The 72,089-nt window shown below is 32.3% G+C and overlaps 4 protein-coding genes and 1 long non-coding RNA gene across 5 annotated transcripts in view; 1 reads left to right on the plus strand and 4 right to left on the minus strand.

Annotated features, from left to right (window-relative positions):
• On the minus strand, nucleotides 24,785–27,113 carry LOC109360468 (putative pentatricopeptide repeat-containing protein At5g59200, chloroplastic). Its single transcript, XM_019605394.1, has one exon. It carries the CDS (start codon nucleotides 26,953–26,955, stop codon nucleotides 25,042–25,044), a length of 1,914 nt encoding a protein of 637 aa, XP_019460939.1. The 5' UTR covers nucleotides 26,956–27,113; the 3' UTR covers nucleotides 24,785–25,041.
• Nucleotides 36,246–39,641, minus strand: LOC109360469 (chlorophyll a-b binding protein 6, chloroplastic). The gene is made up of 4 exons (XM_019605395.1): nucleotides 39,353–39,641; nucleotides 38,316–38,418; nucleotides 36,729–37,017; nucleotides 36,246–36,460 (listed from the first exon to the last, which is right to left on the minus strand). Exons 1-4 carry the CDS (start codon nucleotides 39,541–39,543, stop codon nucleotides 36,321–36,323), a joined length of 723 nt encoding a protein of 240 aa, XP_019460940.1. The 5' UTR covers nucleotides 39,544–39,641; the 3' UTR covers nucleotides 36,246–36,320.
• On the plus strand, nucleotides 41,735–45,474 carry LOC109359200 (rhomboid-like protein 19). Its single transcript, XM_019603772.1, has 8 exons — nucleotides 41,735–41,896; nucleotides 41,980–42,104; nucleotides 43,058–43,118; nucleotides 43,234–43,400; nucleotides 43,774–43,879; nucleotides 43,980–44,182; nucleotides 44,297–44,434; nucleotides 45,183–45,474. The coding sequence occupies exons 1-8, from the start codon at nucleotides 41,873–41,875 to the stop codon at nucleotides 45,277–45,279; spliced, it is 921 nt and encodes a 306-aa protein (XP_019459317.1). The 5' UTR covers nucleotides 41,735–41,872; the 3' UTR covers nucleotides 45,280–45,474.
• LOC109361265 (MLO-like protein 6) lies at nucleotides 46,555–53,376 on the minus strand. Its single transcript, XM_019606662.1, has 15 exons — nucleotides 52,983–53,376; nucleotides 52,812–52,869; nucleotides 52,486–52,718; nucleotides 52,104–52,220; nucleotides 51,767–51,827; nucleotides 50,525–50,613; nucleotides 49,241–49,315; nucleotides 49,065–49,159; nucleotides 48,743–48,792; nucleotides 48,161–48,201; nucleotides 47,888–48,061; nucleotides 47,750–47,785; nucleotides 47,561–47,628; nucleotides 47,354–47,414; nucleotides 46,555–47,104 (listed from the first exon to the last, which is right to left on the minus strand). Exons 1-15 carry the CDS (start codon nucleotides 53,103–53,105, stop codon nucleotides 46,667–46,669), a joined length of 1,719 nt encoding a protein of 572 aa, XP_019462207.1. The 5' UTR covers nucleotides 53,106–53,376; the 3' UTR covers nucleotides 46,555–46,666.
• Nucleotides 62,266–72,089, minus strand: part of LOC109360192 — a 14,231-nt gene continuing 4,407 nt past the window's right edge. The window contains exons 2-3 of the long non-coding RNA XR_002109136.1: nucleotides 65,522–65,533; nucleotides 62,266–62,276 (exon numbers count right to left, since the gene is read on the minus strand). This is a non-coding gene — a long non-coding RNA (uncharacterized LOC109360192). The remainder of the gene's footprint in view (nucleotides 62,277–65,521; nucleotides 65,534–72,089) is intronic.

Genomic DNA, 72,089 nt, shown 5'->3' on the forward strand with positions numbered 1-72,089 from the left:
GTCATAGCCTTATGTCATCCATGAGGTCATGTTCTTGGCCTTGAAGCAAAGAAAAAGTAGGATGTTCCATGAGTTTACCTAGCTTTCTTCAAAATTGGGTTTGATGTCCAGGTCAGTCAGGTCAGACTGGTCCACGTTGGGCACCAGTTTGGTCAACGCTGGGCACCATCTTGGTCCACGCTGGGCGTGACCTAGTTCCAGCTGGGTGTGGACCTAGCTGTCCTGGCCTGGTGCTTAGCTAACTTGGTCTGGTGCTTCCCTAACTTGGCCTGGTGCTTGGTGCTTGATTGGTCTGGCCTGGTGCATGGCTGACCTGGCCTGGTGCTTGGTGCTTGGCTGACCTGGCCTGGTGCTTGGCTTGGCTAGACAACTTTGTGCTTGATTTCTTCATGGTGAAGCAACCTTTTTTTCTTTGATTTGTTACTTGATTTTTGTTGGTTGGTTGGCACTTTTGGGTTGTTTTCTTTAAGTTAAGGTAAGCATTTGATTTTTGCAAGTTGCTTGGCCTACCTTAACTTAGGTTTCTTCAAGACGGAGTAAGCCACCTTTCCTCAAGGCTAAGTAACCAAATTAAGCACATAGCATTCCATGCTTTAACTTGATTACTTTTAGCAATTCATTTTGAGCTTTTGTCTTCAATTTTGGCTTGAATTATTGTCCATCTTTGAATTTATTCTTTAATATTCAATTCCTACAAAACTCAAAGTAATCTTGGATAAGAATTAATAAAGAACTAATTTATTCAATCATGCAAAATTCACCTAAAAAGTGTTAATTTAAGTTGGTTTTCTACAATTTTAATAGGATAAATGCCATAAAATGATGGTGAAAAGTGTATACTTTTTGCACTTATCAATTTTGCAATTAAAAGTGCATATTTGGCTCAATGTTGTGTGCCTAGGTCGGCAATTGCTGAGTTGTTGATGTTGGCTTGGGTTGCGGTGCCTTCTAAGGTTTCTTGTTTTGTGTGAAAATTACTAAGGGGGAGATTACCTACAAAAAGTGAACTAATCAAGAGGTCTATTATTTCCATTCACTTGGTGGGTCTTGCTTCCGCTTTGGTGGGAGTGTACTCTTCTGCTTTGCTGGGGTCTAGATGGGTTGAGGGTGAGGGTGGGGGATTAGTGGGGTAGGGGGAGTTGGGGTCGGGTTTTCGGTGGGTGGTGAGAGGTGTGAGGTTGGGGTTGGGGTTTCTAATTTGGGTGGGGGTTGGCTTTTCTCTAGTGGGGGGGGCTGCTAGTCTAGGGTCTGATGGTAGGGTGGATGTTGGAGTGGGGTCTAGTGTGGTTGGGACTATTATAGGGGGTTGTGGATGGGGGTCTACTGGTTGTTGGGGTTGGTGTTAGGGTGTTGGAGTGTTTGGGGCTGGTGTTGGGGGGAAGAGTTCGGGTGGTGGGGGTCTTTGGGGATCCTGTAGTATGGTGGTGGAGTTTAATTAGGGGCTAACCTTTCTGTAACTAGTAGGTCGGATAGTTTGTTGTAGATGGAGGGGTTGTTGTCAGCGCAGTTGAGTGTCATTGAGGAGTTGTTGTAGGCTGAGCATGGTAGAGATGAATCGGATCATGCTGGTTTATGCATATGACTGCTTCATTGCCTAGGTCAGCTACGGTTTTGACGGCAAATGTTGGAGATACGGTGCACAATTCAGAGAGTATGGTTGCGGATTCTAGATCGGCTCTTGTTGCGCATCAAAATGTGCGATGTAAGTTTTGTTACGTTGAGTTTGAAACAATAGAACATCTTTTTATTTCTTGTCCTTTTTTTGCTAATGTTTGAAAGGGCGTCTACAATTGGATTGGGGTGCAATTCCATACGTCGGGCGAGTGTTGTGAGTTCTTTATGAGGCATATTCAGCAATGTAGAAATAAAAAAAAGGTTAGATCTTTCATGTATGTTTTGGTTTGTTACGATTTGATCACTTTGGTTGATGAGGAATGATGATGTCTTCAATGACAAGAAGTGCAGCTATACGGCTATAATGATTCTTATTCAAGTGAGATTGTGGTTCTGTTATACCTCATCAGTTAGGAAATCATATTGTGATTTTGCTAATTGGTATGTTGACCCATGGCTTTGTATCAATCAATCTTCCATCCATGTATAGACCCACAGTTACTCGTAGATAATACCTGCAATGGTATGGGTTTGGGTCTGTGTTTTTGGACCCGTGAGTAACTGATACCTGAGATTTTAAGACTCATTGTTAGATGGGTCTAGGTCTGGATAATGAGGTACTCATAACTGCAGCACCCGAACTCGTTATTCCTTCCTAACTCTATTATATAATAGTATGATAATTGTAATATCATGTTAACCATAAATGTAATGTTATATTGTTAATCCATAATTGTAATGTTGTTAAACATTGAAGTTATATTGTTAAGGACTGTGATTTGATGTTTTGTTGTTAATTCATATGAGTAATCTAATGTTATGTTGATTAAATAGATCTTACTAAATAAATTTTACATCATAAGGTTGAAGTAGTGACCATATTTTGTTTTATGATTGTTTGAGTAAAATGAGTAGTGTTTAATAATCAATTTGAATTTTGGTTTAAACTTTAAATTATGTATTATAATTTTTTCCCTTGTTGATTGTTTAAGTAACATATAAGATTATAGGAAACGAACACACAATTATTTTTAATATTTTTTAATTTATGGATACCAGTAGATCCGCTGGATACCCAAGGACCTGTGGGTAACAGACCCAGTGGGTTTCTGCATGGGTCTAGGGTTGGTCTGGGTCCAAAAATGAAGCAACAAGGTGGGTTCGGATAATGCACTACCCAGACCCATTTAGCCCTATTCCCATCCATAATCTTCGATGATGAAACGAAAATGAAAATTTATGTACCTTCGTAGGAACACACTAATAGTCTCACATTGAAAAGAAGCAAAGCAACATTTGACTTTATATATGATTTATGATGTGAAATGGTCGGCCAAAATCAGTAGAACCCAAAAACATCCCACGCACGTTGTAAAGAAAAAGGGAAAATGTTACATTTTACTTGATTTCCAAATCACTAATGCTGTCACATTTTCCGAACACGTAGAAATATTAAAAAAATTAAAAAAATGACATGTATGATCGCTTGTTCCACTTTTTATTTTTTACATTTTTTTTCCTTTATCCATCATTATCTATCTTGTTTCCTTCGCTCATTCAAGCAATTTCTCTCAATATTTTTTTATATTCTTTCAATGTGAGCAAATATAACTCTTCGTTTGTTTGGATCCCTCTATTATCCAATGTGATCAGTGTCGTTTAGTTTTATAGACGTTGTGAGCTTCGTTTTCATTATCGTTGTCGATAGAGCTTCATCGTTAATATCACCATGAGCTCCATCCTCCTCATATTGATCCTCCTTGGTGTTCAACACCAACTCAAAATAATGCTTCTTCCATGAATTGATTCTCTTCAATTCTAAAAAATTCCTACTCATTTTATTCTTCTATTATAATCATTAATCTTAAATATCTAATTTCACTTTTGGTAAATCTTCTAATAATTTCACCAAATATTTTAAATCTCTAACTTGATTTTATTAGTCAATGTTTAAGCTCTTGCTTCTAAATCTAAATTCTCTTACTAGACCATTAGGAAGTGAAGGCTTTCTTTCTCATTTAATAATTACTCTATAATACTATGCATGAGAGAAGTAAAGTAAATGTAATGCTTTTCACATTTTCCTCTATGTTAATTGTTAGCCTATGCTTTTATTTACTTAACTTTTTCCATTGTCAAATAATTTTTTAAAGTTAATAAGCATGTTGATTGCTAGAATTGTTGAGAATCTTATTAAATATTGGCTAAAAGAGAGAAAGAAGGATGTGGCTTTTTTTAGCCAAGCAAAAGACATGGTTAAACATTAGCTAGCTTAAAGAAAGAGAGAATGATGTGGCCTTCTTGTAGCCAAGCAAAAGAAACGGCTACTATGAAGCCCACATGCATGTTTGTTCTTTAAGCCACATAATCTCAAGAGCTTTGGCTATAAATAGGAATGGTTCAAGTCATTTTAAGATACACCAATTCATTAAGCTTAGTGCGTACTCTCTCTTATTCTCTTGTTCTAATATTGATAGGAATATTTGGATGTTTGAGAGATACTTGTGTGAGAGTGATATTGAATGTACTTGGGTTTTGGGAAATGAGTAAAATACTGAGTGAACTTGTAATTCTCCTTTCACATAGTAGAATCATTCTTATTGCTCTTCAGTCATGGACGTAGGCAAATTGTTGAACTACGTTAATTTCTCAATATTATTTTCTCTATTAGTTATATTGTTAAGGACTGTGATTTGATGTTTTGTTGTTAATTCATATGAGTAATCTAATGTTATGTTGATTAAATAGATCTTACTAAATAAATTTTACATCATAAGGTTGAAGTAGTGACCATATTTTGTTTTATGATTGTTTGAGTAAAATGAGTAGTGTTTAATAATCAATTTGAATTTTGGTTTAAACTTTAAATTATGTATTATAATTTTTTCCCTTGTTGATTGTTTAAGTAACATATAAGATTATAGGAAACGAACACACAATTATTTTTAATATTTTTTAATTTATGGATACCAGTAGATCCGCTGGATACCCAAGGACCTGTGGGTAACAGACCCAGTGGGTTTCTGCATGGGTCTAGGGTTGGTCTGGGTCCAAAAATGAAGCAACAAGGTGGGTTCGGATAATGCACTACCCAGACCCATTTAGCCCTATTCCCATCCATAATCTTCGATGATGAAACGAAAATGAAAATTTATGTACCTTCGTAGGAACACACTAATAGTCTCACATTGAAAAGAAGCAAAGCAACATTTGACTTTATATATGATTTATGATGTGAAATGGTCGGCCAAAATCAGTAGAACCCAAAAACATCCCACGCACGTTGTAAAGAAAAAGGGAAAATGTTACATTTTACTTGATTTCCAAATCACTAATGCTGTCACATTTTCCGAACACGTAGAAATATTAAAAAAATTAAAAAAATGACATGTATGATCGCTTGTTCCACTTTTTATTTTTTACATTTTTTTTCCTTTATCCATCATTATCTATCTTGTTTCCTTCGCTCATTCAAGCAATTTCTCTCAATATTTTTTTATATTCTTTCAATGTGAGCAAATATAACTCTTCGTTTGTTTGGATCCCTCTATTATCCAATGTGATCAGTGTCGTTTAGTTTTATAGACGTTGTGAGCTTCGTTTTCATTATCGTTGTCGATAGAGCTTCATCGTTAATATCACCATGAGCTCCATCCTCCTCATATTGATCCTCCTTGGTGTTCAACACCAACTCAAAATAATGCTTCTTCCATGAATTGATTCTCTTCAATTCTAAAAAATTCCTACTCATTTTATTCTTCTATTATAATCATTAATCTTAAATATCTAATTTCACTTTTGGTAAATCTTCTAATAATTTCACCAAATATTTTAAATCTCTAACTTGATTTTATTAGTCAATGTTTAAGCTCTTGCTTCTAAATCTAAATTCTCTTACTAGACCATTAGGAAGTGAAGGCTTTCTTTCTCATTTAATAATTACTCTATAATACTATGCATGAGAGAAGTAAAGTAAATGTAATGCTTTTCACATTTTCCTCTATGTTAATTGTTAGCCTATGCTTTTATTTACTTAACTTTTTCCATTGTCAAATAATTTTTTAAAGTTAATAAGCATGTTGATTGCTAGAATTGTTGAGAATCTTATTAAATATTGGCTAAAAGAGAGAAAGAAGGATGTGGCTTTTTTTAGCCAAGCAAAAGACATGGTTAAACATTAGCTAGCTTAAAGAAAGAGAGAATGATGTGGCCTTCTTGTAGCCAAGCAAAAGAAACGGCTACTATGAAGCCCACATGCATGTTTGTTCTTTAAGCCACATAATCTCAAGAGCTTTGGCTATAAATAGGAATGGTTCAAGTCATTTTAAGATACACCAATTCATTAAGCTTAGTGCGTACTCTCTCTTATTCTCTTGTTCTAATATTGATAGGAATATTTGGATGTTTGAGAGATACTTGTGTGAGAGTGATATTGAATGTACTTGGGTTTTGGGAAATGAGTAAAATACTGAGTGAACTTGTAATTCTCCTTTCACATAGTAGAATCATTCTTATTGCTCTTCAGTCATGGACGTAGGCAAATTGTTGAACTACGTTAATTTCTCAATATTATTTTCTCTATTATATTTTCTCTATGGAATTTTTGTTGCAATAAATTTGGTCAACTTTTTTAATATGCTTGCTTGATTTATGAGTTTTTTATTCTAATCACCATATTATCTTCATAATGTTTGCTCCTATTTTGTTTAGTAGCGGGGTCGGGTGGCTAATTACTGTAAACTTGAGATTTGTGTTTATTGTGTGTTTCGTTCAAATTTTCGTCTACGCGACTTTCTTCAAAGTTGTTAGTACGTTTTTTTATCAAAACATACAAAAATATATTTCAAGCCCATTTTCTAATTAACTAGTCTTTTTAGATTAGAGATTTAGATTTAGGAATCGGTTATAGATCAGGAAAGATATTTGCACATTCTACACCCCTACTTAGATAGTACTCTCACTAATACATGAATTATTTTATATCAAGCTTGTCTAAATATTTATTACAAATAAAAGGGAAAACAGTTTTGTTTTTGTCTAACAAAATGTGATATTAGTCCTAAATATTAATATGAGTAATAGAGAATCAAGACTGTATATTTCTTATTAATAAAATATTTGTTGGTTGAATTTATTTTACTATTCTTAGAAAATATGATGTTTAATTTTAACTAATTTTCTATTAAAATGAGTGAAGTACAGCCAATGTATCAGATATCGCATCTCATATTAAGGATTACCTAAGATTTCATAATATTTATTTTTTTAAATTTATTTTCAGAAAAAATTAATAAATCTCATTAATTTTAGGAAAGTGAAGTGCAACACTTGTGTCTGACACTGCATCATACCTTAAGAAGTGAAGTGCTGCACTTATGCCTGACACTTCTGATGTATTTTTTGTGTTAGGCGTTATGTATTTTTATAGCTTTTTTGTGTTCGGATTTTTGGGTATTGGAGATTGCCTTCTAGTATATTTTTTTATGAAGGGGGATTTGTTGGGTGTTGTGGATTTTTCTGTTTTCTTCTTTTGGTTTGAGAGTAAAAAACTTTCAAAGTATTTTTTACTATTTGTCCGGTGCCATTTTCTCCACGAGTCTTACAATACTATTTATAGAAGATTAAGGAGATATATCAACTCCCCTAATCAAATTTAGATTTCTTTTTGTTTTCACCACATAAATTCATTTTAAATAAGGATTCGAAATTAATTATTTCCTTAATTAAAAATCACACCCAAACCCCAATAATAGTACCCAAACCGTAATTCCTTACATTTTGTCAAAATCCAATTTCTTTGCTTGTTTTGTGGAGCTTTCAAAACCCATTTCATTATGACCTAGCTAGTTTAATTCTTCCCTGCTGGCCATCTGAAATAGATTTCCCTCTTCTCCTCAATCTCAATAATTATACCTACTTCTCTTCTTCTCTTCCATTACTCTCACTCCTTCTCTATGCATTAATTCTTGCTTCATCTTCCTCATGATGAAGGGAGAAAAATATATAGTATTCATGCATGTGGAATAAAAATTCCCACGATAACTGATATACATATTATATATGGATTTTGATGGCATGTATACTTACATTTTACTATAGATTAGTTTTCGTTGGGGGAAGTTCAACTAAGATGTAGAAACACACATATACAAAGATATAGTTACACTTTCGCAACTCTAATTAATCATGTACATGTAGGTCACATTATGCATACATATATTGTATATGTTTGGCTCCCTATATGCCATCTTCAGAGCTCATTGAAACTTTAATGGTTTATGTGTATGGCGTATATGGAACTAAGCATATTTCATGTATATTCATTGCAATTAGATTGTGAGAATATATCCATGTATATGACATAGAAATAAAATTAGTAATACTTTATTATTAAATTATGTTTGAATGTCAAAATAAATTTATGTGACTTTTTAAGTGTTTATGTGTTATTTGACCATATTTTAATCTCTACCATCAATTTTTGAATGATTCTATGGTCAAACTTTTTTTACTTTCTTAAAATGCATATATTCTCATTGAATATAATTAGTTAAGATAAAATGTATTGAAGCTTGAGAGTTGAAATGATAGTATATGAAGTATATATGTGCCAATAATTCCTCAAAACACCATTATCATATTCAAAGTTAGAGTACATGCATTTATCTTCCTTCTTTTCATTTACTTTTTCTTAAGTTTGTAATGTGTGGACACCTTTTCAATGGTAAAGTGGAGAGATAAATGATTACAAGCCTTCAATTTATTTGGGCGTCACATATTTGTTCCACATACAAAGAAATTATAAGAAAATGAGAGGACTTATACATTCTTTTCCACCTTGCTTCCATGCTTTGAGTCTTATGAATATTTAGAGTTTTATACGTCCAAGCAATTATTGTACTTTTTGTTTTAAAGTTAGTAACCATGTTTATATAATTAGGAAGACAATGAATGCGTGTGTTGATTTTATAAAACAATTTGTCACAATTAACAAGCTCTCATAAATGTGCGTTTACTCTGAAAAGTATTATTTTAAGAACAATTTCTAATTCTAATCTTTAATTTATTTTTTTGGAGTTACTTTTACTTACCCTAAATGATTTTTTTATTAAGGATATTTAGCCCCAACGTATAACAAAATTAGTCATGAATGATCATTGTTTTTATTAGTTTATTTTGTTCTAGGGGTTTTCTAAGTTAATAGATAGAAGATTCGGTCTTGTGAGAACAATGTTTTTAATAGTGTAACTCAATGTTTTAAATTGTGATTTTGATTTCACTTGATTACATTTAATTCAATTTTGGAAAATTGGGGTGATACCATAACAATTGTGGTTATGGTGGAGACAACCAAAACCACAATATTAAAGAATGGATAAGAGGAAGATATGGGAACTAGTGAAAATAATATTGTGCATGGTAATATATAAAGTTTGTGTGTGTATTTGTGAAATTAAGTGTTCTTATTGCACCTAAGTTCTCCATTAAGGAACGGAATAGTTCATTCAGTATTTTTCAAGTGTTATGGTAATATAAGTGCATTATGTGTGTTAGGTTTTGCTCTCTTTAACTCATTGTTGAAATGTAATACATATTGGAATAGTGTTCAAAAGAGTTCTATTTTAACTTAACATTAACATCCATCCATATATAGTTATTGATTGATAAAAAACTAGATGTTATTGAACAATAATAATTGAATTTATTCGCTTTTTGAATTCAAATCTCCCTTAGAAGGAATGTTTGGATACTTATTAAGTCGGGTATAATCTTCGATGATAAAACAAAAAGGAAAATTTATATATCTTGGCATGAACACAATCCCACATTGAAAAAAAGTGAAGCAACATTTGACTTTATATATGGCTTAGGAAGTGAAATGGTTTGCCAAATTCAGGAGAACAAAAAAATATCCCACGCACGTTGTCAAGAAAAAGGGAAAAATGTTCTCCTATGTTTGGCCATTTTACTTGCTTTCCAAATCGCCAATGTTGTCACATTTTCCGAAAACGTAGAAATATTAAAAAATGCAAAAATTAACATGTATAATAGTTTGTTCCACTTTTTTCATTTTTTTTCTTTTATCCCTCCTCATCTCTCTCTTGTTTCCTTTGCTCATTCAAGCAATTTCTCTCATAATTTTTTATCTCCTTTCAGTGTGGGCAAATATAACTCATTCGATTGTTTAGATCCCTCTGCTATCTAATGTTATCATTGTCGTTCAATGTTATTGATGTTGTGAGCTTTGTTCTCATTATCATCGTCGATAGAGCTTTGTCCTTAGTATCACCATGAGCTCTATCCTCCCCATCTTGATCCTCCTTGGTGTTCAACACCAACTCAAATTAAAGCTTCCTCCAAGATTTGATTCTCGTCATCTAAAAAAATCTCTATTCATTTTATTCTTCTACTATAATCATTAATCCTAAATATCTAATTTCACTTTGGGTAAATCTTCTATTGATTTCACCAAATATTTAAAATCTCTAACTTTAGTTTATTAGTCCATGTTTAAGTTTTTGCTTCTAAATCTTGAATCTCTTATTAGACTACTAGGAAGTGAAAATTTTCTTTTTTGTTTAATAATTACTCTATAATACTTTTCAGAGAGAAGTAATGCAATTGTTAATCTTTGCACATTTTCCTCCATGTTAGTAGTTAGCATCTGCTTTTATTTACTTGACTTTTTCCATTGTGAATTAAAAAGCATGTTGTTTGCCAAAATTGTTGAGATTCTTATTAAATATTGGCTAAAAAGAGAAGGATGTGGCCTTCTTTCAGTCAAGCAAAAGAAGTGGTTAAATATCAGCTTAAAAACAGAGAGAATGGTGTGGCCTTCTTGTAGCCAAGCAAAATAAGTGGCTACTGGGAAGCCAACATGCATGCTTATTCTTTTGGCAACATAATCTTTAAGAACTTTGGCTATAAATAGGAATGCTCCAAGCCATTTTAAAATACACAAATTCTTTACACTTAGTGCATACTCTCTCTCAATGTTGTAAAAACCATTTCATACCGGCCGGTTCAACCGGAAAACCGGTGACCGGACCCTTAACCGGTACGGTACAGGTGTTGAACCGGTCAAGTATCAAAACCGGTCAAAACCGGTCAAAAACCGGTCAAAAGCGGTCAAAACTGGTGAACCGGCCGGTATTTTACTAAACCGGCCAGTTTATACACATATATTTTTTTTTTTGAAAAAAAAACTTCAAAACTTAAAAACCCATTCCAAGGTGACCCATCTTTCCAACCCTTCTTCAACACTTCAAGGCACATGTTCCAAGGCATATATAGATTACACTTTTTGGTTCCTAACATTCGTGTGTAATCTCAGTGACATTTGTGTAATATTGGAGTAGTGTCTGAAAATAGGATTTGGTGGAAAAATATAATATCGATATGAGACAACTTTGAATCATTGGTGTTAAATATTAAAAATCCAAATTTATTTGTTTTGTGGAGTGAGTTGTGAACTTGTGTCATTTATTTATATTTTGCGGTTGTTAAGTATTACTTTTGGATTAATATATGTTTTGTAATTTAGACTTTGAATTTGTTAAAGACTTAAAGTTGTTTGTTTATGTGGATTTTGAGAAGATTATAAATATGGATTATAAATTTGAGTATCTACCTATTTGGAATTTTTTTGTTATAGGTTTTTATATATATAAATATAAGTAGGTATGTCCGGTTTAACCGGCATGCTGTTTAATTACTGAACCACCGGTTGAACCACTGTATCACTATACCAGTACCCTGACCAGTTTGATAACCGGTACGATTTTAACAACACTGCTTTCTCTTCTTATTCTCTTGTTCTAATACTGACATGATATTTGGGTGTTTGAGAGATACTTGAGTAATAGTGATATTAGATATACTTGGATTTTGGAAAGTGAGTCAAATACTGAGTAAAATTGTAATTTTTTTTATCATACTGAAATCATTATTGTTGCTCTTCAGCCGTGGATATAAACAAATTGTTGAACCGTGCTAATTTCTCAGTATCATTTTCTCTATTATATTTTCTATATGGAATTTTCTTTGCAATCAATCTGGTTAGCTTATTATCTTCATGACTTTGCTGCTATTCTGTTTTGTAGTAGGGGAGGTATGGTGGTTAATTTTCACTTAAAGTTGTAATGGACATTAAATATTAATTTATGCAAGTTAGACTCTCTTAATTCATATTATTGCATATTATAATATGCATTAATTACTGTAAAGTTGAGATTTATGCTTATATCGTGTTTTGCTCTGATTTTTTACCATACGACTTTCTTCAGAGTTGTTATTACGTTTTTTTTTTATTAAAACATAGAAAATTATATTTTAAGCCCATTTTAGAATTAAATGGTCTTTTTAGGTTAGAGATTTAAATTCGGGAATCGGTACGGTTCAGGGAAGGTATTAGCACCCTGTACACTCATAATTAGATGGTACCCGCATGAATTATATTAAACCCTAAGCTTATTTAAATATTTATTTAATATAAAAGAGAAAATATTTTTATTTTTGTTGTTGTCTCTAACAACATGTAATCTTGTTCCTACCTATCCCTAAGATATTGCTGGTGTGATCATAATTAGGAATGGCAACGGGGCGGGGTCGGGTTTATGCATACCCAAACCCGAACCCGAACACTGCGGGTTTACAATTACCACTACCATCCCCGAACCCGTTGGGTTTCGGGTAACCCGAAACCTGAAAGAAAACCCGAAATAATATACAATAGTGCTAAAACATTTTGTATTGGATGCCTTTAAACATTTTATACTGGATGCCTTTAAACTTCCAATAAAGCTAAAAAATGAGCCTAAAATAGGGATGAAGACGAAAAAAATAAAGCTAAAAAATGAAGACGATTGTTCCTTTGCGTTTGGAGAAGATGATTGTTCCTTTGCCTTTGGAGAAGATGAAGACGAAAACCAATGGAGAAGATGAAGAGAAACACGACTACACGAGTGGAGAAGATGAAGATAAAAATGAGTGGAGAAGAGGAAAACAAAATGGAGATGTGGGGCTGTCTGTGCGTGGGACAAGCATTGCTTGTGTTGTTGTGCAGTTGTGCGTGTGGGAGAAGCAGTGAAGCACTGCTTGTGCAGTTGTGGAGTTGATTTGTTTCTAACTTTGGGGGAAAATAGGCACAACACAAAACTAGGGTTAAGTTAAAACATATAATTAAAATATTAATTTATTAATTGTAACGGGTTTGTGGCAGGTTCAGGGTAGGGTATCATATACTGAACCCGAACCCGAAAATTAACATTGGGTAAAACCCGAACCCAATAAAAACGGGTTTAGCCCGTTAAATTCAGATCGGGTTCGTGCGGGTACCCACGGGTTCGGTTTCCATTGCCATCCCTAATCATAATTGTTCCATATCTCCTACACGTTTTAAAGTCTCTATAAGTTTTCCTAATCAAAGAATTTCCTACTGATTTTAAAGTCTTAAGAATTTTATTTAAATTCAAGGAGAAGTTAGGCTTAAATTTTGATTGTGAGATTTAGCATTTTGTTAGAGCGATTTCCATTTCGCTTGCCAAGCTTGACTTCCTCTTTAGTTTTTGAAAATACTACTTTCGCTTTGATTGGTCCTTCTTCAATAATCAATGGGAATATTAAATCAAAGTTATGAACTTGCATGTTAGAATTGCAGAGAAGAAAGGATTATGAGAGTGAGGAAGATGATAACAGAGAGAGATGAATGTAGGAGTAGAAAATTAGGGAGAGAAATTGGTGATTGGAAATGATTCTTGATTGATTTGAATAATGCCTCAATTACAAGCTAATATACAAATTTCTATTTTGAGCTTAACAAACTTAACCATATACCAGAAATTGCAACTCCCAACTACCCTACAACTAACTCATTTGATTACTCAATTAACATGCCCCCTTAATCAAAGAGTTGCACCATATGAAGAACAACATCAATACAAACTACAACAATTGAGATTTCAATACAACAAAATACAGCAAGACTTTAAAAACTAAAGACATTCAGCATGTCTCTTAACTTCCTAAATTTCTCAATCTTCAATGTCTAGGTCAATACATCAACTTCAGTTTCTATGGGACAGTGAATCAGCTTCACTCTACCTATTCCAACTTGGTCTCTCAAGAAGTAAACCTTGTTTCAATGTTTTTTCTCCTTCCATGACTTACAGGATTCTTTGCTACAATCTACCTGTGCTAGATGGCAAGAACTTGACAAGATGGTGCATACAAATGAAGGTTATTTAAGGATATCAAGATGTAGCTGATATTGTTGAAGAAGGGCTACCAATCTTGGAATATGGAGCCATTGAAGCACAACGAAATGCACACAAGCACAACAAGAAGAGGGATTGCAAAACAATCTGCCTTCTTCACCAAGTAGTGGACAATGCCCACTTTGAAAAGATTGTAGGATTTATAACTTCAAAAGAAACGTGGGATGTGTTGGAGAAACACTATGATGGTGTTGTACAATTGAAGAAAATTTGTCTACAAACTATGTCATGGAAATGTAGGAAGAACTCAAAGCCATCAATATGAATAACACTTGGGAAGAGGTTGGGCTACCTGATGGAAAGAAACCTATAGTAGTCAAATGGGTGAAGGTCAAGTTAAGACCTGATGGATGTATCTCTATACACAAAGTTAGGCTTGTGGCTAAGGGGATTATTCAAAGAGAAGGATATGACTATGATGAAGTCTTTGCACCAGTGGCCAGATTTGTGATAGTAAAATTGATTGTATAGGTTTCTTTCCATCAGGTAGCTCAGCCTCTTCCAAAGTGTTATTCTTATTGACGGCTTTGATTTCTTCCTCCATTGCCTTGAACCACACATCCTCCTTTATTGTCTTCTGGAAGGTGATTGATTCAGTTTCTCCCAAGAGTGCTAAATGAATCAGGTCACCTTCATCTGTAATTACATCATCAGCAAACATTTCAAACTCACTAAGCCTTAGTGGTAAGTGTTTTGCCCTTGTAGGTCTAGTTTAATCAACCCTGTCTTGTGACCACTTATCCTTGGAGCATGATTCAATTCTTCTTTGATTTCCTCCATGAACTCATCTCATCAAAATAGACAACCATGTTGAACACCATGTGTTTAGTTATAGGATTCAAGACCTTATCCTTGGAGCATCCTAGTATTGACACATTTTAGGGGAATGCATCCTAAGTTTAAGCCATAATCTCGTAATTGTTGTTAAAGCCACAACACTTGGGCACAACAACTACATGCCACTATGTATTCTACCTCAGCAGTACTTAGGGCAACACAAACTTGTTTCTTGCAAGACCATGAGACCAGTGCATTTCCTAATATATGACAAGTACCACTTGTACTTTTTCTCTCAATTTTGCATCCAGCAAAATCTGAATCTAAATATCCAGCCAAATCACATATACTTCCTTTTAGATACCATAATCCAACGTCAGTTATGCCTTTTAGATATTTCATGATTCTTTTGACAGCAACTAAGTATGATTCTCTTGGTTTTGATTGATATCATGCACACAAACGGACACTAAACATTATATCAGGTCTACTGGTAGTTAAAATAGTGTAAGGAACCAATCATACCTCGATACTTTGATATGTTGATGTATTTTCCAACTTCATCTATATCAATGTATTTACCAGAACCCATAGGAGTGGCAATTGGCTTGCAGTCATCCATTTCAAATCTTTTCAGCAAGTCTCTACAGTATTTGGATTGACTCACAAAACTACCATCCTCGAGTTTTTTGATTTGTAATGCAAGGAAGTAATTTAACTTCCCCATCATAGACATTTCAAATTCCCTTTGCATCATATTGCCAAAATCACTACACAGAATCTCATTAGTAGAACGAAAAATAATATCATCTACATATATTTGAATGAGAAAAGTATGATGATTTATTTTCTGAATAAAAAATTTAGTGTCGACCTTTCCTTTGGTAAAACCTTTTTCAAGTAGAAAGTTTGTTGGACGATCATACTAAGCACTATTTAAAAAAATGACAATGTTACCTATACCAAGGATTTTTATTTGGATGATCACTACATAGGTAACAATGCCTTTGTCACTTGAATATAAATATTTAGAATCTCCTCGTGTTATGTGTTTTGAATAGTCGTTATCATGATAACACATTTTTGCTTATGGCTTTCAAGCACTCTTATAAAACAAATTAAAAATACTTTCTAGGTACCCAATGTGACTTGGGTCCTGTGGGGTTAGCACCTTTTTCTACCAATTTATATTGGCCAGATGTCACACCAAATTTTATATAATGACAAGTGTTAGATGTGTAACCAATTTTATCACAGTAAAAACAGGTGGGTAGATGCGTATGTGTCCAAGATTTTATTTTGAAAATAGGATTAGTATGGACACTTTCTTTATAAAACTTTATAGTGCTTCCCATGATTGTTTTTCCTAAGACATTCTTGTTTTTAGCCACACGACTATTTGTATAGCCAAGACCTCTACAGTTTGTTGAATGTCTTTGGACTTTTATGATCTTTTCTAAATTATGATTGCTCTTGTTGAGTTTATTAAGTTCAAAACTGAATGTTGAAAATTTAGTTTCAAGAGCAACACATTTTTGGCATGACGAAGAAGTGGGATTTTCAATATCTTTCTTTAGAACTTTGTTATGGCTTTCCAAAATAAAAATTTCATTTTTCTGTTTTAGGAAAAGTTTGGAAAGCTTAACATACTCTTGATGTAAATCATTGAAAGTATTTTGTAACTCATCATTTGAAAAAGTATTATTTAGTTCAAAGTTACTAACCTCATAATCATCACTCGAATTGTGTAAAGCCATCAAGGAAAAATGTGATTGCTCCTTCATTCTGAGTTCTGTATTTGAATCATCATCTTTATCTTTTGATGTGACTTTTGTTCTTCTACGCTTCTTGTCCTTCTTTATTTTGAAAGTATGATGCTTTTGTAGGACTGAACAAGTACGTTTAAGATGAATTAGTTTTCTTCATATAGAGCATGTGGAGTCTTGCTTTGATGTTGCTGCTTCACTATTTGTTGCGGACCTTTGTACTTCTTTACTTCTATGCATTCTTTTTAGAGTGTCCCAAATTTCTTTTAACGATTTGCAACTTGACACTCTAAAAAATTCTTTTTCTCCTAGAGCTGAAGTAAGAATGTTTTTGGCTTTAAGGTCGTATTGCACTTACTTCTTATCTTCATCATTCCACATGGATTTTGGCTTTACTTCCCTTACACCTTTAACAATGGTGAAGGGTTCAGAGGGCCCTTCCTCAATTGTGTTCCAAATGTCCAGATCTTGAGAATCGATAAAGATTCTCATTCTGATCTTCCAAAAGTCATAGCACTCTCCTACAAAGCTTGAGGCGTGATTTATGTTGGAACCTTCTCCTACAAATGATCTTGCGGTCATCTTAGAAACAGGATCAGTTTTGAGAATAATTTACTCAGAAAAAAGCTCTTGTGCCAATTGTAAGACTGAGATGGCAACTAAGAGGGGGTGAATTAGTTTAAAAACTATGACAGATTTTTCTGCAAAGTTCAAGAGTTAATAGCAGTGTGAAAGTTATGTAGAAAATATCAAGTAAATTTAAGGACTTAAGGGAGAAGAGAGTACTCAGAGATTTTATACGGGTTCACCTTCTTGTCCACCGAAGGCTACGTCCAGTACTTTTGCAGCACAAAAGATTTCTTCACTAGATATTAAGAGTAGCAAATATAACTTCTCACCTCGAGATTTCCTTGTACCTTACTCACTCTCTAATACCTATATCACTCTTTGCAAAACACCATTTCCAAGTAACTCTAGCCCCTTTCTTATCACACCATTGTGAAAGAAAGTAATTCAATACTTTGAATGAAGAAAACGTTAACTATGGCAAGGATTGTCTTTACAAGATTTGAAACTTATGAATTCTTGCAATCCAATAACTCTTTATATACTTTAGTACTAATTCTCATAAAGTTTGACTAACTTTGAAACAACACTTAAGGCAACTTCGGAAAATAAAGTTAAGAACAAGTTGCAAAAAGTGTAGAGCAAGTATTTCAGAAAAGTTTATTTTATGTATGTGAGTTATATGTTGTGAATTATGAGTTTCAATGCCTTTATATAGACTTCCCAATCAGCCACAACACCTCTACGAAAAGGTAGGAATTGATTGGAATGAAACCATTTCGTTTGGATTGAAAGTTGTGCAGTTTGAATCTGAAAACTGGCGCAACAGCTCTCAATAATCGATTATAGCATTGATGTAATCGATTTCCCAAACATTTTGTCCCATTGAGTAATTGATTATCATGAAGTGTAGTCGATTACTCACAGGATGTAATCGATTACCCAACCAGTCTGTCCAACTGAGTAATTGATTTTCACATGTTGTAATTGATTACTTAAAACGTGTAATCAATTACCCAATTGTTCTATCCAACAGAGTAATTATTTACCGTGTTGTGTAATCGATTACTCAATCGGTATAATCGATTACCCTGATCAATTTTTGTTGGATAACTTGTTTCTCACTCTTGTAACATTTTACTTAGATCTAGTAACATGTTACATAGTATTTTGAAAATTGTTTTTCATTTATACTTATGTTTCAATTTTATATTAAAATACTTTTGAGCATTACTACTAATGGTATACTTAGAGTATAAGAATAGAAGTACCTAAAGACTTAGATTCTAAATTTTTGAAGCTTTGTCTTTACTGTCTTCATTTTTCTTCTTTTATGAGATATTGATGTCTTCATCAAAACCGTGTCAAGGTCAAGAGCAAGATCTTCTTCACAAGACAACTATCACAGACTGAGTGTTGGGATTTAATTAATGGAAGACCAATGACCATTTCTTTGGTGTTTAACAGTCTAAGATCTCTGAAGTTGAGATCGTCATACCTTAAGTGCCAAAGCCATGATTCCTCTGAGTTTGTTTCTGCATTCAAACATTGGGAATCCACAATTCCTAGCATGACTTGGAATGTCGTATCGCTTGAAAGTAGAGCCCTTAGAATTATCCTCTTCAAGTTGTCATAGACTTCCATAACTCTACTATTCAACTCCATACTGAAACCTCTTTCATGTAGTTATCTAAGACTGGTGAGATTTGTTTTCATGTTAGGAACAAATAACACATTCGTTATGTATGTTTTTTTGCCACTCTACATCTTAAGAGGAATGTCTCATGTTCCTTTAGTGATCACCATTATATTGTCTACAAAATTAACCTTGTTTCTTTTAGTTGAATCAAAATTCACCAACCATTCTTTGTGCCCAGTCATGTGATTAGAGTAACCATAGTCAAGATACCAAATATCACTTCCTCTAGGTCTACAATTGTTGTCATCATGAGCTGCACAACATCTTCATCAAGATCTTCATTTTCTTCTTTAGTAAGATTCACTTCTGAGTCTTGTTTTCTTTGATACTGATTCTTGTTAGGTGCCAAAAATTTAGAAGAATAGTGCCCAATCTTGTCACAATTGTAACACCTAACCTTCTTTTTATCAACTTTCATCTTCAAGCCTTTGAATTGCTTACAACCATTTCTCATATTGGGTTGTTCTGGTTGATCAATGTTATTGACATAAGTCTTCTTTGGACCACCTTTCAAATCAGAGTACCTTCCTTGACTATTGCTTGAAATCTTTACATAGAATGCTCATTTCTTTGTTGTTTACATTTGAAGTGCTTGATGTGAGGTTCTATTTGTGATCCTCTCATTAAGCCTTTGTTCATGAGCTTCAAGTGACCCTTGAATCTCTTCAATCTTCATCTTTTCAACCCTTCCTGATTCTTCAATAGTTGCCACCACATAGTCAAACATTGGAGTCACAGTTCTAAGGACTTTTTCAACTATGATTGCATCCTCCATCTTCTCACTACAAGCCTTCATTGCATTTTTTGTATGATTATCTTCGTGAAGAAATCAACAATAATTTCACCTTCTTCCATCTGCACGAGTTCATATTGCCTTCTCATAGTTTGTAGACGGGTCTTCTTCAATTATGCAGCACCACCATAGTGCTTCTCCAACACATCCCAAGCTTCTTTTGTAATTGCAGATCCTGCATTATTTTCAAAGTGGGCATTGTCCACTACTTGGTGAAGAAGGCAGATTGCTTTGCAATCCCTCTTCTTATTGTGCTTGTGTGCATTTCATTGTGCTTCAGTGGCTCCATATTCCAAGATTGGTAGCCCTTCTTCCATAAGGTCAGCTAAATCTTGATATCCAAAAATAGCCTTCATTTGTATGCACCATCTGGTCCAGTTCTTGCCATCTAGCACAGGTAGACTTATAGCAAAGTTTCCAGTGGTTTGAGACATTTGTTGCTCCGGAAAAAATTGATCTTTTAGCTAGCTTTGATACCAAATGTTAGAATTGTAGAGAAGAAAGGATTATGAGAGTGAGGAAGATGATAACAGAAAGATGAATGTAAAAGTAGAAAATTAGGGAGAGAAATTGGTGATTGAAAAAGATTCTTGATTGATTTGAATAATGCCTCAATTACAAGCCAATATACAAGTTTCTATTTTGGGCTTAACAAACTTAATCATATACCAGAAATGGAAACTTCTAACTACCCTACAATTAACTCATTTGATTACTCAATTAATATTGCAGGTATAAATGGGTAAAAAGTGTTTATGTGTTGTGGTGACAATGCCACCAAAGTTGAGAATGGAAGCTAATCCAGTTTTTGAAGTTTTGAATTAGAAGATGTATGTTATCCTCAGTGCATCCCAAAACATTACTTCTCCTCTTCTTTAAGACAGAGTAAAGTTAAGAAACTTATAAAATGAGATTCATTATATGTGAAGATAATGGGTAAGGCAAAAAAAAGTTACTTTTCGTTACAATATGTATGCTAAATTGTTTTATGCTTATGGACAAACATTAAAACTAGGGAAATAACCATTGTTCAAAAATAAATTTGAAGGTTATTGTGGAGCTCAAAGGAAATAGACAAGGAGATGACAATGATTCAAGTTTAAGAGTTAGATTTTTTTAACTAGCTTAGCAAAAACTCAAGACTTTCCACATAATGACATTGAAGTAACTATAGTAATTTAATATTTTATTTCAACTTATTTTGTATTTATTATATTTAATGTGGTGTATAAGTGGATTTTAGGAAAATTTTGTGTTTGATTATGGTGCTGGTTACAAGTGAGCTTAGAGTAACTTGGTGATAAATGAAAGTCTATCAATTATAAGTTACGGTGCAAGTACTTCTATCCTAATAAGACAAAGCAAAATGTATTAGGCAATTGTTAAGTGCTAAAATAACATAATTGAATTGTTACCTTTATGGCACTTTAACTCATTGATTAGTACAATTATGGATGAATTGATCTTAAATGGGTCATATTATGCGAATTGTCATATTTTACATTTTAGAATGTTTGAGCAGGCCGAAGCCGGAGAAAATTAGTGTAAAAAGGTCATATTTGTGAATTAGATCTTTGCTCTTAACCTTGGCATGGTTTTTGATGAAGACACCAACATCCTCAAAAAGAAGAAAATGAAGAATACTTATAAAGACAAAGAAGATAAAGCTTCAAGACAAATTAGTCTAAGTCTAAACAGGTACTTCTATCCTATACTCTCAAATATACAATAGTAGTAATGCTCAAACTATTTTTTTAAGAAAATTGAAACAATTCAAGTATAAACAAAACAATTTTCAAAAATAGTGTGTAACAGGTTACTGTATCTAAGTAACATGTTACATAAGTGAGAAAATCAGTTACCCAACAAAAATTGTGCAGGATAATCGATTACTCAAGGTTGTAATCGATTACTCTAATTAAATTTTAAATGTCCAATTGGACAGCGTGTTTGAGTAATCTCTCGGGGTGAGATATTGTAATTACAACTCATAATATTTAGTGAAGAAATCTCTTGTGATGCAAGAGTACTGGACGTACCCTTCGGTGGACAAGAAGGTGAACCAGTATAAAATCTCGGGGTACTCTCTTCTTCTTTATCTCTTGATTTTTACTTGTTAATTTTCTGCATAATTTTTCCGCTACACTTAATTCTTGATTTTGCAGAAAAAGTGACCATACTTTTAAGTCAACTAATTCACCCCCCTCTTAGTCGCAATCTTAGTCTTACAATATTTTTTGACAAGACCAACTCAAGCTCAGCACTGAAGTCATGCCTAGCTAATATAACAAGCCTAGAAAGTAAGCCCAATACAATTCCTGTGATGAGCGGAAATAGAAGCCTAAAGAATCTACATCCAACACATTATCTATGTTGGGCGAAATCTATGTGAAATTTTAGCATAGCTACTATTTTGAAACTGTCCAGAGAAAATCCTACGTTAGGCGAAATTGGGAAATTCCGCTCAGTGCAAATTGGCTAGCTGAAAGGTCGAGGCTGAGCCACACAAAGCATTGCACCAAGTGAATTTCTTGCACTGAGCGAAAATGACATTATTCAAACTCTTTAAGAGGGATCAAGTTGGACATTTGAAACACATTCGAGCACATCACTTCATACTCAATATTTTCTGAAGTCATAGACTAGTATAGCTCAATTTAAGGTGTACAAGCAAGGGGAAACGCTAATATATGCTCATTGGAGTGATAATTTCTTCTCCTATGACTGTAATTTCTCATTTTGTCTTTTGATTAGACACCATAACTATGAGTAACTAAATTCTTCCTTGTAGGGATTGCATGTAATGTGATCTTCGTGTTTACACTTTGATTCAAATTTATGCTATTTCAATATGTTTTGATTCTTATGAGTTGAATGTGCGTTTAATGCTTACTTTAAGATTTACAACTTTTTTGTATGAAATTTTGATTGTAGATAAATAGAGGAATCCTCATTTTAATTCTCAGTATTACAACTCATTTTATTGGTATAATTGTTAGACGTAGATTTATGTTAATTTCTCACAATTGTGCATGTATTGATGTGGTTGCTAGATATAGAGTCAAATGGACACTAAATAACTCTCAAAGTTGTTAGCATAATTGCTAGACATATAGGTGTGTTTAATGATTCATAAATTTTCATCTTGTTAGTGTAGCTACTAGACATAGAGCTATATTAGTAAGCTACAAATATGACCAAGACATTAGCGGATAGTACATTTAGGTGTTGCATTAAAACTCAATTTCACAAGCATGGCTGCTAGACATAGAATGTGTTTTGTGGATCATAGTTCTTCATCTTATAAGTAGAGTTGCTAGACGTAGAGTTTTATTTTATGAGTTACTAAATTGACTAAGACATTAGCTTTTAATACCATTGAGATCCCTTGTTTTGAAAGAATCAAGTTAGATGAATAAGTATTACATAATCAAGTGTTTATCAATAGTGAATAGTAAAGTTTAATACCAACATATTTATTTCAATAGTTTAGACTATTTGTTTAGTTAGTAATTAGCTTAATCAATATTAGAATATATGATAGTGTCTTATAATATCTTAACAGAATATCTAGGTGATACATAAACATAGAGATAATATTTCATATTATGATGATTATATCTAAGATTTTTTAAAGTATCTTAGAAGATCTCTTAGGATAGACATTACTTTATTGTATCTTTTATGATTTTTTCTTATTTAATTAGGAGTCTGCTATTAGTATAAATATGAGTTAGTATTAGGTCTTTTGTATCATCAAACAAACACAATATCATCACATCATCATTAATATTATTATCAATACAATTTACTATTTTGAGGGAAGTTTAGACTTATGATTAGGGTTGGAAACGAGTCGAACCGAGTCGAACTAGAGCTCAGCTCGATAAGGATTGGTTCGGCTTGAAACTCGACTCGAGTTTGATACGAGTTATTTTTTTAGCTTGAGTTCGACTCGGTTAAAATTCGCGAACTGTTCGGCTCGGTTAAAATTCGCGAACTGTTCGGCTCGGTTCAAATTGATTCATTTGAACAACTCAATTAATTATTTCATTTTTAAAAATACTACAAAATGTTTTATATATATATAACTTTGTTTATAAATATAATAAGAATAAATATAAAAATAATGTATGAATTTGTTGCAAATAAATATAAAAATAATTGATAGATTTGTTTATAAATATAATAACAATAAATATATATTGCAATAATTGATTGCAAAAATCCTAGTATTTGTTGTTCTTTGTATAATTACACAACAGTTTTTTATGACAAAATATTAAAATTAGCAATGAGAAACTAAAAAAAAAATTAGATGCATCAAAAAATGATGGTTGCTGCATTGATCATAGGCAATCAAATATTTAGTATTACTTTTTTCCTTCAGTCTAATTTTAGGTAAAATGAAACTTCTTATAATAGTATATTTCAGTAAAATTCAAATAATCTTCACCTTGATTGAAATATCTTGTTTCTTGAGAAATTTATGTAACAATCTTCATCTTAGTGAAAATTTAGTTTCGCCTTATTCTATCCTAACTCTCCTTACCAACTCCTTCATATGAAAACCTACTCCCTATTAACCATATGTTTTTCCAAGTATTTTTTATGATATTATCAACAATCTACCTCTTCAAACTTGTTGATCCATGCAACTGCAACTAAAATGAAACTCTATTAAACAGTTATTTTCCCACAATGTATCACACTTAAACAATAGGTGAAAGAGAGCAACAAGTAACATGCACAGTCCACTTATATTACCGACACAAAGAACCAAAAATGTTGTGTACTATACTCTCTTTATAGGAGGACTAAGATGAAATTAATCAATTATTACAATTTTGAAGATCTTATAAGATTGTTGTATTATCTGCCTTAAACAAGTATATCTCATTCTTGGTCAATTATGCATGCTCGTTAATTAAGGTATGCATATTCCTGAGATGATTTATGTATCTTCTTTTATCTTAGTGGGGGTCATGAGGCTTCTTGGGATGGCATTATGACAGCATCAACAATGTTAAAGCATGCACTGATATTGGTTAGTAATAGTGTTTTAAATTACGGTTTTCTACCTTTACCACAATTGTGGAAAATTATGGTCACAATCACAATTTCGGTATAGAAGAATAATGGATTTTAGGATTTGAGGTTTATGGTTTATAAAGGGGATTTTGGGATTCGAGCTATTAGAGATGAAATTGAATACACTCAAAAGTTGTTAAAAATATTGTGTAGAAGAATTTTATAACATAAAATTTAAATGAGTATGTATGAAGGTGGATGGTGGTGATGGTCCTATGTTAGAGAGAATGACAAAATGAAATGGAAACTAATATAGTATGTATGGAAATCTTGAGATTGAAATAAGTGCTTTTGGAACTGGTGGAGGAGGAAGGAAAAGAAATCTGTTTTATCAAGTACCATAAGATTGGTTGATTTTATCTTGTATGTAACTTGTCTTTCTCTAGAATTCAATGATGCATTCCAAGGTTTGCAAGAGTTGTGTCTGAATATATACTCAAACTCATTAGTTCTCAATCCTCACCAGTAATCCTTACAAGAACAAACTCCATTTTCAAAATGATGAAATCTATTCCGGTCTCTAACCACAATTTTCCGGCTAGTAATCTTCGCTACGAGCTTGATCATCGCATGGCAATCATCACAAATCCTTAAATTTTTCACTACTCTCAATGTTGTGTATGGTTCAGTTGAGATCAGTCCATAGCTTATTGCAAGCCTCTCACCATGTACTGCCAAAGTTCTTTCCTTTTGTTTATCATCAATATCATGTAAAGCCACCTCTGTTGAAGGTGAATAACCCTCCAACTTTGTCAAATAGTTTAACTCCTTTAACTTTTTGTAGATTCTCTCCCTCTCAGGATGTCTAACATCTCCTGCGAAAAATTCATGTAATACACTATTGACTTCGATAGAACTACAACCCGGTTCCTTTGAGATTCCTCCTTTCCCCATTGTTTCTCTCACTTGTGCAGCATAGTTCCATCTTCCTATTGAAGCATAAAAATTTGATAGCATGATGTATGATCCAGAATCTATGGTAGAACAATTGCTCAAAAGATTTGCAACTTTTTCTCCTATCTCAGTGTTTCTATGGATTTTACAAGCACTTAACAAAGCACAAAGCATTTTACCATCAGCTTTTACTCGCATTCTCCCGATGAAGTTATAGGCCTCTTCAAGCATGCCTACCCTACCAAGAATGTCAACCATACAGCCATAGTGTTCTACTTGTGGTTCAATGCCGTGAACCGTTTCCATTGACTGAAATATCTCGTAACCCAGCTCTACCAAACCTCCATGACTGCATGCATTCAAGACACCAACAAAGGTTATACTATTCGGCCTAAGGTTCATATAAAGCATTTCTCTAAACAATTCGATTGCTGCAATACTCTTCCCATGCAAAGCCAACCCAACAATCATGGAATTATAAGTGGGCACATCTTTCACTTTCATCTCATTAAACAGTACAAGTGCCTCATCAATGTCACCACACCTTGAATACATGTTAATCAACGCGCCAGCAACAAACCGATTAACCTTGACATTGCATCTGCGCATGTACATGTGGATCCATCTCCCAAGCTCCAAAGCTCCCAACTGTGAACACGCGGACAAAACACAAACAAAGGTAACTTCATTAGGCTTCACACCCTTCACTTGCATTTCCCTAAACATCTCCAAACCCTTATTCAATTCTCCATTCCTCACCAACCCATCAATCACCGCAGTCCAACAAACCGCATCCCGAGTATTAATCTCATCAAACTCCCTAACCCCCTCCTCAACCATACCATGATCGAAACACAAACCCATCAGAATGGTCCTCGCGACAAAATCCCGTTCAGGCATTTTATCAAACACCTTCCTCGCATCATCCAATTCCCCACATTTCCCATACAACTCAACAAGCTTCAACGCTATTGACCTATCCAAACCCAACCCATTTTTAAAAACCTGGCCATGAACCTCTCTTCCATTCCCCAATGCACGTTGAAACACACAAGCTTTCAAAACTGAAGTGACAGCATAGTTATCAAGCAAAACATCATGGTTTGCCATATGAGTATATAACTTAAGGGCATCATGGTATAAACCATAGGACACATAGCCATCAATGAGGGAAGTGTAGAGATAAACGTTTGGGTTTTGAGTGCAATGGAAGAGCTTGGTGGCATGATCAATGGAGTTTAACTTGCAGTAAAGTCTGAGAAGTTGGAAAAGGACAAAAGGGTCTTTTTGTGTTGCGTTCTTTATGGCTTTGGCGTGTATTGATTGAACATGTTTGAGGTTATTGTGGTTCTGGTGTAAGAGATTGATGATGTTTTTACGAAGGTTTGGAATGTCATAGGATTTGGATTTGGAATATGAATTTGAATTTGAGGTGTGATTAAGGATTCCAGTTACGGAGGGAACCGTGGAAATGCTCATTTCATTGATTTGCTTTCTTTTGTTTTCTTTTCTGGATTTGGCTTCTCTTTTGAAAATGTAAGGTTTGCTTTACAATTTCATGTTGTTCATGCATTTGCATACACTTCGACTAAACTTAGCAACACTACCTTAACTTCATTTTTTTTTTTTTTTGTACAACAATGGTATCCCTCATGTCAGAAACTATTTTTATACTACTAATTATTCTTTAAAACAAAAGGATATCACTCTTATTACAATCTCCTTATCTTAACTTGTTAGCATTCTTTAGTCTTTTCTAATGTTAAAATTAATGTTGTGAAATCTGAGTTATACGGTTAAATATGAAGATGTCTCAAATTAGGTTTAACTCATTTAAATAGTTAATTAGTTTAGTTTGAATATGTGATTTCTTATATATTTAATAATTATCTATAAATATATCATTATATATTGAAGTAACATTTCTCCTTTTTTTTGGATCGGAGCAAATAAAACATTAGATAGCCGGTTAAAACGAAAAATCTTTTCATTCTGAAATAAAAAAATTGAAGAAATATAATCATACTTTCATACAATATCTTAATTGAATTCTATGTAATGATCAATTCAATAATTTCAGTTTAATTCAAATTCTACATCTACGCATATTAAAATCCTAGCAACAATTTTTTATTCCATTTCTAGAGATATTTTTGAACTGGAATTGACGAACAACCAATACTAATAATAGTGTTTATTAGTGTCGAATCGAAAATGGGGCGTGGCCAAGCGGTAAGGCAACGGGTTTTGGTCCCGCTATTCGGAGGTTCGAATCCTTCCGTCCCAGCGCACATTCAGTCATGATGGCTATCCTATTTGAATCAAAATTGTTGAATACAAATTGTATATCAGAATAAAGATTAGCCCTTTCTATTTTATTGTTTTTACTGTAATCACGGTGGATAATTGTATAATATAAAAAAAATTATTTTATTTATTTTATAACATATTAATAAAAATCGATTTCTTATTATTATATATATTTTTCTCTTTTTAAAGAAATGAATTTTGACTATTTGACAAAGCATCCAAATAGAATATAAAATCTATTCATACAATAACAATATCGAATTAATTTGAAATTTTTTTGACTTCGTGTTATGTTATTACTTTAGAACGTGTTATGTTATTACTTTAGAAATTGCCCATTCATATCGAAGGAAAACTTAGAAGTAAAAAGGATAGATTATAACGATGCGATGTGGTAAAAAAAAAAAAGCAACGTGCGGCTTGAAAGACATGATTAGATTAGCTGTGGATTCTTACATCCGCTATTTTTTTTATACGATATAGAAATTGGGGTGCTCTTGGCTTGACATTATTTGTTATGTTCCACTGGAACTCGTTGTTTGGGGAACGGGAGAGGGATTGATGATGTAAATAGTACATGATGGAGCTCGAGTTGATTCATTTATAAGGGACAAGTATCTAAGGTTAGTGAAGATTAATAAGTTAGAACAACTTCGTAAGTATATTTTTGAGAGAGAAATCGAAAGGATCCAATTCGCGCGAGGTTAAAAAAAAGTGAAATTTGTTGTAATTGGACGCGAGGATAAAAAAAAGTCAAATTTGTTGTAATTGGTAAAATTATATCCAATGGTTCAAGGAAAAGCTAAAGGATCCTGGAACAAGTAAATACCATTTTCAAATTGTCTCAACAATTCGAATTTTATTAGAATGACGAAAAAATAGATTCTGAAGACAGACAGGAAAAGGGGGTAGAGACCGCTCAATAAATGAAATACCTAGGGGTTTTGTTTTCCTTTGAGTTATTTGAGAATTATTTCATTTGAGTTATGAGGTTGCGAATACGAAGAGTTCTTTTTTTCTCGAGCCGTACGAGGAGAAAACTTCTTATACGTTTCTAGGGGGTGTGTATTATTCATCTATATCTATCCCAATGAGCCATTTATCGAATCGTTGCAATTGATGTTCGATCCCGAAGAGAGGGAAGAGATCTTCGGAAAAAGGGGATTTTTATGATCCACTAAAGAATAAAATCTATTTAAATATTCCTGTTATTCTTTATTTCCTTGAACAAGGCGCTCAACCTACAGGAGCTGTTCAGGATATTTCAAAAAAGGCAGGTGTTTTTATGGAACTTTCCCCTAATCAACAAAACAAATTCAATTAATGGAAGTAAAAAAAAAGAGGGTGTGGATGACTTGTATATAGATTTATAGAATTCTTTTGTCTTTTATACCCCTCCCGTTCTCTTGTTCTATTGATACCTACTTTTTTCATTCTTATTATTTTGTGGACATAGAATGCTATTTTCTATAGCCACAAAAATGGATTTTTATCGATCTTCAAAATGAACATAAAATAATCCAATAGGGATAAAAATAGAAGATATAGGAAAAAAAACAAATGAATAATGACTAAATGAAATAATCAAATTTTGTCTATAAATACATTACCCCCGAATGGGGTGACTTTTTTGTAGTAAATAAACGAAACGAGATAAAATATTTATATGATTTTTCATCGAATGACTATTCATCTATTGTATTTTCATGGAAATAGAGGAAAAAAACTTTATGGAAAAAGGGTGGGTCAACTCTAACTCTATGTTGTTAAATAGGGACGAGGGGGGGCTAAGTAAATCAACGAATCCTTTTGGTCCTATTGAAAATACCGGTGACAAAATTTTAACGGATATTATGGATAAAAACATTCATAATTGGAATGATAGTGACAATTCTAGTTGTAGTAATGTTGATTATTTAATCGGTGTCAGGAACATCCGGAATTTCCTATCTGATAAAACTTGTTTAGTTAGGGATAGTAAAAGGAACAGTTTTTCCAGATATTTTGATATTGAGAATCAAATTTTAGAGATTGACAATGAGAATTCTTTTCTAAGTGAACAAAAAAGTTTTTTTTATAGTTATCAAAATTCTAGCTATCTGAATAATGTCTCTAAGATTGATTCCATGTATGATAATAAATCTAGTTGGAATAATATTATTAATAGTTGCATTGAGAGTTATCTTCGTTCTCGAATCTCTATTGATAGTTACTTTTTAGGTGATAGTGACAAAAACAATGACAGTTACTTTTCTAGTTACAAGGGTATAAGTTGGAGTGAAAGCGAGAGTTCTAGTATAATAACTAGCACGAATGATACAAATGATAGTGATTTAACTATAAGAGAAAGTTCTAATGATCTCGATGAAACTCAAAAATACAAGCATTTGTGGGTTGAATGCGAAAATTGTTATGGATTAAATTATAAATAAAAAAGTAAATCAAAAATGAATATTCGTGAACACTGCGGATATCATTTAAAAATGAGCAGTTCGGATAGAATCGAACTTTTGATTGATTCAGGTACTTAGAATCCTATGGATGAAGACATGGTCTCTCTGGACCCCATTGAATTTCATTCGGAAGAGGAACCTTATAAAGATCGTATTGACTCTTATCAAAGAAAGATAGGATTAACTGAGGCTGTTCAAACAGGCACAGGTCAACTAAACGGTATTCCCGTAGCAATTGGGATTATGGATTTTCAGTTTATGGGGGGTAGTATGGGATCCGTAGTAGGTGAGAAAATCACCCGTTTGGTTGAATATGCTACCAATCAACTTTTACCTCTTATTTTAGTATGTGCATCCGGAGGGGCACGTATGCAAGAAGGAAGTCTGAGCTTGATGCAAATGGCTAAAATATCTTCTGCTTTATATAATTATCAAACAACTATAAAGTTATTCTATGTATCGATCCTTACATCTCCTACTACTGGTGGGGTGACAGCGAGTTTTGGCATGTTGGGGGATATCATTATTGCTGAACCCAATGCTTATATTGCATTTGCAGGTAAACGAGTAATTGAACAAACGTTGAATAAGACAGTACCCGAAGGTTCACAAGCGGCTGAATATTTATTCCATAAGGGCTTATTTGATTCAATCATACCGCGTAATCCTTTAAAGCAGGTTCTGAGTGAGTTATTTCATCTTCACAGTTTCTTTCCTTTGACTCAAAATAAAAATCAACAAGCAGAGCCTGAAATTATTTTTTAATTTTTTTGTTTATTATATTCTAGACTCATTATACATATACTAATATATATATTAGTATATATATATATATAAGTATATTCACTTACTTAGCTATATTTAATATTTCAAATATACTTATACTTAAATATACTTATACTAAGTATATTTGAGTATAAGTGATTATAGACTATCTTTATAAGAATAAGAATATAAGATTAATAAAAATATGAAATTACAAAAAAAAATTCTATAACAATAAACAAAATACCAGGTACAATTATTAAATCGAGGTACCCATTCTATGATTAATTTACCCTCCATTTTAGTGCCTTTAGTGGTCCTAGTATTTCCAACAATTGCAATGGCTTCTTTATTTCTTCATGTTCGAAAAAACAAGATATTTTTATATACACGGGCAGTAGGGAAAATCTCATATTTTTTTTTTAGCTCTGGAAGCAATTTGATGAATTACTCCTAAAGGTTTACATGAAAATAGTGTGCTAGTTGATGAAAGTTATTTTGGAAACAAAAAAAGTAAAGTCAAATTCATTTTCATTTGCTTGGGTTATTTATTCTACCAATTCCAATAAAATCGAACTTAATCTAATATGAGTTGGCGATCAGAACGTATATGGATAGAACTTATAAGGGGGTCTCGAAAAACAAGTAATTTCTGTTGGGCCTTTATCCTTTTTTTTTAGGTTCATTAGGGTTCTTATTGGTTGGAACTTCCAGTTATCTTGGTAGGAATTTGTTATCTTTATTTCCGTCTAATCAAATTCTTTTTTTTTTCACAAGGGATCGTGATGTCTTTCTATGGAATCGCAAGTCTCTTTTTTAGTTCTTATTTGTGGTGTACAATTTCGTGGAATGTCGGTAGTGGTTATGATCGATTCGATAGAAAAGAGGGAATAGTGTGTATTTTTCGTTGGGGATTTCCCGGAAAAAATCGTCGTATTTTTCTCCGATTCCTTATGAAAGATATTCAGTCCATTAGAATAGAAGTTAAAGAGGGTATTTATACCCGTCGTGTCCTTTATATGGAAATCATAGGACAGGGTGTCATTCCCTTGACTCGGATTGACGAGAATTTGACTCCATGAGAATTTGACTCCACGAGAAATTGAACAACAAGCTGCAGAATTGGCCTATTTCTTGCGCGTCCCAATTGCAGTATTTTGAAAAGAAATAAATTCTATATAAAAGGGGTCTTCTTTGGTTTCGAAATCTGACTAATATTCATTACACGAAGTGCTCTTTCGTGTTGTATTCATCAAAAGGGGCAATTGCTTCGAATCTTAACAATTGCTATCTTTTGAAACAAGATTTTTATCTTCATTCGAATTACAAATAAATAAAAAACGAGGGAATGTATTTAATTTATATTATATATATGGGCTTTATGACTTGTAATAGAACTTACGCTTGATAGAAATATTATTATCATATAGAGTTTGACGGATGAGGTGAAGATGAGTTCATTAAAGACGAAAAATGGCAAAAAATAAAGCATTAATTCCCCTTCTATATCTTACATCTATCGTTTTTTTGCCCTGGTGCATCTCTTTCATATTTAATAAAATTATGGAATCTTGGATTACTAATTGGTGGAATACTAGGCAATCTGAAAATTTCTTGAATATCATTCAAGAAAAGAGTATTCTAAAAACATTAATAGGATTCGAGGAATTGTTTCTCTTGGATGAAATGTTAAAGGAATACCCGGAAACACGTCTACAAAACCTTCATACCGCAATCTATAAAGAAACCATCCAATTGATCAAGACGCACAACGAAGATCGTATCCATACGATTTTGCACTTCTCGACAAATATAATCTGTTTCGTTATTCTAAGTGGTTATTCTATTCTAGGTAATCAAGAACTTATTATTCTGAATTCTTGGGTTCAAGAATTCTTATATAACTTAAGTGACACAATAAAAGCTTTTTCGATTCTTTTATTAACTGATTTATGTATAGGATTCCATTCGACCCATGGTTGGGAACTAATGATTGGTTCTGTCTATAAAGATTTTGGCTTTGCTCAGAATGATCAAATTATATCTGGTCTTGTTTCCACTTTTCCAGTAATTTTAGATACAGTTTTAAAATATTTTATTTTCCGTTATTTAAATCGAGTATCTCCGTCACTTGTAGTGATTTATCACTCAATGAATGACTGAAAAAACGATCCACTAATACAATTTTAAAGTTTGTTATTTTGTATCAAAGCTAAATTGACTTATTCTTATTCCAGGAAAAAAATTTCAGTAAATAGCATAATCATGGACAGGGAACTATGCCAGTGACCTACCTAATTTTATTTTAGAAATTTTCAGGATCAATGATTGGACCATGCAAACTAGAAATGCATTCTCTCTTCAGTTTAGAAGAAAAGAAGAAAGAGTGACCTTAGAATGTCAATTACTTTTTTTCCTTTGATTTTAATTCATTAGATTTAGTAGTAGGAGTTTCCATACTTCTAATATAAACAACGAGAAGAAAGAGGGTATCAGATCACTCGAAACTGGTATTCCGCCGTTTTTTTCTTTCCTCTTTTCTATTTATAATTTTAATAAAAAAAAAAGCTTTATCCTTGTAATTAAGCCAAGAAAGAACCTTTTTTGTGTCTAATACAAGAACAACTAATCAACTTTTTCTTCCATCAAATAGTATTTAATTTATTACCGCTATTATTGTTACTGAACGACTAACCAATTCCACTCTTTAAAATTAAATAAAAGGGAGTAGGTTCCAACAAAAAAAACATCTTTGACAATCACAAAAAAGTATATTTCTAGATTTCACATCTAATTGAATTGTAGAAATATGATAATTTCCTTCCTGAATTATTAGCTAGAGTAGTGTTCTACTTTTTATTTATTTTAAGTAAATCGTCCAATTCACTTTTTGTGTTATTCTGGTTTAATCGGGTTTAACAGGTCGGACTGAAATTTTCCTCGTTCAAGGGGGTTCAACCTCTCATTTAGTTAGACTGCAAATCAGAATCATTTTCATATCATATCAAAGGTCGTACCGCCTGATCCGATCCATCCTCACAACATTGGATAAAGCCAATGAAGCCAACAACATATTATAAAATTTATATACATGATCTTCTATTTCAAACTTCATGCAATTATATCTTTATCACTCACTTAATCGTCTATGTTAAAGAAATTTATATCAAACTTAAAAAAAAATTCATATTCTTACATCAACATTTTATAAACAATGTTATTACATGTATTAACAAAAACAAATATACAAAAGCAAATAAAACAAAAAAACTTACCTTTGGAATGTTCTATTAGAGTAGCATGTTGATTGTCTTGGTCTATTATACCAATCGTTAGAGAAACATTGTCAATCCCAAATCTGCCTTTTCCATGAGCTATAATTGGTGCATCCAATTTTGGGTGGGAGGAAAACACGAGCAACATGTAAAATATGATAAAGGTAAGGTGTGAATTGAATAAGCAAGAGAATAATGTTACTTAAATAAAGGGGGTTAGATGTAGGTTAAAATTGTTAACAGTGTTTATTGGGTTGACACTCAAATGAAAAAAGTTTACATGTATCCTCATATGATTGGATACCAGTACCATCACTACTTAAGGTATTGTACTTAAATTTAGTTCTATTGATTTCATAGAGGAGAGCAAAAGTTAAGATAAAATTCAACATCTACTTATCAATAATTGTGGATTGGATTGGCTTGTTTACTTAATGCCTAAATGCATTTTTAGTCCCTAAAATTATTTATTTAACAATTTTATTCACTCTACTTTAGTCTCGGAATATCTAATATTTTATAATACTAGTCTCTCTATTTAAAATGTGACCAGCAATAATAACACGTATCATATGTCTAACCTCCTAATTAGAGTTTCTGATTTTTTTCAAAAGAAATGAAAATTTTAAAGCTTTTCAATAATTTATTTACCAAATTTATACTGAAACTATAAAGTTTGATTAAGCAAACTTGATTGAGCCTAATTCCAAGGAGAAAGTTGTTTGTTTAACTAAATAGACAAACTTGATTGAGCATTTAGTTTATCAAACTTGAATATTTCACAAATAACTTTGCATGGAGAAGGACATTGCACACTTGTAAGCTTTTAGCCATAATCTTATTAAAAATGGGAGGGTAAGTATTGAATGGTTGGAATTAATATGGAATTATTATAATGCATTCATTATATATTAATGATGCATGCAGCCTCAACATCCATGGATTCTAGTAATCTTAAAAATAGCTTATTTACAACTTCATCACATTTAGGATGTTTTATTTTGGTATCATTATGGTAATCATCTTATTGTACGGTGAGGAGTTAATCTATTTTGAAGAGCATGATTCTCTCATCTAACAAGAGTCACTCACAGAAATCAAATTATTAACATTTTGTTTATTCTATGGATCTAGAGTAGAGATAAAATCACAAGATAGTTTGATAAACATTGGATAAAAGACAAACCTTAATCGGCCTAACTCATCTTATGCTCAAATAAATTTATATTTATTTATTGATTTTAAACGTGCAAAGAGTTGATATTTCAATGAATTGAACCAAACTTTATAAGCTGAGAATTCAGATTGCCCACAAAGTACATTTTTTTTATTTGTGCTTTCTTGTTCTTGGAAAGGGTTTCTCAAGTCGGTCGATTTTTTCTTTGTTGATTTTATTTCTGTAGCTAATGTCATTTTGACATATGTCAAGAGAATCACAGTGAAATAACTGCTACACAGAACAAGTACGTGTCAAATAATAGAAAGATAAATGCTTCTTTTTAATCATGTTTTTAATAATAAAAATATAATTTTACGATAATAAAAAATAATTATATCATAACATTTTATTTTTTGTGTGTTATTATGTAATACTTATTTTTTCATTAGTAAAGAGGATGTTTACTACAGTAGAATCCCTTAACAGTCTCATTTGCCGCCCTTGTTAATATACCAACCCTGTGTTGGTTCAATCATCAATTATTAAATACATTTGTCTTATTGTTAAACATTATTTCCATGTAAATCTCATTTGTTGTAAATATCATTTGAATTATATATAACCAAAAATAAAATGCATAGTCATGCAATCAAACAATACCAAATTCAAAAAAAATTATCATAAAAGAATCACACTACAATTATTGCAGCCCATATTACACAAACCACAAAGAACACAATTATAATATGTGACTTGTCATTTTTTACATTAATTATTTATGACGAGCTTTTACATATTACAAAGATCTGATTCATTACAAAATGTGACATGGAGTTTACGAGGTAGCTGTTATAACAAAGATTCGATTTTTCAAGGTGAAATCTATTTTGGAATAAGGATATTTCCAATGTTGTTGTGCCACGGATCGGCCAAGTGAGTAGCCAAGTTCTCCAAAGGTCCAGTTCCTGGGTAAGCTGATTGTTGAACAATGAATCCCACAAAAGCCAATAGAGCAAGACGTCCTAAACATTTCAACAATTAACAATTCTCATCAATTACTATACAACTAATGTCAAATATAAGATTTTTTATGAGCAGGATCTGCCCGTTTGTGATTTGAACTTTGAAGGAAAATAGAAGATTTGAAAGTCATGAAATACATTTGTAAGATGATTTTAAAGTCTTCTATTTTTCTTTGTTTTCCTCCCAAACTCAACTCACAAACAAACTTTAAAGTGTCACGCCTTGATCTAGATAACATTTTCCATCTTTTATGTGGAAAGTCCTTACCATTCTTAACTTCTTTGACTTTGTTCTCTGCAAACTTTTTAGGGTCCTTAGAGTATCCCAAAGGATCAAAAGCACCACCAGGATATTTCTTCTTCTCAGGGTCTTTCTCAATGCTCCTTTGGTGTTCAACAAAGGCAATAGAAAGGAATTCAATGGCAAGAACTGTAGGGAGGGTGCCCCATGGAACAGGGTTGCCTAGGTAAGTTGCTTGGCCTCCAGGAACTGCAGCCCATTCTTGAGCTTGGACCCAGTTACCTAAACCCAATGCCTCTGGTACCAAAATTCCTGGCTGCAAAATTTAAGAAACTTCAGCATACTAAGGGTGTATTTGGTTTCAAAAAATATTTTCTATTTCTATTTTCTATTTTCATTTTTAAGAAACAATTTTCATTTCCATGTTTTCATTTCCCGAAAATATCTTTGTTATTATCATTTTCATTTTCATAACTATGCACTCTAAACTTTATAAACAATGATAATTACTCTTGCAAAATGAATCCAATTCTAAATTCTAATCACTAAAGTAGTCAAACCAATAATTTTATAGAATGTCTAAATATTTGATACTTGCATTTTCTTTCAAATATATTTTATGTTAATAATACGTTGAACATTTTTAGTTGTTGGACTTGGTCATTTGCTATTACAAAAGCGTATGAAAAGTCATAATGAACATAATGCGATGCTCTCCAAAAAAGGTAAAGTTAAAATAAATTACTTACGTACAAGTGTTATACTATTTAATTAAGGTTTCAGTAACATCAAGAAGCATCAATTTTCATTCCTAAATCATATATTATCATAATCAGCATCGAACTATTTCAACAATATCATAAGAGAGACGAATAAAAATTATTAGGTTGAGAGATAAAGAAATAAATTTTATTATGAAGATGTGTGATAGTAAGGACAAGGGATGCCCTCAACAATTGATTTCAGCATTTTGTTGATTAGTGAAGAGAGTAATTGAAAATAATATTCCTCTCCTTCCATATCTTTTGGTGTTTAAGGTTATGCACATAGTTTCAAAAAATATTAAATGAAGTAAAAATTCAATAAAATTTGACTAAAATAGTCACATTTAATACACATAAAAAACTGAATTAAAAATGAAATGAAGAAATATGTGGGGAAAATATTAGTAATAAATAAGGGTATAATTGGAAAGTAAAATATAATTGTATATTGGGTTTTCAAAACATCAAAAGATTTGGAATAACATGAAAATGTTAAAACATCAAAAGATATAGATCGAATGGAGTAATAAAAGTCTTAAAATTTTCAACAAAAATGTCGTTGTCTTATTATTGAAAATATTGGAAATGATATTTTTTTCATTTTCAAAATTTCCAGAAATGAAGCTCATGTTTTCAAAAATATGAAATGAAAACAACACAACAAATATGTTTTCACCCCATTTTCTGATTTCATTGGAAATGAAAACAGAAAATGGTCAAAGCAAACAAACCCTAAGCTTTTTCCCATGCAAGAAAATGAATCTATCGAAATAAGGCAGAATTATTATATGGTCCAGGAACAAAATCGGGAATGCAAACTTAAAACTAATTATTTGAAAGTGACACTAACAACAGCAAGCATAGCCCATCTGCAATGAATGAGTTCTGACTCTTTGAATCTCTCCAGATTCTCTGGTACTTCACCAAGACGAAGAGGGTCGAATCCAAAGTCACTGAAACACAATAGAACAACATCTATAATATAATCCTTGTAAGTTTATTCTTACCCTCACATAAACAAAAACATCCAAAGAAATAAAAACAATACATTTTTAGTATAAAATTTCTTACACTATCAAACTGGATGAGTTCAAAGGGTGACAAGGATTGGCACTTCAATATATTTACAAAGTAGTCTTGCTAAAAAATATATTTGCTACCTACACATATATTATCTTTTGAGATTAATATTTGGGTTACATCCTCTAAAGTCTAACACTAAGCACAAAATAAGATTATGATTTGTGGCACCAAAAATAAAATTAATGGTCCAGATCTTATTAGTTTTTCTAATTAAATAAATTTAAATTTTAAAAGTTTATTCTTATCCTCACATTCGAATAATGGAGGGTCCTGCACTAGAGGATCTCACATGTTGGTAAGTGTAAAAATCTTTTTACATTATGGATGCATATATACTAAACATGTGTATTTTATGTTTCTTTCCCTAAAGTCAACTAATTATATGTTATCTTACATGACTTCAAATGTAACTGTGAGAAATGTAATAGCCTCCCAATATATCATTGATTGATCATCAACAAAACAAAATGTTGTTCTAATGGTGTAAAGTCTCACTAGTTAATGGTTCGATTCATGTGACGATACATGTTGGGTGGGATAACTACACGTATCCCGAAAAGATTAATTCTTTATCCAAAAATATCAGTACGAAAAAAATCATTGATCGATGATGTAAAAAAAACTTTTATTCTACAACCGCATATAAATTAAATCCTTTAGAAGTCACTAAGCTAAATGCCAGTAGAACTCTCAAAGTTATTGAACCAAATTTGAGGAACATGAACCTATGTTAAAACTTGAATTTTAATTTTTACTTGTTTTTTCCCCTTCCAATTCTAAGCAAAATGTGAAATTGTTGCTTACCCAGGAGCTGAACCATCAAGGTAAGGTGGTCTAGGCTCACCAGGCATCCACTCAGCAGACATGGAAAAACGACTTGATGCATTGGAACCAATGCATGAAAGTGGAAATGAAGTGGTAAATCTTGATTTTGAGGAAGAAAGAAGAGATGGGAAAGCTGAGATAGCAGAACTCATTAATGTGTTAGTAGCCATATTCACAATTAATTGGAATATGGCTGTTGTGAAGGATTCTAAAAGGGGAATGAATTGTGCTTTGTATTGGGAAAAGATAGAGACCAAGAATAATATAGAGGAGAGTGGTGTGGATATAAGGTCATCTATAATTGGATTTCCTTTGGGTGATGATGGGAGAGTGTTACTTGTGATTGGTCCATGTTGATATTTTTCCATCCAGTTTGATTGGTGAGGTGGAACAATTTGTGGATATGTGGGAAGTTAGTTTGTGTGTGGTGGAGGTTACATGTCATATCCATAAAAAATTAAACATAAAAGTTTGCGAGTAATGATTTTCGGATCTGATATTAATCATTCAAAGAAATTAAATTATAACTTTAATTGAATGTTATGAAAGAGTTAGGCATTAAATTGGAAAGAGGTTTCATTTTAGTTTTAAATACTTAAATTGTTTGGCTGGACACATCTCATAATGTAATATATAATTAAGACTAAATTATAGTATTCTTGAGTTTTTATGAAATTATAGTATTCTTGAGTTTTTATTAAACTGACTAAATAATAAGATAGGTAAGTGTAATTTCTTAAACAAAATATGATATATTGTGAAGACAAATTAAAATAGTATATGAGTTAATGTCTATTCAATATTTTTGTTCATTACAAACTATATCAAGTATTTAAATCATTCTTATATTATATTATAACTAACTAAAATAATAAATAAACATTAACATTTATACCATTTGGATGAATTTGTGTTTATAATATATCATATTTTGTTTTAGTTAATTATATTCGTTACCAATTTTTTTAATTTACACTTATCTCTATATTTAATTTACTCCGTAATTAAAGAGAAGTATCAAAGCAGCATCAGATTTATGTGAAAAGAAATCCAAAGAACAAGGATAGTATATTTCACATTCAGAATGAAAGCCTCAAGTGGAAAGGCAAAACTAGGATTTGATTTATGTGAAAGAGAAGAACTTGGATGGATACATATGTAACAAATATTATGTTTTTTATATGGTTAAATTTTAATTAAAATTAAATTTTTATTGTGTTTATAAGATTTTGTTGGTTTTCTTCGAATAGAGAGTACTCATATTTTCAATAACAAAAATATGAATTTAATTTCAACAAAAAGGTAAAAATATTTTTCAATGTTGTATTATATGTTATTGTGTGAATAGAAGTTTTTCTACATGAGAAAAGAAACCCAATGAAAAGACAGAGATCTATTGAAGGTTGTAATGGTTGGACAGATGTATTGAGAAGTCACATTCAGCAAAGGGCAGAAAGCCAAAAACGGAAACAATATTGCAACGGCGATGGCGATGGCGATGGCGATGGTGATGAGTAGTGAGGCAACGATGACAGAGAAGTTGCGTGCTTCTGCACTTCTGCATGGTTCTGCAATTCTACGTTTTTACTCACCTTCTGTTTTCTAATTTAGGTTTTTGGGAATTTAGATTCTAGTATTTTTTTTAATTTGCGGTTGGATCGGTTTATTTAACTAACCTGGTTTGACTGAATTTCACACAGTGAAAAACGATTGGAAGGGAGGAGAGGTTATTGGGTAACTGCTTGGGGCACCGATTGATGCTTTGATAGTCTGGTTCCGCCATAACAACCGTATGACTGTGAGAAATATATCTCATCTCTCACAAAATATGTTATTCTCATACTTAATTTATTGGTTGAAAATATGTTAAGATGTAACCCGATGTTCGTTTATTATACACTGTTTGATTCAAGTTTGCATATGAAAATCAGAAAATATTTATGTATTTAAAAGTTACATATAAGTATTTATATAAAAATCAGAAATTTATATAAGTATTTAAAGTTTAAAATGATCAAATATATATCAGAAAATTAGAAAATTAAAAAATTAAAAGAATACAATATTTATATACGTATAAATATTTGTATAGTTAATATATAATATCCATAATTTATTTATGTTATATTTTCAAGAGTAAGTGATTATTAAAATAGATGATAAATAATACATACAAAGTATATAAGATTCATATAATATTAGTAAGTACATTTTTTCTAAAATTAAATAGTCAAAATATTCAAATAACATCATCCCTAAAATGATTGACCAAACATCACTTTGATTTTTAAAATTTATTGATTAATATTTATATATTATTTACTATTCATATTTAATACTTGTATTATTTAGGTAAAGATTATAGGAATGGTGTGAAAAAGACGTCAATACCCTCCTATTACTCCTTTCATCCCTTGCCGAAAAAACACATCACCCTCTCTTCTTCATTTCATTTGTCCGATCCCAGATTTGAATCACCGCCATTCAAATCCCACTTCAATGAGCAACCCTTCACTTTCACTGGTATCTCTTCTCTTCAATTCCCTCAAATTACAATTTTATCCATTCCTATTTTCTTACTAATATTTTTTCTATTATCCTTTCAGGGCACTGGCCTCTTCTCTGGGATCACTAAACTATGCAAGGGCCTTGCGGTAATTTTGATTTCTGGTCACATTGTTGTTCACCTTTTCCCTTCTTCTCTTACCTATCTTGCCCTCATTCCCGCAAGGTATTCTAATATTTCATATCCTCATCTTGGGGTCAATTATGGTTTTTCCATTTATTTTATTGGATAAATTAAAATTAAGTTATTGGTTTTCAGTTATTAACATCTTTTGGAATTAATTCGACATTGATAATATAGACGAACAAGACCTTACTCTAGTGATGTAAAGACCCACAGGAAAATGTTAACTATTCGGTTTCTGGGAGCTATACTCGGTAGCGATAGCCAAGCACCCTGAGAGTCCTTATCCATGGGTTACCATTGATTATACCAAAAATATATATTTGAATCTATCTTCCAAATCCTGGTATTTAAGTTGCATTTTGTTTTCATGCATTAGAATGCACATCTGAAGAACTTGAAGAGTGTTATTTGCTTGTAGTTAATATATACTTGAATATGTGTGTACAAATTAATCACAGAAGAAGAGTTTTGAAACTTTTACTTACTGTTTATAAATCCAAAACATAGTTGCATATTAAGAATTAATGGTTTCGGTGTGCATTATACAGTTTGTCCGTTTTTACATTATTATTACAATACTTACGTTATGACAAACTGTGATAGTGATACTTCAGCTTTTATACTGAATTCAGTATGCGATTCCTAAGGTAAATGAGTGAACCATGTAACTGTGACCCAAAATCCCCACATCCTATTCAATGAGTAGGTAGGTAAAATCTTAGAGCATTATGGCTTTCGATTAAGCCGACCCCGTCTAGTGGGACAAAGGATTGGTTGTTGTTGTTTAGGAAAACCAGTTCTTTGTTGCAGATCATAAAGACGCCAAAATTGGGTTTTGCTATATTATGTTAGTATAAATGTAACTAGTTGAATCATGACATAGGCTATTATGTTGACGATTGTGCTTGTTGCACAATTCTCCATATGAGAGTGGTTATGAAATGCACCATTGATATTTTGAAATTTATTTTCTTCTTGGTTGCATTTTGCAGGACAATCCCATTTGTGTGGAATCTCATTACAGCCGGTTACATTGAACAATCTGTATATGGGGTATGCACCTGCTATTTTTCTAAATATGTTTGTGTACTCAATTCACTGTATTATCCGAGTCGTATCTGTTGTTTGTTGGAAAACTTCCAATTACATGGTTTTTACAAGTTTATAGGTAGTTGTCAGCACATTTGGTCTCCTGTTTATTGGGAAGCTGCTTCAACCAATATGGGGTTCCCGGGAATTCTTGAAGTTCATCTTTGTGGTTAACTTTCTAACTTCTGTGTGTTTATTCATCACCGCTATTGCCTTATACTACATTACAAGGCAGGAGATTTACCTGTAAGTATATAAAATCAATTAGCATCTTAGCTAATATTTCCTGTCTGTTGCTCATGCTGTTTTCTTTTGTATTTTTCTTTCTAATAATTAAAGGCATCTCTTTCCCACACTTGCACTCATTTTTTTAAAATTAAAAGCTATCTAGGTTCATTTGAAGCTGGATTACTTGTATTTTTTTCACTTTATCATATGGAAAACATGTTGGTTCAGTATTTAAGCTAAAGCTTAAAATTGAAGTGAAAGTATTGTTTTGTCCTTCAGACTTTTCAAGTTTCTTATTTTCTATGCTACCGGTTTAATCTTAAAAGGCATTCTATTTTCCATTTCTACTTGGAACTTCTTTTGATCTTTATATTCTTCTTTATTGTTCTAGTTACATGCCACTTTCTGGATTTCATGGAGTTATATCTGGTTTCTTGGTTGGTATCAAGCAAATTATACCAGACCAAGAGCTTCCTTTACTCAAGATAAAGACAAAGGTTTGATAATCCTCCCTTGTTTCCTCTAATTCTTTACTTTTCAGCGACAATAAGTTTATGCAGAGACCCTGAATTTGTTGCCATTTCCATCTTTCTTCAGTGGCTGCCATCTATTGCCATATTGCTTTGCATTGCCATTAGCTTCTGGACACTCGAGGCTGCAGCATATCTTCCGACCATAATATCTGGCACATATATAAGTTGGATTTATCTTAGATACTGGCAGACAAAACCAGAAACAAAACATAGGGGTGACCCAAGTGAGGATTTTGCATTCTCAACATTTTTCCCTGAAATTTTAAGGTGAATTTTGCTTTTAGTTTGTAGCAAGAAATAATTCATTTGTTCTAAGGCTCCTGTAACCTTTCTAAATTGTAAGAAAATTTTCTTTTTTGTTTTTGTTTCTTTGCCTTGCAGACCGGTCATAGACCCTATTGCATCAATATTTCACCGACTGCTCTGTGGAAGATCTGATGTTTTCGATGATGCTCAAAGTTACGCTCTGGGAAGTGAACATCTGCCAGGTTCTGACTCAATTGAGTCATCCAGGAGACGGTAATTTTGCAGTGGTGCTGTTTAGCTTTAACCAGATCTGCTGTATATATTGTCAAACAGAAATTGCTTATTTGAAGCATGACATATGGAAACAGTCAAACAAGTAAATATTAAATAGATTTAGGTCTGTAATCGACTTTTGCATTTTTGGTAGCTCCATTGGCTTTCTTTCAGCTATAAGTAGTTCAGCTCAAAGAAAAAAGATAAAAAGATTTTTCGTAAATGTTATAACTCTTTGCTTTGTTTTTTTTCTTGCTTCATTTTCTCTAAAATGAAATTGTTTCTATGCTTAACTTTCTAGTTTCTTGTTTATTCTTCTTGTCTCCATAAGATATACATAATCCAATAGAAGAAATAAGAAACAAAAACCTGTGTTTTGTATATTAATTCTTCAACTACTTTAGCATGGTAGCTAAATACAGTTCAAAAGGAGTTAGAGAGCAATTGTACTTGTCATAGATTCATTTATTAGGTAGGACTGTAAGAGGTTCATCATCTCGAGAAGCATGCTCTATAAACCGTTCCATGTGCCATTGCAACATCAATAGTAAGCAGGCATAAGATTGAGAGAAATAGGTGTGGACTATTGTTTAAGATTCTTCTTGTTTTGGTTGAAAACTTCATTAATCATTACCTGGTCAAATGTTACAAATGGTAGTTCTGTCCATATTCTGTTCAGGGAAGAAGTACATTATTATGGTTGTATGCACAAAATAACTTATCATTTTCACTATTCTTGTTCTTGCAGAGAAAGAGGTGCCCGAGCTCTGGAAGAAAGGTTAGCAGCTGAGAGGTTGGCTGCTGCACGCAGTGAGTTACAAAGAGATGCTTCAGAAAATGTATGATTCCTCAGATTTCGAAAATCCGGGCCAGCCCAGCCAATATGAAACTACCACCAGTGACATTTTCAGAGGTGGGACAGTAATCAGAAATTTTTTGTCTAGATTAAGGAGGATTTTAATGTGGATTTTGCCTTTAATTATGATCCTTGTGAAACCAAAGATTTTTCTTTCTTTTGTCAGATAAATATAATTCAATTACCTGTGTACTTAGCCACATATATATAGAATCTTAAGAATTCAATTACTATATCAAGACTAGATCATGCAACTGCATGGATGAGAGGATTAGAATGTCATTTCATGTTGATTTCAAGTCCTTGCATTTGAAGACTTAGCTGTTATTGTAGTTTAGTTAAAGGCACTTATAGGGGATAGACTTCAGAAGTGGTGCCTTACATGTCTTCTATTAAAGTGAATTGCAGGTTCAACAATTTTTTCTACCTGTTGTGCTCTTTTATTACACTCTAAAACATCCTACCATACCCCTTACCTTATCCTGATTAGCTGCATTTTTTGTGCCCACAAACAAAAGGAACTTAAATTGTGAGGATATTTATTTTGGGTTACCCTGTATTATGATATTAAAGGGCTTGGTAAGTTTTAAAACTAGTCTATAAAATAGTACAAGGTGGAACAAGTTACTTGGTGGGGCTATTGACACTCTGAACTCCATCTTGCCTATTTATATTCTTCATCAAACAAAGCAAAAACTAAATCATGATTAGTTAGGCCTATTTATACTCATCAAACAAAACAAAAATTAAATCATGATTATTTAGAAAAGAATGTGAATAGGCAAATTGGAGTGTTAATAGTCTCATCCAAGTTCTATATAAAATAAGAATTTCAAAATGGTTTAGTTTGGCTCAAAATTACCACAACTTGTTTCAAGGTTTTTTCTTCTTCCTAAAATATATAAATGTGAATGATTGTGAATATCTAGATTAAAAAAATTGAGACAGGTTGGTTTTTGATAAATAAGTAATTTCCAGAACTTTATCTTACATACAAATCACACTTGAGCATAGTTAGAGAAATGAAAGGTAGGAGAGTTTATTGAAATCTTGGTCCAATGATTCAATATGTAATAAAATATTTTCTCATACCACGAAATAAATTGTCTCCTTATTGTTTTTTACTTTTATAATATATTTTAAAATGAAAAGAGAAAAAGAAAATAAGACACATATCATATAAAAAGTGGATTTAAGGAAATAAGGTCTAAGGAGATACTTTATTGTCATAACTTAAATATAACCCACCAATAAAAAACCATAAATTTATGCCTCATTCTTCAAATGCATGGATCTATGTTCATTTACAAGCATGTATTTGATATGTACTGAAGCTGTACATTTGAATTGGTTTACAACATTATCTACTGAATAGACTACTCATAATCTCTACCAATGTGCTGCTTCTCAAAAGAAAAATCTGATACACTTAAGCTTATTTCATGTTCAGAGCTAATAGGCAATTCTGTTGTTGAATCTGGCTCCAGAACTTGCATTTGAGTCTCATATCCTTCACCTATGTTTATAGTATTATGGTTGTTTGGGGAAGCTGACCCTTCAATACCCCACTCTTCATTTTCATAGTTTGATGCCCTTGGAGAAGTTTGTGTACTATCACTGGGCCGTGGTGCCTGTACAGTAGGTGTACCGGAGATAAGCCCGTGTGTTGGGGTTGCTGGCCTGCTTGAAAATGGTGTGACACTAGCACTAGCATGCTTGCTGTCTTTGACATGCTTTTTGGCTGTGTGGTGCCAGCTCTTCAGTGCTGTTGCTACTCTATCATTGAAAATTGTGTGTTTCATGGTTGAACCCATCTGTAATCTCAGCCAAAAGAGAATTAAATCAGTGGCTGCTCATAAAAGTATGCAGGATTTTAAATTTTGGTTCATAACCACAATCATGGTAGTAGCAATAATATGGTTTTTGTAGTCTCCACAATAACATGGTGTCCGTAATTGTGGCTGCTTGGATTGTATTTCTGGCGATTGCCTCCGATGCAACCACAATTTAAAATGATGGTATGGTAACTGAAAAATGATTAAATAAAAGTTGGTGCATGTTACCTGTGTGACTAGAGCATAAAGTGGTAAAGTCACATAGCTGCATAGAATTTGTACCACAACCCTGGAAAAATTGCCACTTTATTATTAGTTTTTTACATGTATAATTCTGAACAAGCTAGGGTCATCTAAACTCCAAAATAGAACTCATAAACCAATAATAGTTCTGTATATTGGCATGTGCTCTTTTTATAGGTGAAATGAACTTACCCCATTGTTACTCTTATGACAATATCTGCAGTAGTATCATGGAAGCAAGAGTACAAAGTGAATTCATACTGAAACAAAACAACTATGGTAAGCTCACAAAGTTTTCTTAGACTATGCTAATAAAACATATACGCCAATAAGACACAAATTTAAGAAATTTTGACCAAGAATTCAAGATAGTAAACTCACTGTAGTCCAAGTAAAAAATGCTAGTTGGAATGCATTCTGCATCATAGAAAGAATCAAACATAGTTTTCAGAACACAAGAATTCTTCAATCTGATATATAGATTACAAAATCTCTAAGAAAAAAACTTCACGAAATTACCTGAAAGAGAACAAGATGAATCAAAAAGAGAAGGAACCTCGGTCGATTGAACCAAAACAACTCATCTCCTGGCTGAACCAGAGGTGCACCCCTCACCACCTCTCCTCTATCTTGAATCTTCAGTCCCATCCTTGTTATGATCATTTGTAGCTTAGCACCAACTAATAGGACTATCTGTGAAATTTGCATTGAATCTTTTGATCAGTTTCAACCCTTAAAATCAAGAAAAAGAAAGTCTAGACAACATGAAAAGAATGAGTGGTCTATGCTTACAATGAATGGGATGAATGGTAGCCAGAATTGAGAATACCACCCTGTCCACAGAGAAAAAGTTTCATGACTACAGTTAATATGATAAACAAGAACATAAGAACTTGTTCTTTATCTACTTATATAATCATAAACTTCTTAGGAATTAGTACAGGTAGCTAGAATTAGTGCAATGCTAGTTAAACTTGAGTCTACTTCGGCTCTGGTTGGCACAACTAGTTGATAAGCTAGCTGAAGATTTATAAGCTTCGAGCCGAGAGCTGATAAGCTAGCTAACGGAACTAGAAATATTTGTTTACTTAACTGCTAAACTAGTTAATATGTGTAAAATGACATAAGGTTCAAGCTTATAAGATTGTAAGTTATCTCAAATAACTTATCAAATACGAGCTTATAGTTGTAACGAAATATGCCCTTTAAAAACATCAACACATAGCTTATATTTTATCAAATAAGTTAATTGCTCAGCTTATTAGCTCTTGTATTTCCAAACACTTTTGCTTCAGTTTGACATAATTCAACTGAACCATAGCAAGACCAGAAAAACATGATTGAATTTAGTTTCAAAGGGTGAATATGGCTTACCATGAGTATTAGTCAGCAGAAATAACACAGTAAAGAACCATATGATTGGACTGCAAGTGACAAAAAGGATAAGCTTAGACTGATAAATTTGATAATTAATTAATTATGGAAAACAACCAATAAGTTGTTGGTCTATGGTGTAAGGCGTTAATAGATCCACATAAAAGACCAAACGATAAAAGTTCAATTCCTGACAGCGATACTTGTTGAGAGGGGCAGGCAACCACACACTCCAAAAGTTATTAGTTCTTTACCCACAAGGAAGATACCACTGATAGTACCCAAAAAATTATTGAAAGCAAATTTTTGATATGTTCCTTACGTTATCCCCACCACAACATTAAAGTCCTCTTCAAGTGATCTATTGATATACTTCTGGAAATCAAATTTTGCATCATTTCCTGGTGCCAGATGTGCCTAAAATTTCATATATTAGTGTTACATTTTAGGAATGTACTTTGCAATTAAACTAGAATAGATTTTCAAATACAAACTCACCATGATAAATCCATGCCTTAATGCAAAATAGTCAACTTTACTGATTGATCCAATGAATTGTCTGAAGAAGCAAACCTGATTCCAGCAAAATACTAAGGCATTATTAACTTTGAAATTAATTTATGTGTTGGTAACCACTTAAAATTCGGAATGAAGCTAAAAGTTGAGGTGAATTTCTTACGTTATCACAATAGGGATGACTACTGTTACGGGTAGTAGCTACCCGCTACACACTTTGAAATCTGGGAGCCATACCCATACCCACTCATATCTATACGGGTTCTGTGCAAGTATTTTTGAATACTCGTAGGTACAGCGGGTTTCTGTATTATTAATGAATTTTTAAGTTATACCTATATTATATTTTTTTTTGCATAAGGTATCTTTTCATTTTAACCTTTCACAAAAATGTTAAATCTATAATTAAGAACATTGAATATTGGAGTTTTCTATTTGTATATTTGCTATTCCCATTCCTTGAAAAAAAATATTTATTTTTCTTTGCAAGATAAATGTCTATACATATAATAAAATTTGTAGGATATTTCACTACCCAATATAATAAAAGAGGTAAACAATGTGGGAAAAAATATAAACAAAGTAAAGGGAAACGATATGTAGTGTAAGCGAATGTTAAGGTAATATACTTTTTATTTTAATTAAGGGTAATATAATAATCACATAAATAATAGATACCTGCAGACAAGGGTATCACAATACTCATGTTCGTTCGTATGTACAACGAGTATTTTAAAACTCGTTTGTAAAACTCACGAGTACTCATTTGTGTGGATTTTGTGGATTTTTTTGTCATCCCTAAATCACATCATCGATTTATAAATAGGCATCATGGTAAATTAATAAATGCTCTTGACTAACTGTATCAATTAATATTGTTAATGGCTAGTGTAAGTAATTAGAAATTATTAGGACTAATGGTTCTAACCACATTTCAATTACTGATTTAGAATAAATCATTTAATTTTAAATTATTAATTCATTTGTGTACCCAAAGAAATTATTAATGCATTTGATAGAAACAATAAACCATGTAATAATTTCTCACAATTAACATGTCAAATAATCATGTAAGATATTGAGTAGTGGCGTAAAGTTTCACTTTCATTTCTAGAAATTATATTAGTCGGTTAGTAAGAGCAACACTCATTGAATGATGAAATAATCAACCTTAATTATAGGATAAAAAATATTTTTGATTATATAAAAAAAAGATGATTATATACTTAGCACAACCAAAAATAATAAATAAAATTGTGTACCTACCATCCATAAGGAAATTGATGACTCGCTCCATTTATTTAAGTGCCTTCGTCCAAATGTTGTGTCCCTCGCAAATCTGAACCTCTCAGGATCTGCAGTACATATTTACAACAGGCACCGTCAATGATGGTTGAGATATTCACGATTCATGTAGCGTTAAAATTTTATACTATAATGTATTATTTATCTTTTATATATTGACCAAAGTCACAATTAAAATTATGTGTGAAAAGTAAAAAAGAGAAAAATATGTATATATTATATAAATTTTATATATTGTTACTATATTATTTATTGCTCATTTTCAATTAATATTGAAAATCTAAAAAATAATTTAAATGAATAATAAATAATATATTGAATATATATAAATTTTTGTAATAACAATGCATAAATATTACAATTTATAAAAATGGTGCCATACTCTTGATTAAAAAAAATGTAAAAGATGTATTAATTGTTCTGCCAATAAGTCGTACCCAATCTTTTAAGGAGGTTAATGTTTATGGCAGGCATGGCAATCGGGTGGGACAAACTTGGTACTGATGTTCGGTTCCTATATCTATTTTATATAGATATTAAATTTCACATTATATATCAATTACTAAAATTCATATAAAATAATAATAATATAGATAATATAAAATTATAAAAAATATAATATATATAATATTTAGTTAAAAACTAATTAATGAATATACGGTTATTGGCGGACGGGTATTGTGAGTTTATGATACTCATTCCCGTCTATAAGTAATTTTTATGGATTGAATATTTTTGTAAATATCTATGTGCCATCCTTATAAACCAAGAGCCGATCTTTCACTTTGGGAATTTTATTTATTTTATACTACGTATACAACACCACCGCTAATAAATATTATTTTTATTTATATCTATACTTATATTACATGTAGAGCTAAAATTAATTTATCATTAATCTAGTTAGAATTTGACCAAAAATGATGAATAAAATTTGACTCAAATATGCTTATTAAACTTTTATAAAATTTCACAATTAATTATCACTATAAATTCGATCCAATCGAATAAATAGATAAAAAAATTGAATATAAATTATTAAAAAAACCATTATATTAAATAACCGAGAGATACTTTTGGAAAACAAAACGTCAAAACTATTGCAACTTGCAAGATAGCTAGTAGCTTTCACAATAAAACGTGTATACGGAATCTAGTGGGCACATTTATGATTAATGTGGCCATCAAAATTTGATATCTTACCATTGTAGTACTGATATTCAATAGTTCTTGTCTCATCTTCCCATGTTTTCCACCTTCTCATCTATAATATAGTAAACAATGAAATAAAAGAAAAAAAAAATATACTGACAATGTAAGGGTTCTTTACATTGTTATTGGATCATCTCATTCATTTCTAATTATTATTAACTTTTAAATAAAAGTAATACAAATGAATGATGGATGATACACTGACTATGTAAAAAAATTTACACTATTAATACATAGATATTACACCCATGAAATAATTAGACATACACAAATTAACACATAAAAGGGAGTGTAATTTATAAGGTGAAAAATGAATATAGTAGGGTACCTTAGTTCTTCCCAAAGTTAATGTTATAATGCATTGTAGGATATGAAAAATAGCTAACACAAAGATGAATATATGGAGCTGGTGAATCCCATATGCAGAAACAAAAGCAACTTTTCCCTGCAAATGCCAAAAATTTCATCACAACTATAAACAAGAATAATGTAGCCCTTGCCTTACCCTATTCAATAAATGCCAACTATACTTGATGCCTCATTATACACTTGTCACTTCAGTTTATATATTATCATTGTATTTATCCAAGTTTTGTACGAACAAATATTAGTATTGTAAATGATGATATTTGAACTTTCAATCTCAACTCAATTCGAGACAATTGAAGTTATATTTACACAAATAATAAGAGTGAAGGTATTGAACTTGCCTTTTCAGCACATTTATCATATCCTTTTGTAGCTAGAATTCGCCTATGCATGGGTTCCAAATATTGAAGGAGCTTCCTAGAATTGGTATTATCAGAATGATTCTCAGTTTTACTAGCCTTTGGAGTAGAACAAGGATTCCAACTAGATGCAACATTTTTTGATACACAGATCTTAGAAATTGGTTCTTGGAACACTGTTAGGAGCAAGGATAAGAACCCTAGCAGCATAAGCTCTGAAACAAAATCAAACCAATTATGTTAAGCTTCAAAGTTCAAACCAAAAGTGGAAAGAATTTAATAACAGTGATAAGAAGAACACAAAGTACCTCCTTTCACCTTTTCCAATGCTTCATAAAGAGCTTTCTTGTGGTTTTTTTTGAACCACTACAATTAGAAGTAGCATAACATAAGTTATTATAAAGAATATATCAATATTTATTTCCTTATATAAACACTACTTTAACATTATTAATATTTAAAAACATTTTCAAGCTTACCTTTCCAATAGCATGAATAATATATTCAATGATGATTGAAATAAAAAGCAGTACAAAGCAAACAACTGCAACAGCCCATGTTGGTGTTTCCTCAAGCGTTCGTTCATAAACTTTTTCACCCATTTTTTTCTAAGCAAGTTTTTATTTGGGAACTTCTATAAAACAAATTGATGATAATGTTATTTTTGCTTGGGTTGGTTTACATGTATACGAGGAGAAGAATGAAAGAAATGAGATATATTGAAGAGTGATGAATACTTAGGATAAATATATGAAATGAAAGAAGAAGAAAACATAAGATATAGGAATAATTAGTTTGACAAATTCAAAGCAATGATGGTGAGTCAAGGAAAGAGGAATAGCATAAGAGTGAATAAGTCTGAATACTGTGTATGCAACTCAAAACCATAATTTTTATCTGTTAAGATAGAAAGAACATAAATTTTATCTGTTAAGATAGAAAGAAAATCAAAAGGGACATTTTTCTGGAATGATGATGATGTGACACTTCTTATCTTCTTACTTCTAAGTTCTGAGGATTGTTTCAAAGTAAATTATTTAAAAGATTACTTTTGTAAGAAGACCATAATTTTAGGTATATCAGCCTTCTTTTATTTAGACTCTTCAACAGCAGAAAGAAAAACATCTTTTTATTTATTTGTTTATTTCATTTTCATTGCCATCACCAATGAAAATATAATTAAAATAATTTACTAAATGTTATTAGGATGACAAGTTTGCAGTCATATTTGGGAATCCTCACACGTCTGCCACATTTGTGGCCATGTGGCTGAGATATTTCCCTTGAGATGAAGATGCCAGAGAAAATATCCTGTCCACATAAATATCCTTATCTAAATATAAGTAATTTTTATTGTTTCCAGAGTACATTTACTCACTCATTTTACTTATTCATGATTTTTGAATTTACTAATTTGGTCCCTCGAAAATTAAAAATAAAAAATCAATGATAAAATTTTAAATATGAATTAAATTAGTCAATTTTAGCATGTTTTATAATGTCTAATAGAAACTAATTTGACTCTAAAATGATTAATTTGACTTCCATTTGAAATTTTTGGGAACTATTTTAGGTTTTTCAATTTTGGATGGACCAAACTGTTAAGGTCAAAAAAACATTAAGGACAGAAATGCGTATTTACTTATAATAAATTTATATATTATTTTATAAATAAATTAGAAGAATTTAATTTAATTATGATTTATTATTATTTGCATACATGAAAACCAAAAAAGTATAGTCAGTTCAATCGGTGAACTGGTCAACTGGTGAACTGGTCCTCCTACCAATATAGTGCAACAATTATATTAGTCATATAATATATAAGTTAAAAATTGATCATATAACATATTTTCATTTAAACCGTAACAGTCATATCTGCCGATTTTCATTTAAAATTACAAATTAAGAAAATGACTTATTTTTTAATAAAATGATAGTGGGAGAATCAAATACATAATGAATACCTTTATCTACCCTTCTAAAATATGGTATATCATCATATTTTGTTTTAATAAATGTTTTAAATAAAAATATTTATCATATGCTTTATAACATTGATGTTAGTATTATATATAAAGTGACTCAAATGGGAATATTTCTCATATAAAAACTATTATAACAATAAATCTGAAATTTACAACCATGTATAAAGAGTTAAAATTAAAATTAGTTATTGGTCTCACGAACTTCTTTCGATCGTCATGGTTCAAATTAATTATTCTTATTTTTCATAATAAATTTGTTTTTATATGAGTCATTTCCTCTATATATATATATATATATATATATATATATGAGAGTTACTCATGTGAGAATAGTTCTCATAAAAATATAACTTTTAATCCTAATCATTTATCATTGGTTGTAAGACTCCTAAATTTATTGTTCTCACAATTTTTTTTATGAGAATTATTCTTACTTGAATAACTCTTTATATATATAATTTTACTAGTATGTGATTTAAGTACTGATTGATTTGAACTTGTTATTTGTATTTCTTTTTATTATTTAAACCATAATAATTTGGTGGAATGTTTGCATTTTACATATATTTTAAGACTCGTCTATTTTTCTATCTTATTTGATTTTGATTTTTTGCTATTTCTTTTATATTGGTGGAGGTCTCGTGAGTATGGGTGAACATGACTCTATTCATTTGCTCATCTAGTTTTAGTCTTAATTAGTCCCGCATATGCCAAGGTTTTATTGTATTTTATAGTTGTTTATATTCAAAAATTAGATTCCATCAATTTTAGGGTTGGGTAAAAGAACCCTTACTCATCTTGATCCATCTTTTTCTCAACTCTAACTTATGTTTATACATGTTTACCTAATTGTGTACAAATAAATGATAATTCTTTAGCACACAATAAATAATGTGTTTAATTTGAACAACCTATCTACTCATATAATGTCATTTTTAGCAACGTTTTTTTAATTGTTTTCGCTTATAATTTAGAATACTTGTATATATTAATTTATATGTCTTTGATACTCTAATTTTATAATTTTCTATGCATATATTCAAATGTTTCATAAAATATTAGTATTTCATATGTTAATCAGTATATATAAAAAATAATAAATGTTCAGAAGTTTTTATCTAAAAAAGAGAAAATATATTATATTTATTTAGATATAAGTTTGATTTTAAAAGTTAGACAAATCAATATTTAGGGTCAAATAAAATTTTAAAACTCTGCACAAGTTTAAAAATTAACTCAATTAATATTTAAAATTAAGTAAAGAATAAGTCTAATCTAACCTATAATCACTCATCCTAGTGAGTATAAATGAGGCACGGGGAACATGTAAGGAGATAATTTTTTCTTGGATCAGAGATTGACAAATGAGACAATACTCTTCCCCACCACGTACCGTTTTGTGCCCAGCTAACATCCCTAATTATTATCCTAATTTAGTAAAAAGTAAAGGAATTTTCTTAACTATAATCCTAAGAAGCCAAAGAATAACATTCTTATCCGAAAACCAAATAAACAAATATTTTGATTCTTTCCACCTATCATTTCCCAATAAACAAATTTCCTTTGTGGATTCTTATACTCAACCAGAAGGATTGATATTAAGAAAACTCAGTTAAATTAGTAATTTTAGTAATTGTATAATTGTTATTCGAAACAAAAAGAAACTTGAGAAAAATATTTATATAGTAAGAGTTTTTTACACTGTCACTGCATTATTATCGTTTATTTTCAATTATAATTGACTTAAAAAAAGTAATCCAAATGAATGATAAAAAATATGTTGATTGTATATACATCTTTACACGATTAGTGCATAAATTTAACACTTTATTATCCTAATCATAAGGAAAGTGAGCAAAAGTTTTTTCACAAGGAACAAGACTTAAACTTATAACTGAAATGTTTGTTAAATGTGTTAGGTTTGTTGGTTGACTAACACTTCATCACAAAAACCTTATATTGGGATGTACCAAAAAAATAGATGCACCAAAAAGGCCTTATATTGGCAAATCTAATAAGTCTACTCCAAATCAAAATTGGTTTTCATTTTTTTGCATTGAATGTTTACAGGTTTGGAGAACTAAATTAAAATCTGAAATTTTCAGGAGATTAAAATCAAGTATGGGCTTGAGTTTTACAGTAAAATCTGTCTATTACTCCTCCTTAATCCTTATCATCATGAAATTTCAAAAATATTAATATTATCTTTAATGAGTTAATATTTGTCATACAAATAGTAAATCAAATTTAATTTCAACTGAAGGAATATGTAATGCTAAGTAGTATAAATAAGTTTTGAAATCAACACTGTTAAATCATTTTCTAAAACTGAAATGTTTATTCAGTTGCAAATATATACTGTAACTTTTATGGCTGAATGTATTGTAATCTTTTTACGTTGAAGCTTTCATGGTTGTTATTGATATGATAAAGAAATGGGTAATGAAAATTGCTAGAACCAAATGGGTCAATTGTATCGTTGAATTAGCCAGCTATTCATGAATGATAGCCCTACCTAAATAATAACACCATTAGATAGCCATGTCTTTAGTTCACAATGTTAAAGACTTTCTGACAGAGTTTTGAGCATGTAACAAAAGATAAATATTATATACTGTTAAAAATTTATACACAATTAATATATCATTTACTATTTATTTGTATTACTCTTTTAAAGTGTTAATCATAATTAAATATAAATGATAGCTAATATAGTAATAATGTATAAATCTTTTATAATCTGCATAAATATTTTTTTTTCTAAAAAGTTTTGAGCATAATTATGTAGCTCGAACCAGATCTAATAACCAGGTTGAAAGGCTGAGTCAATGAATTAGCTTTCTAAATAACTAGATAAGTAATATGTATGTATTGATTGTGTAAAAATTTATATATTTCAATGTATTATTTATTATTCATTTGTGTTATTTCTATTTATGAGTTAATAATGATTAAATATAAATAATTGGTGATGCAATAATAGTGTAAAAATCTCTTAATGCATACATTATTGACATTAAACTCAGAAATTCGATAAAGTTATTTAAATAAATATAATTGCGTATATAAAATACATCATAAAATTTTGTGATTTATCAAACAACTTTTCATAGTAATGCAAAGTGCAAACTGTTAAAAAACAAGGAATATGATAACAATATAAGTTAGAAATGGAGAATAAAAAACTCAATTCAAAATTTTTGTGTGGGTTTTTATGAAAAAAAATATTGGTGAGTTGGATTCTCATGACACAACAGGAAGTAGTTTAAGTAATAATGTCAGGAAAAAGATTTAGGCAGTGAATAATATAGGAGTTTTAAGTTTTTTATATTATTATTGTTTTATCTATAATTTATATTTAATTATTATTGATTGATTCTTAAATACAAATAATATAAATAAGTGATGGAGGTTGAATATATATAAATTTTATAAACATTCAAATTCAATGGAATCTATGGGGAAAAATCTTTATTTTTATATTGTCATTCAAATTTACACATCTTTATTTTTACTCGTTTAAAATTTATGCATGGTTATTGTAAAGTTTTTTATATTGTCAATATGTTATTCATTATTGATTTGTATTACTTTTATTTTGTAGTCAATGTTGTTACCATAGCTTGCAACAATTCTAAATGACACGAAATAATACGTACTAGCTGAGTCACGACCAGGTCGCTCTCTTTAAGACGTTTTGTGGCACTGCCCAAAATGTGCAAGCAGACTATCAACCACACCGTCCCTAGGATAAAACAGTTCATATCTCTGTTATCAAATTCTTACTGCACTGTAAGAACTAATCTCAAATATACCCACCACAATATGATTACCAGTGCCAATTCTCGAAATTCCCACAATATAGCACACAGTGTCAATTCTCGAAATACCCACAATATGGCTACTCGTGCCAAATCTTTTTCCACGATACTGACTAATAGTGCCAGTTCTCGAAATGCCCACAATATGGCTACTCGTTCCAATTCTTTTCCCTCAATACTGATTACCAGTGTCAGTTCTCGAAATTCTCACAATATGCCTATTCGTGCCAATTCTTAGTACCACGAAAAGAAAGGGGGAGAAGTTTGTCGGTAATGCATCGATAGAAAATATGAGGGGGAAAGAAAAAGCTGAATGCAAACACATTCAACTTGGGGCAAAAAAATATATGAAGGGAGGATGCTTCTATTTATAACATGAGAATTTTTCAAGTTTCTCATCTCTCCAATGTGAGACTTGAGAGTTATTTTCTTCCAAAACTCTTCTATGTGGGACTTTGAGTTTTTTAGATTTCACACCCACAACCAAGTTCCAACAATCCTGCACTTGAAATTAAAAAACGATTTCCGAGAATATTTATGGTCTCAATAAAATTGTGCATATACAAAGGTATCATGCGACTTGAACCTTTGCATAGTGAATAAGATCCAGATTTTACTAGAGTGACTCGTAGTCTTGAACTCTATCTCTAACATCAAATCACACACAACATTTTCAAAGGTATATTCTGTAAAGCTCGTGCGTTAAAGACCATGCACGTCTATCCCAGTATAGTGAACGCTCTAGAAATTTATGCCCCAAAATGTCATAGGAAGTGGCCACCACTTCCACATTCACGTAAGTGAGTCTATCAAGAGTACTCCTGTAGCCTAGGTACTCCACTCCAATTGGAGTATAAATCTCATTAAGAGTTTTAACTCATTTTTACATATACTACAAGGATCATGCTTCTCATAATTTTATAGCATGTTCATTCTCATATCACTTCACAACTTGTTATTACCCATTGAACTTATTTCTTAGGATCTCCATTCAGTTAGGTCGGGTTACCATCATGAGTGATCCTCATTCTAAGGGCAATAGTCTCATACTCTTAGAAGTATTATGGACTTTCTCTTTTCTGTAGAGAGTAACTCTCTAATAGTGTTGTGCTTACGACGAATTTGTCGTTTCTTACCATTATAAAAGCGGTTCTCATTTTTTGCAATAGTTGCGATACTATCACAATGGATCAACACAACTGACATCAGTTTTCCCATACAACAATCTCTACAAGCAAGCTTTTCAGTCAACTTGCTTCTTCACTAGCTGTTGCTAGTGCTATCATCTCAACTTTCATAGTCAATTGAGCCAAAATAGTGTATTTCTTATTAGACTCTCGATAATCCATCTCATCATTTATGGCTTCTTGCCACAAATCAACATCCAAAGAAGCCAAAACTTCTTGGAGAGTTGTTGGATTCTCCTCCAATATATAAACCATATAATTAGGTCTATACTCTCTAACAGTTGTTACACTCTTACTTCTTTTAGGTTCTATTTCAAACCTTTCATTTTTATCATTATATCTAATCATAGGTATGTGACTAGTTGATGTGCCCCACTATTCATCAATTTAAAATAGAATTTCTTTTTCATTGAAATCATCATCATTTAGACTCAATGATCACTTTTGCGTTAATGTCATATAACCTGTACGCCTTGCTGTTTATAACATACCCAATGAATACACATTCATAGGCTCTTTGAGTTTAACTATCTAGGGGCATACTATGAGAAATGATTTGATGAGTAATTATATGTATCTCATATGATTGAGACTATACTGATTTATTATCAGTCATATGATGCTCGAGGTAGTGGCTAACGTCATTGTTTTTTTCTCACCTTTCTCAGTATCATATTTCTTTCTTCATCAAGTGCATACCAAATTAATTTGAAAGACTTATATGAGCTATAGTAATCATATAGATCATCTCACAACTTATTCAGAATGAAATTATTACATATGTAGTCATTTTCATTCTATAGAGCTATATTAATAACCAATTTATCATTCTCCTCTTTTTCAGCTTTTTCTGGCACCACTGTGACATCATTTTCAGAATGTGGGCAATTTTTCTCATAATGAGAAAGAATTCCATCTTATGTTACCACGTTTGAAATTAGTCTCATCAAACTGAAATTGTTTGTTATGGTCGCAGCTGTTCGGTCCAGTAATATTATCTACGAATATCATTGCAGTATAAACGTCTTAAAATTGTTGTTACCGTAGCTTGCAACAATTCTAAATGATACAAAATAATACGTACAGGCTCACAACCAGGTCGCTCTCTTTAATACGTTTCATGGCACTGTCCAAAATGTGCAAACAGACTATCAACCACGCCGTCTCCAGGATAAAATAACCAAAATCTCTGTTATCAAATTCTTACTACACTATAAGAACCAATCTCGAATACACCCACCACAATATAACTATCAATGACAATTCTTGAAATTCTCATAATATGGCTCATAGTGCTAATTCTCGAAATACCTACAATATGACTACATGCGTCAATTCTTTTCCCACAATACTGACTACCAATGTCAGTTATCAAAATGTCACAATATGACTACCCGTGCCAATTCTTTTCCCTCAATGCTGACTACTAGTGTCAGTTCTCAAAATTCCCACAATATGGCTACTCGTGCCAATTCTTAGTACCACGGAAAGAAATAAGGATAAGTTTGTCGAAAATGCATTGACATTAAATATGAGGGAGAAAAAAAAAGCTGAATGAAAGCGCATTCAACTTGGGGCAAGAAAATATGAAGGGATGTTGCTTCTATTTATAATATGGGATTTTTCCAAGTTCTTCATCTCTTCAATGTGGGACTTGGGAGTTGTTTTCTTTCAAAACTTTTCTATGTGGGACTTTGAGTTTTTTTAGATTTCACACCCACAACCAAGTTCCAACAGTCAATGATAATTAACATATAAATGATAAATGATTTACTGATAATGTAAAAAACACTTACATTATCTATGTGTAGATATTAAATCATATTTTTATCACTAGTCCTATTACATCATATCATCAATTATATTTGTGATTTTCTCTCCTTTCCCTTTTATTACTCTTTCCGATACATTCATACATACAAAAAAGTGTAGAATAAACAATTTTGATAATTTTAAGTGAGGCACCAATGGGTGCAAAATGTCACCAGTTGAAGAGGGAATAATCTTTACACTCTTAAAATATTGTGTACTACCGTTTAAAATGTCGTTGGGTGGTGTGGTGTCTATGCAAAACTTTCAAATTGCAATTTGTCATAAGAAAGTGAAATGCTATGGTCCATCAATAAATGTAGAAATCTTTTTTTTTTTCCACATGTATCCTCGTACTGCAGGTAATCATGTCCGAGCCAGAAACAACCATAGATATGTAGAATTAACTCTCCTAGTGAGTAAATTTTTCATTCAGAAATCCTCATTTGTGAACGATACAAATTATATATTTATGGTATATGAGTTTTGTATATTGTTATTGCACAATTTATTATTCATATTTATCAATATCAACTCTTAAAAAATTAAAACAAATATATTATAGATGATATATTGATTGTATATAAATTTTTACTTCATGAATCATCGTTAAATTTTGACTTTTAATAGTTAGTAATATTCACATACAATTAGTGAAATATTACTAAGAGAAATAAATTTAAATGCTAACAATGTTAGTGCATGATCTACAATTTATTTTTAATTATTATTAACTTTTCAAAAGAAGTAATTAAATTAAAATAATAATATTCTAATTGTATTTGTATGTAAATTTTTAATGTGAATATTAAAAAGCTCACAACATTGGCACATGGATGGCTAATAAAGATGTATGTGAGGATAAGTAAAGTAATATTATGAATTAAAAAAATCAAGTAGAATATATAAGACGTGTTATTCTCATAGCTGACAGATTTTAATGATTGAACCAACAACAAGCATTTATCCTTGAAATGAATGATCCAACGATTCTTTATAAATGATATTTTTGATGAATTACGAACACATTCTTTATAAAGATAATCTGTCAAAATTACTTACAGTTTGGTTGGATGAATTATTTTTTCTAAAGATAATCTGTCAAAATGAAATAAATACAAAAAATCAACATAAGTTAAAGTAAATTTGTGAAGTTAAAATGATTGTACAAGTACAGGGTATAATAATTATATAAAATGTAAGAAGTATGTGTGGTTGTTTTGTAATTTTTTTTTGAAATCTCATATTATCTTATTTGTTGTTTTAAAATCAATCAAAAATACCTTTCAGAAAATAGAATTTATGAATTTTTGAAAAGAATACTTTTATTTAACCGATTTAAGGTTTGGTTGAACTTAAATTTGAATACAGCAATGTGAGCCAGTGAAGAATATCTAAGACTCAGCTAATACAACGAGAAAAGTACTTTTGATTTTCTTATTGCTTTTTCTTTTTTCTCCTTTCAGCAAAAAAAAAAAAAATCAACATTGATCAAGTTCCCAATTATTTTGCTGAGTCTCAATTCAACTTAATAAAATAGCATATAATCAACAACATTGTCTCAAATATGCACAATGAGAATTTAAAATATATTATGCACGAAGCTAGAAACCGTGTTAACATGGGTTAAAGTTGAATAGTATTTAAGGACGATTTACAAATTGTTGTTTTTAAAAAAAATAACTAAATAAGAATGAAATATTTTTGAACCATCTCCCAAACAAACTAAAAGTAATAATTTGGGAAAGGGACAGAAAGCTGTGACAGTTCATCTTCATTCAAGTTGCCAAGTCAATTTCAATTGCTAGTTGCTTCTAATCAACCGACTAGATATGTATAGGATATATAAGGTTACTATTTCTTATCAAATTGACACAAAAAATAAGATTGTAACATGTAAGACCTTTTCATTCAAATTGCCAAGTTCTAATTGCTTTAAATCAACCAACTAGATATAGGATAAGGTTACTCTTTTCCTTATCAAATTAACACACAATAAAAGATTTGTAACGTGTATCAAACTAACAAGTAACAATGACATTTTATATGATAAAGACAAATTCAAAAACGTCCGGTAAACTTTGGATGATTTGATTTTTTTTCTTTAAATATTGTGTGACTCAAATTTTGGTTGGGTGTAGCATAGTCATTTAATATTCAAAACATTTACAAATTCTAATAATATAAGACTATACTAAATACTCATAAAAATTAAAAGGTAAAAAGTTCAATTCCTATGAATAAGACTTATTGAAAAAGATAACTATACATCCCAAAATAGATTAGTTTCTTAGCGGGGAGATACATTTGTAGTATGAAAAGAAATACTTACTAATATTGCAAGATGTGTGATTTAGAATTTTGAAATGAAAAGGATAGGTAAAAATGACTTTGACTTTTGCATTGCACAAGACACTTTCATTTGATTTTTTTACTTTTACATGGTGAAGTATGATTTTGCTCTTAAACTAGATTTCAGTCTATTTTTACATATTTTTAAGAAAATTGGAATTAAATTGTACATCATTCATTTTTTCGAGAGAATCTTGGATTTTTTCCCTTTATGCAAGTCGGTTCAACACCAAGTGTGCCTTATAGTGTGTCTATTGATGACCATTGTTAAGATAAGCATGACACACATGTATACACTAATTAGATGATCTCACCATTGTAATCCAAACAATCTTAAATTTGTTGAGTTGGTTGTTGGGTTTGAGAAGGTCATAATTTGTACGCTTGTCTAATGGGTGCTTTGCCTAACATGTTGAGGAGTTAAAATCATATAGACGAAAATATTTTCTTGTTTCAAATTATGTCACGTGCAATAATAGTGAAACAAAAATAACAATCATAATGAATTTAAAAATTTTAATTGACATAACATGTTTTTATTGGCGCGAGTTAAGACATGATTTGGGACAAATTGTACACCTAACTCAACCAACTCTTTTAAATTGCAAACCGATGACAACCAAACCAATCAAAACTTGTTGAAATTATTTGATTTGGGTTATGCATTCATAAATAGGAAAATATGAACTAAGCTGATTTAAAATGTTTATATGTATTTCTCCCATTCAAACTAACTATTATTTGTAATGTTTCTATATTGCATACTTAAATTTACATTATACACCAGAATAAATAGAGTACAAGATGATGATTGAATTTGTAACTGAATCCTATAAACTAGGAGAGATTGTAGGCAATGATTCGAGTAAGAGTTATAATTTAAGAGGTCTGTTCCAGTTGTTTACTATGATAATATGAGCACTGCTTTACTTTCCAAAAATCCAGTCTTGCACTCAAGGACCAAACATATTGAACTTGATCTCTTTTGAGTCAGAGAAAGAGTAATCAACAAATAGTTACTTGTTGAGCATGTTTCATCTGAGCATCAAGTTGCAGATATTCTAACCAAGCCTCTCTCTACCTCTCGTTTTACTCTTCTTCGGGACAAGCTTCACATCACTGATCTATATACCGCTCAACAAAGATCACCGTAGCTCCAAATTTGGGGGGGAATATTAGAGTAGTTCAGTTTAATTGATTTGTAACTGTTTTGATTAAAATGTATCTAGCCCTCTTTTATTCCTTGAATGTATCTGGTCCATCTTTATGACCAGATTCATTACTAGTTTGCTTTCTGGTTTGCTATAAGTAAAGAGCACATGCTCCTATTGTAATTAACTATTCAGAATAACAAATAGAAAAACATATTATTTCTTACTCTTTATCTTTGCTAGAGAATCTCTGCTGATTTGTTGCACCAACAACTTTGACTTTGTGCAGATATTATATCCTTCTGTTATGGAATAACTGTTGGGACTTGATTCCCATGTTATCTATTGCACCCCCTCATGATTGGGTCACCATCGGTGACTGCAAGCTTGGAACAGAGAGACAAAAATTGAGCTCTGGATAGAGGTTTGGTGAGAATGTCAGCATGCTGGTCCTTGGTTGATATATGTGAGACTTGAATTTTACCCATTTGAACAAGTTGTCTAACATAGTGGTAGTCAAGTGCAATGTGCTTCATGCGTGAGTGAAATACTGGATTGGAGCAGAGATCGGTGGCACCAATGTTTTCACAGAACAATGTAGGTGTTGTAATTTGAGTGCCAAGTTCACTTAGTAGGTTCATTAACCACATGAGTTCTGCAGCTGTAGTGGCAATGGAGCGATATTCAGCCTCTGTAGAGGAGTGTGTCACTGTTCTTTGTCTCTTGGACAACCATGAAACTGGATTGCCACCTACATAGATAACAAATGCAAAGGATGAGGTCCTATAATCAAGATTGCCTCCCCAATCCGCATCACTGTAAGCATGTAGAGATAGAGATGTTGATTTCTTAAGTGTCAAGCCAAAGTTGAGTGTGAGCTTGAGATGAGTTTAGGTTGGAGATGAGTTTAGGTTGGTTGATGCATGAATTGAGATAATTTGTTGATGGCAAAGCACAAATCAGGTATTGTGAGAGTTAAGTATTGCATGGCTCCTATAATGCTACGAAATGTCTTGGTATCTGTAGCAGCAGAACCATCCTGCAACTTGAGAGGAGTGGAGGTGCATAGAGGAGTGCTTGTAGGCTTGGCTCTAGACATGTTGAACTTGGCTAGAATATCTCGGATATAGCCATGTTGAGTGAGGAGGAGACCTTTCTTTGAAGGAATAAGTTCAATGCCGAGGAAGTAATGAGGAAATCCAAGATATTTAAGGGAGAAAGTGGAAGACAACTTAGTCATAAATTGTTTGAGAAATACAACATTGTTACCAGTTAGTAAGAGGTCATAAACATATACTAGAAGGAAGGCTTGCACTCCATTCTTGTTGTAGGTGAATAAGGAACTATCACTGAGACTTATGTGGAAGCCAGAGTGGAGCACAAAGTTTTTGAGAGAGTCATGCCAAGCACGAGGTGCTTGCCTTAACCCATAGATCAGTTTCTTTAGTTTTCAAATATGAGTAGGGAACTCATTGTGGACAAAACCTGGTAGCTGCTGCATGTAGACATCCTCAGCTAAAATTCCTTGTAGGAATGCATTGTTAACATCAAGTTGATGCATGGACCAATCACGACTGAGTGCAATTGTTAGAACTACCTTGATTGTTTGAGGCTTGACTACTGGTGATAATGTTTCTTTGAAGTCAATTCCAGGTGTTTGAGTGAATCCTTTGGCAACCAGTCTAGCCTTATACCTGGAAATGCTACGATCAGAGTTCATTTTATATTCTGAATAGCCATTTATAGCCAACTATATTGTGAGTGACATCCCTTGGGACTAGAGACCATGTACCATTCTTTAAGAGGGCATCAAATTCTTCTGAGGTATTTTGAGAGCCTGAATTATAGTGGATGGTTCAATATTTTTCAGGAAGGGTGTGTTTGGTTGTAGTCAGTATCCTCTTAGGTTTGAATATATTGTTCTGAGCCCTAGTGATCATGGGGTGATTTCTAGTAGGGTGGTTGGGTAGGGATGTATGGGATGGAGAGGGAGAGTTAGAGAGTAATAGTGGTTCTGAGGAGTGTGGTGGTGGTGAAGGGTTAGAGGCTACTACATTATCTATTGGTGACGGTGTAGGGACAAAGGGTTGCCTAGGGGAGGAGTTGGATAAGGGTTGTGTAATTGTGGCTGGAATCAGTGTATGAAGAGTAGTATCTAGAGTAGGAGGAGTGGATGAGGTAGTGTGGTTGTGGAAAGTAGGATATGGGTAGAAGTTTTCAATGAATTTCACATGTCTAGATATATAGACATGATTGGATAAGGGTTGAAGACAGAGGTAAGCATGTTGAGAGTTAGAGTAGCCAAGGAAGATGCAGGGTAATGATCTTTTTTGGAATTTGTTCTGAGTATAAGGTCTGATCCAGTTGTCCTTAAGAGGTCTGTTCGAGTTGTTTACTATGATAATATGAGCACTGCTTTACTTTCCAAAAATCCAGTCTTGCACTCAAGGACCAAACATATTGAACTTGATCTCTTTTGGGTCAGAGAAAGAGTAATCAACAAATAGTTACTTGTTGAGCATGTTTCATGTGATCATCAAGTTGCGGATATTCTAACCAAGCCTCTCTCTACCTCTCGTTTTACTCTTCTTCGGGACAAGCTTCATATCACTGATCTATATACTGCTCAACAAAGATCACCGTAGCACCAAATTTAGGGGGGAATATTAGAGTAGTTCAGTTTAATTGATTTGTAACTGTTTTGATTAAAATGTATCTAGCCCTCTTTTATTCCTTGAATGTATCTGGTCCATCTTTATGACCAGATTCATTACTAGTTTGCTTTCTGGTTTGCTATAAGTAAAGAGCACATGCTCCTATTGTAATTAACTATTCAGAATAACAAATAGAAAAACATATTATTTCTTACTCTTTATCTTTGCTAGAGAATCTCTGCTGATTTGTTGCACCAACAACTTTGACTTTGTGCAGATATTATATCCTTCTGTTATGGAATAACTGTTGGGACTTGATTCCCATGTTATCTATTGCACCCCCTCATGATTGGGTCACCATCGGTGACTGCAAGCTTGGAACAGAGAGACAAAAATTGAGCTCTGGATAGAGGTTTGGTGAGAATGTCAGCATGCTGGTCCTTGGTTGATATATGTGAGACTTGAATTTTACCCATTTGAACAAGTTGTCTAACATAGTGGTAGTCAAGTGCAATGTGCTTCATGCGTGAGTGAAATACTGGATTGGAGCAGAGATCGGTGGCACCAATGTTTTCACAGAACAATGTAGGTGTTGTAATTTGAGTGCCAAGTTCACTTAGTAGGTTCATTAACCACATGAATTCTGCAGCTGTAGTGGCAATGGAGCGATATTCAGCCTCTGTAGAGGAGTGTGTCGCTGTTCTTTGTCTCTTGGACAACCATGAAACTGGATTGCCACCTACATAGATAACAAATGCAAAGGATGAGGTCCTATAATCAAGATTGCCTCCCCAATCCGCATCACTGTAAGCATGTAGAGATAGAGATGTTGATTTCTTAAGTGTCAAGCCAAAGTTGAGTGTGAGCTTGAGATGAGTTTAGGTTGGAGATGAGTTTAGGTTGGTTGATGCATGAATTGAGATAATTTGTTGATGGCAAAGCACAAATCAGGTATTGTGAGAGTTAAGTATTGCATGGCTCCTATAATGCTACGAAATGTCTTGGTATCTGTAGCAGCAGAACCATCCTGCAACTTGAGAGGAGTGGAGGTGCATAGAGGAGTGCTTGTAGGCTTGGCTCTAGACATGTTGAACTTGGCTAGAATATCTCGGATATAGCCATGTTGAGTGAGGAGGAGACCTTTCTTTGAAGGAATAAGTTCAATGCCGAGGAAGTAATGAGGAAATCCAAGATATTTAAGGGAGAAAGTGGAAGACAACTTAGTCATAAATTGTTTGAGAAATACAACATTGTTACCAGTTAGTAAGAGGTCATAAACATATACTAGAAGGAAGGCTTGCACTCCATTCTTGTTGTAGGTGAATAAGGAACTATCACTGAGACTTATGTGGAAGCCAGAGTGGAGCACAAAGTTTTTGAGAGAGTCATGCCAAGCACGAGGTGCTTGCCTTAATCCATAGATCAGTTTATTTAGTTTTCAAATATGAGTAGGGAACTCATTGTGGACAAAACCTGGTGGCTGCTGCATGTAGACATCCTCAGCTAAAATTCCTTGTAGGAATGCATTGTTAACATCAAGTTGATGCATGGACCAATCACGACTGAGTGCAATTGTTAGAACTACCTTGATTGTTTGAGGCTTGACTACTGGTGAGAATGTTTCTTTGAAGCCAATTTCCGGTGTTTGAGTGAATCCTTTGGCAACCAGTCTAGCCTTATACGTGGAGATGCTACGATCAGGGTTCTTTTTATATTCTGAATAGCCATTTATAGCCAACTATATTGTGAGTGACATCCCTTGGGACTAGAGACCATGTACCATTCTTTAAGAGGGCATCAAATTCTTCTGAGGTATTTTGAGAGCCTGAATTATAGTGGATGGTTCAAGATTTTCAGGAAGGGTGTGTTTGGTTGCAGTCAGTATCCTCTTAGGTTTGAACATATTGTTTTGAGCCCTAGTGATCATGGGGTGATTTCTAGTAGGGTGGTTGGGTAGGGATGTATGGGATGGAGAGGGAGAGTTAGAGAGTAATAGTGGTTCTGAGGAGTGTGGTGGTGGTGAAGGGTTAGAGGCTACTACATTATCTATTGGTGACGGTGTAGGGACAAAGGGTTGCCTAGGGGAGGAGTTGGCTAAGGGTTGTGTAATTGTGGCTGGAATCAGTGTGTGAAGAGTAGTATCTGGAGTAGGAGGAGTGGATGAGGTAGTGTGGTTGTGGAAAGTAGGATATGGGTAGAAGTTTTCAATGAATTTCACATGTCTAGATATATAGACATGATTGGATAAGGGTTGAAGACAGAGGTAAGCATGTTGAGAGTTAGAGTAGCCAAGGAAGATGCAGGGTAATGATCTTTTTTGGAATTTGTTCTGAGTATAAGGTCTGGTCCATGGGAAGCATAAGTAGCCAAAAGAGTGCAATCTGTTGTAATCAGGTTCCTTATGAAATATGATTTTAAAGGGTGATTGCATACCTACGGTTGGAGTTGGCATTATATTGATTAAGTGTGTAGCTGTTTGAAAAGCATATAACTAGAATTTTGCTGGTTATTTCGCATAGTACAGTAATGCCCTACCTGTTTTCACAATGTGCACGTGCCTTCTTTTTGATGTACTATTTACTTCAGGTGTATGAGGAGGAGAAGTTAAGTGAGTGATGCCATGAGTGGCTAGAATTTTTTTTAATTTGACAAATTCTCCTCCATTATCAGAAAATAGAGTAACAATTGGTAACTCAAAGAACTTTTCAACAATTGCCTTGAATTGAATAAAAATATGGAAGACATCTAATTTATTTTTCATTATATAAAGCCATACATATTTTGAATAATGATAAAAAATATCAAATAATAAGAAAAGCCATCTAAAGATCTAATAGGGGTTGGGCCCCAAACATCAGAGTAAATGAGCTCCAAAGGTTTATTGCTTTTGAGGTGATGATTAGATAAGGATAACTTGTGACTCTTAGCACAGTGACATGGACTGCAATCATGTGAAGATGGAAGTTTTATTGGAATGTGATGAGAGTGTATGAGGTGTTTGGTTATTTTGGAGGAAGGAGGAGCAAGTTTGTGATGCCATGTTGGACTGGATTGAAGACTAGTTGTGAGAGCTTGAGGAGAAGGTTTTCCGATGATTGATGGAATGTGATAAAGATCTTGTCTAAGAGGTCCTTACATCAGAGGCAGACCTGACTTCAAATCCTTGACAATGAAAGAATCAGAAAAGAATTCAACAGAACAATTGTTAGTGAGACATAGTCTGGAAACTGATAACAAATTGGATTGAATATTAGGAACACATAAAACATTATTTAGGTAGAGTGGTTTAGTGTTGGTAGGTATGTATGTTTTTACAATGTGAGATATTTTCAAACTTGTGCCATCACCAATCATGACTTGGTCTTGCCCTGAGTAAGTGTTGGCCAATGTCATCTGTTGCAGATCCTGTGTTACATGATGAGATGCTCCAGTATCTAGAACCCAACTTGAGTTTTGCGTAATGGGCTGATGGTGTGCCATGTTCATTGAAGGTCTTAGTCCAGACTTCCTAGGATAGCCATGAATTTTGTAGCATTTCTTAGTATTGTGAGCAGGTCTCTCACCGTATTGACAGACCAGTTTAGGATGTGTAGTAGGGGCTACTGTTTGTTCACGTGGATGGAATCTATATCGTGGTTGGACTCGATTGCGTAGGAATGCGTTTGTTGTTGCTACCATGGTGTTAGAATTAGTGTTGATGTCACATTGTAGGATTCATTCAAAGTCCATGAGCATTTCATGGAGTTTAGCATAGCTGATAGGTGTCTCCCTACTGTAGAGAGCAACATAGATTTCCTTATAGTGTGTGAATCACTAGATCAGTGTTGTCAAGGGGATGATCAATTATGGACAATTCATATACAATTGCTTTAATTCCTTGAAGGTAAGTAGCCATGGATTGCGTACCTTTGCTGAAAGTGGTGATGCGTTGTTTGAGAGCCATGATGTGGACACGATATCAACTTGCATACATGGTTTTAAGGATGTCCCAAGCTTGTTTGGAAGTTTTGACAGTACCAAGGTGAGTAATGACAGTTGCAGCCACAGAGGAAACAATAGCATGCAAGATCAATTGATCTTGACGAATCCAAAGGGTGAATGCAGGGTTGATAGTGATGGTGTGCAGATCCAATTGTTTTTCTGGACAAGGCATGCTACCATCAATGTAACCGAGGAGATCATATCCTGTTAAAAGTGACAGGAATTGAAGATGCCATGCAGGATAATTGTCACCATCTAGTTTGATGGACAATTGAGAGCCAACATGAGTGCAATTAGTTTGTCCATGGAGTTGGAAGGAGTGTTGAGTGGAATATGGTTGGTTTCTGAGGTGGAGGAGCTCATTTGAGAGAGCAGGTGTGTAGGATCAACGAGAAAAAAAATTACTATTAAGCTATGGAAGCTCTTGATACCATGTAATGTTTCTATATTGCATACTTTTATTTATCTTATACATCAGAATAAATAGAGTATAAGATGATGATTGAATTTGTAACTGAATCCTATAAACTAGGAGAGATTGTAGGCAATGATTTGAGTGAGAGTGATTGAGATTAGCCTAGAGAATCTCTGCTGGTTTGTTGCACCAATAGCTTTGACTTTTTGTAGATATTATATGCTTTTG

This window comes from Lupinus angustifolius, chromosome LG11 (assembly GCF_001865875.1).
Source record: "Lupinus angustifolius cultivar Tanjil chromosome LG11, LupAngTanjil_v1.0, whole genome shotgun sequence".
NCBI classification, from domain to species: Eukaryota; Viridiplantae; Streptophyta; class Magnoliopsida; order Fabales; family Fabaceae; genus Lupinus; species Lupinus angustifolius.

What these genes read in the sequence shown, in the direction of transcription:
- LOC109360468 (XM_019605394.1), bottom strand. Translation starts at nt 26,955, where the DNA reads ATGAGCATTTCCACGGTTCCCTCCGTAACTGGAATCCTTAATCACACC.
- LOC109360469 (XM_019605395.1), bottom strand. Translation starts at nt 39,543, where the DNA reads ATGGCTACTAACACATTAATGAGTTCTGCTATCTCAGCTTTCCCATCT. An exon ending in CTTGATGGTTCAGCTCCTGG is followed by an intron (nt 38,419 to 39,352) that starts GTAAGCAACAAT and finishes ATTGTGTTTCAG; the next exon opens with TGACTTTGGATTCGACCCTC. An exon ending in GATGGGCTATGCTTGCTGTT is followed by an intron (nt 37,018 to 38,315) that starts GTTAGTGTCACT and finishes TAAATTTTGCAG; the next exon opens with CCAGGAATTTTGGTACCAGA.
- LOC109359200 (XM_019603772.1), top strand. Translation starts at nt 41,873, where the DNA reads ATGAGCAACCCTTCACTTTCACTG. An exon ending in CTTGCCCTCATTCCCGCAAG is followed by an intron (nt 42,105 to 43,057) that starts GTATTCTAATAT and finishes TGCATTTTGCAG; the next exon opens with GACAATCCCATTTGTGTGGA. An exon ending in ACAAGGCAGGAGATTTACCT is followed by an intron (nt 43,401 to 43,773) that starts GTAAGTATATAA and finishes TTATTGTTCTAG; the next exon opens with TTACATGCCACTTTCTGGAT.
- LOC109361265 (XM_019606662.1), bottom strand. Translation starts at nt 53,105, where the DNA reads ATGGGTGAAAAAGTTTATGAACGAACGCTTGAGGAAACACCAACATGG. An exon ending in ATTGGAAAAGGTGAAAGGAG is followed by an intron (nt 52,719 to 52,811) that starts GTACTTTGTGTT and finishes ATTTTGTTTCAG; the next exon opens with AGCTTATGCTGCTAGGGTTC. An exon ending in TTCATCTTGTTCTCTTTCAG is followed by an intron (nt 47,786 to 47,887) that starts GTAATTTCGTGA and finishes TCTATGATGCAG; the next exon opens with AATGCATTCCAACTAGCATT.